The sequence below is a fragment of the Miscanthus floridulus genome, chromosome 7, assembly GCF_019320115.1.
Source record: "Miscanthus floridulus cultivar M001 chromosome 7, ASM1932011v1, whole genome shotgun sequence".
Taxonomy (NCBI): domain Eukaryota; kingdom Viridiplantae; phylum Streptophyta; class Magnoliopsida; order Poales; family Poaceae; genus Miscanthus; species Miscanthus floridulus.
Genome location: NC_089586.1, coordinates 126,817,132 through 126,881,525, shown reverse-complemented (window position 1 = coordinate 126,881,525; position 64,394 = coordinate 126,817,132). Strand labels below are relative to the sequence as shown.

General features: G+C 47.7%; 7 protein-coding genes across 11 annotated transcripts; 5 read left to right on the top strand and 2 right to left on the bottom strand.

The window, feature by feature from the left end:
* Nucleotides 1-20,525: 20,525 nt before the first annotated feature.
* On the top strand, nt 20,526-32,403 carry LOC136467897 (protein REDUCED CHLOROPLAST COVERAGE 2-like). 2 transcript variants are annotated; one of them, XM_066466706.1, is made up of 23 exons: nt 20,526-20,790; nt 21,052-21,113; nt 21,673-21,765; nt 21,856-21,928; nt 22,021-22,275; nt 22,430-22,494; nt 23,020-23,151; nt 23,230-23,271; nt 23,399-23,932; nt 24,016-24,176; nt 24,397-24,892; nt 25,302-25,364; nt 25,444-25,545; nt 25,680-26,000; nt 26,102-26,194; nt 26,288-26,389; nt 26,489-26,593; nt 26,932-27,065; nt 27,216-27,399; nt 27,599-27,730; nt 29,263-29,375; nt 29,763-29,844; nt 29,924-32,403. In XM_066466706.1, exons 1-23 carry the CDS (start codon nt 20,724-20,726, stop codon nt 31,823-31,825), a joined length of 5,313 nt encoding a protein of 1,770 aa, XP_066322803.1. In that variant the 5' UTR covers nt 20,526-20,723; the 3' UTR covers nt 31,826-32,403. The 2 variants fall into 2 exon arrangements, with proteins under 2 accessions (XP_066322803.1, XP_066322804.1); XM_066466707.1 differs by lacking the exons at nt 20,526-20,790; nt 21,052-21,113; nt 21,673-21,765; nt 22,430-22,494.
* Nucleotides 32,404-32,498: 95 nt separating this feature from the next.
* Nucleotides 32,499-33,789, top strand: LOC136467898 (uncharacterized). Its single transcript, XM_066466708.1, has 4 exons — nt 32,499-32,743; nt 32,822-32,917; nt 33,111-33,276; nt 33,383-33,789. The coding sequence occupies exons 1-4, from the start codon at nt 32,600-32,602 to the stop codon at nt 33,445-33,447; spliced, it is 471 nt and encodes a 156-aa protein (XP_066322805.1). The 5' UTR covers nt 32,499-32,599; the 3' UTR covers nt 33,448-33,789.
* A 911-nt stretch (nt 33,790-34,700) lies between these two features.
* Nucleotides 34,701-50,176, bottom strand: LOC136467892 (nudix hydrolase 3-like). Of its 4 annotated transcripts, XM_066466700.1 has the most exons (21): nt 50,044-50,176; nt 49,769-49,948; nt 49,272-49,349; nt 48,860-48,956; nt 48,453-48,586; nt 47,715-47,796; nt 47,170-47,256; nt 46,898-47,004; nt 45,902-46,073; nt 45,486-45,727; nt 45,323-45,404; nt 38,528-38,593; nt 37,603-37,680; nt 37,439-37,534; nt 36,744-36,850; nt 36,455-36,623; nt 35,921-36,004; nt 35,674-35,768; nt 35,467-35,557; nt 35,247-35,393; nt 34,701-35,103 (listed from the first exon to the last, which is right to left on the bottom strand). In XM_066466700.1, exons 1-21 carry the CDS (start codon nt 50,115-50,117, stop codon nt 35,044-35,046), a joined length of 2,328 nt encoding a protein of 775 aa, XP_066322797.1. In that variant the 5' UTR covers nt 50,118-50,176; the 3' UTR covers nt 34,701-35,043. The 4 variants fall into 4 exon arrangements, 2 of the variants coding, with proteins under 2 accessions (XP_066322797.1, XP_066322798.1); XR_010761653.1 differs by lacking the exon at nt 34,701-35,103 and having other exon boundaries at nt 35,256-35,393; nt 35,674-35,715; XR_010761654.1 differs by lacking the exons at nt 34,701-35,103; nt 35,674-35,768 and having other exon boundaries at nt 35,256-35,393.
* LOC136467895 (uncharacterized) lies at nt 39,415-43,808 on the top strand. Its single transcript, XM_066466704.1, has 2 exons — nt 39,415-43,405; nt 43,636-43,808. The coding sequence occupies exons 1-2, from the start codon at nt 42,187-42,189 to the stop codon at nt 43,671-43,673; spliced, it is 1,257 nt and encodes a 418-aa protein (XP_066322801.1). The 5' UTR covers nt 39,415-42,186; the 3' UTR covers nt 43,674-43,808.
* A 384-nt stretch (nt 50,177-50,560) lies between the features above and the next one.
* On the top strand, nt 50,561-54,848 carry LOC136467894 (zinc finger CCCH domain-containing protein 18-like). The gene is made up of 4 exons (XM_066466703.1): nt 50,561-50,685; nt 51,632-51,949; nt 52,854-52,914; nt 53,210-54,848. The coding sequence occupies exons 1-4, from the start codon at nt 50,572-50,574 to the stop codon at nt 54,205-54,207; spliced, it is 1,491 nt and encodes a 496-aa protein (XP_066322800.1). The 5' UTR covers nt 50,561-50,571; the 3' UTR covers nt 54,208-54,848.
* A 179-nt stretch (nt 54,849-55,027) lies between these two features.
* On the top strand, nt 55,028-58,475 carry LOC136467896 (uncharacterized). The gene is made up of 6 exons (XM_066466705.1): nt 55,028-55,350; nt 55,455-55,694; nt 56,909-57,020; nt 57,109-57,283; nt 57,581-57,818; nt 57,906-58,475. Exons 1-6 carry the CDS (start codon nt 55,167-55,169, stop codon nt 58,196-58,198), a joined length of 1,242 nt encoding a protein of 413 aa, XP_066322802.1. The 5' UTR covers nt 55,028-55,166; the 3' UTR covers nt 58,199-58,475.
* Nucleotides 58,476-58,699: 224 nt separating this feature from the next.
* Nucleotides 58,700-60,801, bottom strand: LOC136467893 (protein TIC 55, chloroplastic-like). The gene is made up of 3 exons (XM_066466702.1): nt 60,305-60,801; nt 60,030-60,132; nt 58,700-59,891 (listed from the first exon to the last, which is right to left on the bottom strand). The coding sequence occupies exons 1-3, from the start codon at nt 60,697-60,699 to the stop codon at nt 58,773-58,775; spliced, it is 1,617 nt and encodes a 538-aa protein (XP_066322799.1). The 5' UTR covers nt 60,700-60,801; the 3' UTR covers nt 58,700-58,772.
* Nucleotides 60,802-64,394: the final 3,593 nt, after the last annotated feature.

Here is a 64,394-nt window from a genome sequence, read left to right as displayed (position 1 = left end):
CAGGCATGGCACTAGCAAACATGGTGGCTAGGGCACGGCGTAGGTTGTGCGGCAGCGCGTGGGCTTAGGTTGCTGTGGCACGGGTGGCTCTAGCGCATGACGGTGTAGCAGGTAGGCGTGCGGGTGACGCTGGCGTGGGTGCATGGCGGATACGACGGCGTGAGATGGTGTGGCGCGTGGGCGACGTGTGGCGGCGCTCGGGCACTGAAGTTCATGGTGGCGCTGCGGCTGCTAGGGCACGGGAGCAAGGCGGCGATGTCGGTGTGGTTGCAACCTTAGGTCAAACGGCGCTGTGATTAAATAGTGGCCCCCAACATGACGGGAAAGAAAACAAAGAAAAGAGATTGAATCCCGCATGTTTTCTACTGACCGGACGCTCCGATGGTAGCGACCGAACGCTGCCACCTAGCGTCCGGGCGATTCCAGAGAGGTCTAAATCCCCTAGAATCGCTACCAGACACGTTCGGTGGACACCGACCGGACGTAGCCAGAGTCTGGTGCAAGCTGTCATCATCGTCTTCGATCGACTGGATGCTGGATCGCCTTCTGACCAGACGCTGGGAGAACACTGTGTCAGCGTCCAGTCACTCCTTTGTAGCAGGTTCACCTCCTGTGAATTGACCGGACGCTGGACATCAGAGTCCGGTGCAGCGTCCGGTCACTCTTTTTCCAGCAAATCTTCAAAGTCCTTCGTGCTGCCTGTTCCCAATCAAGTCCCAACTTCAATAAGATCCAAATAAACACCAATTGGGACTGATGTGAGTGACCTCTCTCAAACCCTCAATTTTTTCAAAATATTTTGCCTTAGGCTATAATTTTTTAAGAAAAATAGGCAATAAGAGGGCAATTGAAGATAAACGATAAAACAACATTCATTCATATGCAATGCAATACTTGAAGATAAATCTAGTTGCTTGTCAAGTTTGATCCAAGGTTAAGCTTCTTCACACGCTTTACGGTGGTTATCTTAACCATGTTAGACAAGCCCTATATGCATTACCAAAAAATTAAACATGTTGTATATTATAATGCAATGCAAGGGACAACACAAGCTCATTTTTTGTGAAGTTACTAAAATCAAGAACATTGAGCTTATTCCGCAATTGACAAAAAGTCACATCATCTAGTGGTTTAGTGAAGATATCCGCTAATTGATCCTCGGTCCTTACACCTTCTAATGATATATCATTTTTAGCAATATGATCTCTAAGAAAGTGATGGCGGATATCTATGTGCTTGGTGCGAGAGTGTTGAATCGGATTATTTGCAAGTTTTACCGCATTTTCATTGTCGCACAAAAGAGGTATTTTTTTTAGAACTACACCATAGTCTAGTAAAGTTTGCTTCATGTAAAGTATTTGTGCACAACAAGCACCCACGGCAATGTATTCCACTTCGGCGGTGGACAAGGCCACACTATTTTGTTTCTTGGAGGACCAAGACACAAGTGATCTACCAAGCAAATGGCACCCTCCAGATGTGCTTTTTCTATCAACTTTGCAACCGGCATAATCCAAATTAGAATAGCCAACTAATTCAAATATAGCTCCTTTGGGATACCAAAGGCCAATGCTTGGTGTGTGCTTAAGATACCTAAGGATTCTTTTTACGGCAAATAAATGAGTTTCCTTTGGATTAGCTTGAAATCTAGCACACATACATACACTAAACATGATGTCGGGCCTAGATACAGTTAAATATAACAAGCTACCAATAATAGAGCGGTAGAGAGTTTGATAAACTATGTTACCTCCCTCATCTAGGTCGAGATGTCCATTAGTTGGCATTGGTGTCTTGATTGGCTTACATTCATCCATCTTGAATCTCTTGAGAAGATATTTTGAAGGAATAGGCGGTTGGATGCATAGCATGCGGTGTTGATAGCTTCCGCCCATAGAGCTTTGGGGGTGTTGTACTCATCAAGCATTGTTCTTGCAAGAGTGATCAATGTCCGGTTCTTCCTCTCAACTATACCATTTTGTTGAGGAGTATATGTTGCGGAGACCTCATGCTTGATCCCAACTTCATCACAATATGCTTCTATGTTTGTGTTGTCAAATTCCTTTCTATTGTCACTTCTTATCTTCTTGAGCTTCACTTCAAACTTATTTTGTGCTCTCTTAGCAAACTTCTTAAAGCATGATGCAACTTTGGATTTGTCGTGAAGGAAGAATACCCATGTATATCTTGAATAGTCATCAACAATCATAAGACAATAAAGATTTCCTCCCAAACTCTTGTGGCGGTGAAGATGATGAAGAGTCAATGACAATGGCGGCCACCTTCTCATTGTCACTATTATCATCAGATGAGCAACTTGATGAATCAATGTCCGTGAGCCAATCACCAATGATGTATGCCTTTCCACTCTTCTTCTTCTTGTGGAAGTCCTTCTACTTGCCATCTCTCTTCTTGTATGGCTTGTTCCTTTTCTTCTCATCTTCTTCTTCATTGCTTGAGTCATCTTTCTTGCCCTTGTTCTTGTTCTTGTACTTGTCTTTCTTGGGCTTTGTGCATTGATGTGCTACATGACCAAGTTCTCCACAATTGTAGCAATCCATCTCCGAGATTGGCTTCCTTCTAGAGCTTGTGAAGAACTTCTTCTTCTTGCCATCGAACTTGATGCCACTCTTGTTGAGCTTCTTTAACATCTTGGCAGTTCTTTTCACCATGAGAGCAAGACTTGTGTCGGGTTCATAAACCTGGGGTCCCTCGGGGACCGGCTTCCACGCCCGGGCTCGGCCCAAGAAAAACAACATGTAGTTCATGGGCCGGCCCAACAGCCTAAAACACAATGGGCCAGAAGGGCAGTCCGGTCGCCGACCAGAAGGTCTACCCAAAAGAACAAGCGCCCGCTCGTCAACTTCTTTGGCCTACCTCTCTGCCCAGAGCACTCCCTTCAGGCACCAGCCGCCTCCGAGCGGTCTCTCCAATCGGAAGGCATGACCCAAAACACTGCTTCCTACTCTAACCCCGTGACTCCGACCCCACGACCGAGGCTCATAGGAACCCTGCTCACCGCTCTTCTCCGACCAGCGCACTCAGAGCCGACTAGAGCCATCCGACCGGGGCACCCCATTCGGAGGGCACCGGAATATGTGCAAAGAAAGGCAAGGCAGGCTCACAAGTCAAAACCACTGTACCAGGGACCATACCCTGCACGAAATAGTACTCTATAGCCACCCTAACACAAATAGTATTGTAGGCACCGACATCTCCCCCTACGGTATTGTAGGGGCCGCTAAAACTCCCATACGGTAAGCCCCCCCACATGTCTCTGGACATCGATCACAGTATGGGCACCAAGATTTGCCGTACCGGGTGAACATAGCGCGGCTCCTCACATGCCACTAGGCATCAAATAATATTTATAGGTACTGGCGTCCATCCTTCCTAAAGAAGATAGCCCGACCTCCCGTGCACATCTGATATTCTACAGCGGCATCAATAGTGTTGGGGGCACCTACCATTATCCAATCTTCATCAGCGTGAGCAACAAGGCTTAGAAACATCTATACCCTCTCCCTCTCACCTGTAAAAGCCATCCCCTTCATCTATAAAAGGGGATGCCCTCCCTCCAAAGAGGGGAGGGGTCGACTTCTTCAAGTTCAGACTCACTAGATCGATAGCTGACAATCCCTCAAGCACACGCTCGAATACCTAGATCATAGCAAAGTTCCTGTCACTCTCGACCCTTCCGGTCAGAGCCGACCGTACCTCTTATACACCCCATGTTTCTCTCTCTCGTTTGTAACCCCACTGCAAGCTTCGAGCACCTGGGCTCAGGAATAAAGTTACCGACTGACCCCGACTGGACGTAGGGCACGTTGCCCGAACCAGTAAAGATCATGTGTCATTGAGTGCTAGGCCACCTCCGATCACAACGTACAACAAAACTACAAATATTTACTAGTTGGTCATTTTCTGCACCGACAGTTGGCGCCGTCCATGGGGAAGACAATGTACGTTCAATACTTTTCGATCATCGGATGCCCATTTTTCCGCCACCCCCACCATGGCTGGCTCAGGCGATACGATTCGCTTCGGCTCAATGGAATTTCCCGCACTCTCGCCCACTGGAGTGTGAATTCCACCCGTCTTCAAGCCATCCCAGGCCTTCCTCTTTGGAAGCCTAGACTTCGTCGCTGACCGACTCGGCGTACTCCACCTCCGCGAGCATGCTCGCGACCCGGCACCCATCGGAGGGACATCCTCCATCGACTCTGGGACGCGCGACTTCGATGGCGTGACATCTGCGCTCCATTCCGAGAAAACTCTCTGCTCAAAACCTGCTGTGAGTAATATACACGCTATTATGTACTCACTATTCTCTATCTTCCGCCGATTACCCAGTGGAACCCCATTGTCCCTAACACAACCACCGTATGGCCAGTTCCCCTATGGCCTCGCGTCTTCCGCGGACGCATATGCCCGGGGGCTCCGAAGGATGCTTAGGCCGCCTCCTCTCGCATCCAAATTCGTGGGAATGGCGAGCTATGCTCCCACCTGTTTCCTCGACATCATGGATGACGACGTCGGGAGTGAGGACTCCAGCATCGGCGACGTGGTGCCTAGCCACCGTCGGTCCTGGGAGTACGCTGTGGCGGACGCCCTGGAACAGCCGCTAGGGGTAATGGAGTCCTTCCGGGCCCATGCCCCGCCGGGCCCTCACGCAGAGACCCCCGAGCTCACACATGAGCACAGGGAGGATCTATGACGACAGTGGCTGCATCAGCCACCAACTGTACCAGCATGCTCGGTGCACCACACTGTGCCCCGTGCACATAGACTGGTGAACGGCACTCGGGGTCGCGCCCGTCAGCCCCAGCACAATGCCCTAGTTCGGGGGACCAATCCCCCGCAGTTTGCTCAGGCCAATCAGAACATTGCCACCACGGCAATGCTCCTACGCGACCTGTCTGAGCCGAACGACCCTCACGAACAGGCGATCCACCAGAACCTCTGAGCATTGCTGGAAACCGTCGCCGTTCAACAAGCAGAGTCCTCCGTATCACGATGCCGACTCGCGACCTCGCTCCCTATCTGGGGAACAGGGACACAACAGATGGGGCACTACACCCTATCACCGCAACAACCATAGAGTGCGGCACAGGAAGCCACAATGGCACCTCACCTCGACTTGATGACCACCCCATGCCGAACGCCTATCTACGCGTGGCTCGGGCCAAACCAAGACACGCGCAGCGTCGACCAGAGTCCCAGCCCCGACCGCCTGGGACCATGGACCTTTGTCCAACCATTCCACTAAGCGTCGTTCCCACCGCGCTTCAACGGAGGCCGCGACAAAGGTAAGGCCAAACACCAAGATCAAGATGAGGGCCCCTCCACGTCGAGGGAAAAAAAAACAGAAAGGATCGCCACCGACCGGCCAACTCCGCATTGGCCGCCATGGCAGATTACGCGGGCACTCAGCCCCAGCAAGACCCTCTGGGCCACTTTCACAAGCTCATGGAGAGCTCGTACACCAACCACAACTATCCCATCAACCATCTCTACAAGGACTGCCAGCTCCTCAAGCGCCTACAGAGGTAGGCTGGCAGGCCAAAGGAGGAAGAAGGCGAGGAAGCAGCAACCGAAGAAGGGGGCGCAGCGGGCAAGGATCTAGACGACTGAAGTGATCCGACCGAACGCCTACCAACTGAAGGACAACAACAACGACACTCTCTCCGAGCGCCTTGGAACAACTATGTCTTTCTTTCTTTTCCTAAGTTTCAGTCTTACCTCTACTTAGCAAACGCTCCTATAAGAGCACCCCGACCCGAACACTTTTTGGCTCGGGGCGCTCGGGGGCTCCACTAGGGGGCTCTACTACCCCTTTGTTTTTGTTTTTTACTTCAAGTACTCTTTTACTTTCGTATGGAGAAACTCCTTCCTACCTGAATAAAAGGGCAGTTCGTGCCTTTGTTTTACCTTACATAGCTTTGCTTTGAAACATTCCGACTGATTGCACCCCGCCTTTTCCTATGGTTACGACCGGCCGAGCCTCGTGGGCCACGCCCTAGGCTCACAAAGTTGCAGCCTACGGAAGAAACGGGTAGGCACGAGAAAGAAAGAAATTTAAAACAAAATTATGCTAAGGGAAAACTAAGGAACGAAAGGGAACAAGCTTCCCCGAACGGAGCAACTCCATCACAAAAACAAAAACCGATTATAGTCATTAAAACACACACGAACGTTTTACACAGGGGTTTCTCCCCCCATGAACTTAAACTTCTTACATTTATTAACTACTTATATTCGTCAAGGTATTAAACCGGCCTGGCGGCATCTACTGACGGTGCGACCAACGAAGGCGCAGGCTGCTCGCTCCCAGGCAGCACAACGTTCGACTCGATCAGGGTCGAGGAGACGTTCCCCCCAAACCAGGCTCCGTGCTATCTGTAGGCTCGAAGGCATCCTCTCCACTCATGCTTCGGGCCATGTCTTGATGGTGAACATCCATCACCCATTCGGCGGAGACTTGCTCTGACACCGACCACGCGTGCGGCAGCAAGCTCTCCCCGATTGATTAGATGGCCTCCATGCTCAGGCCTTCAGCATACCCGCTGCAGATAGTGGCAAAGTCCAAATTCGGGTGGTACGTCGCCACCGAAGTTAGCACCCCCTATGCTCCATAAAATAGCCCGCTCTTGACAAGGTCCTTGACCACGTACGGGACCTCCACCAGTTGAACCGCGGGCGCACTGGTACTTGGCACCGACCCAAAGACTTCCAAAACAATGAGCTGGGCAGCATTGCGGATCTGGCCGAGCTCCCCTTCGAGACCACGTCGCTCTTCATGGGACTTGGCCAGCTCCTCGACATTCTGGCTAAAGTTTGCCTTGGTCATATCCAGGTCTCACTTCAGCGCCTTCACCTTTTCACCTAGCTCTGCAAGAAGGATGACAAGCTCAGAAACAGGCTAGGGGAAAAATCAACACCACGAGAAAACAAAAAGGTATGGACCGATGCGAGAGGCCTCAAGGGTGGAGAAATCCTCTACCTGCCGAGCCACCTGCTCGTGCAGCCGGGCACTCGCGTCCTCCATCCCCATCACCTGGTCTCGGAGCGCAAGCACCTCCCGATCCACTTCCAACCGGGCCCTCTGCTCTACCTCTAGGGCCTTCTGTGCTGACTCCAGGGCGGCCCGCTCTGGCTCAAGGGCTGCCAAGGCCTCTTGAAACGCCGCCTCGGTGTTCACCAGGGACGTCCGTAGCCCTGCCTTGGTCTCCTCCTGATGGACCTTTGCCGCCTCGAGCCCTTGCTCGGCAGTAGTCGCCCGCTTCACCAAACGCTGCCCCTCTGCCCACGCCACGGCCGCCTCGGCCGCCCAGACCTAGGACTCGCGGCAAGCGGACTCCACCTGGTGCTCAAGCTCAGCCATCCGGGTGTGTTCCGCCCAGAGGAAGTAAGACTTGCGGGATGACACCTTCCTTATTTCTTGTGAAAAACAAGCATGCTAAAAACAACCGACGAAAGATTCAAAGGGCAAGGAGAAGTACCAGAAACTCACCTCTGTGGCGAGCTACAGGTCAACCTCAACTAGCTGCCAAGCAAACTGAGCCTGCTTCCGGGCGCTCTCGAGCTTCGCGGATAGCTTGGTGAGCTCGAACACCATGGCATGCCCTTGCCCCCCAAAAATATCCCAGAGCTAACGCTCCCAGGAATCCCGGAGGACGAACCGTGCCTTCGACGGGTCCTCAGGGAAGGGCCACTCTAGGTCACCCTCCGATGAACAGCTGGAGGGCCTAGCCTCTGACCGGACCACCGCTAGCTCCCGCGGTGACACCGCCGATACCGCCATAGTATCCGCCTCATCGTTAGATGGGGTCTCCACCACCATGTTCACATGGGACACCATCGGGCATCCCAACTCTGTCCCAGCCACGCTTCCCTCTGGCGCCTTCGGCTCCGATGGCGAGGATAGGTCGTGCAGCCCTCCACCCGGTGAGGTCGGGAGCTCACCCCCCTCGTCTCCTCCACCGCGACCGGCGGAGGAGGGGCCGCAAGAGTTACCTCCAATGCCACCTCTGCCATCGGCACCGGGATCACCGCCAACAGCATCGCCGCCGCTATCACATTATCAGCAGCTGCCCCAGGGGGCACCACTCCTAGGAGGGAAGGCTTCGCCACCGCCACCCTGCTGCCCCCTTCGCTCGCAGCAACATGCTGCAGAATGGGCCTCCAAACCTCCCGCACAGGGGTTGAGGCGATGCTCAACCCCAGCATCCCTCGTCCGCTGACAAAAATCACGAGTAAGCCAGACTCCAAAAAGACTCAACCATCAAAAGTCAAAGAGGCAACAAAAGGAAACATACCGGGTGGCGAGCGGCACTACTCTGAAGGCAGGCTCCGACGACGACGGGCCCACGGGACTAGGACCGCTCCCGGACTGTGACCCGCTCCCCTTCAATTCAGACGGGGTCGGGGTCATTCCAACCGGCTCCTGCCCGGCCTGCGGGTCGCTACGACCTCCGACTTGGGGCTCCCCGACTGGAGCAGCAGGCGGGGCATCCCCCGACTATGAGTCGCGCGTCGACCGGGTGCTAGTCTGCCCCTTAGACCGCCCGGACTGCTCAACCACACTCATGGCAGTTGGGGCCATCTCTGGCCACAAGTCCGGCGTTGGCACCGGCTCCGTCGCCGCACAGGTGTTGGACCACCCGGCTCATCCAGCCGTGTCCGCCACAGGCAATGATGAAGCTGGCAACGCTGCCGAGGGGCATGGTGACCGTGTTCTCTTTGCCACCCATTCGCCGACAACATCCGCACTCGCAGCATGCTTCCTCGATGCAAGAACCTCCGCACGTCGTGCGGCCTCCTGCTCCTCACCAGCGGACGTCGCCGCAGGATCGTGACGTACCATCAAGGTCGCAACGACCTCTCGACTCTCCTCCTCATCAGAGAAGACCATGTCATCCAGATCCGTAGGATCATCCGATGCGAGTTCCAACTCAACGTCGCTCGCACGTTCCTCGGCCCTCACGCGCCGGGTGACCTCCTTCTTCTTCTCTTCTTTTCGATAAACCTCCTTGGTTTTCTTCTTCTTCCAGGCATCTACCGCCTCCTTCTAGGCGGCCTGCTAGGTCCGGCTCGCCAGCCCCTTGGGAAGGTGTGGCCGGGACTTGTACCTCCCAAGCCCCTACGGAACAAATGAACCGAAATAAAAAAAGAAGGAGGGCAGAGAAAAAAGCACGAACAAAATAAGGGAGCATACCAGTGTGGGCACGATTGAGGCATTGAACAGTATGGGTTTTCCCACCACTGTCCCTCTAGGTCTTAGTTGTAGCACTCGGCTGACACGACTCTAGATCTCGTCGTCCGGCAACTCCTTCGGCGACGTGCGATCTAGGTCCGACCGACCGCCATACATCCACATCGGGTGCATCCTCTCCGCCAACAGCGTGACCTAGTGGCGGTAAAGGGTGTGGAACACCCGCACCCCATCGAGGTCGCCCCTTACAAGCTTCCGAAGCTCCTCCTCGATGACCTCCACCTTGTGCTTCTCTGTGTGGGCGTAGCCCCACGACCAACTCTTTTGTTTCACTGGCCTCCCACCGGTAAACGTTGGAAACGGCGCCCCCGTCGGATTCCTAATGTAGAACCACTCCCCATGCCATCCCCTATTGGAGTCACATGGGGAGTATGCGGGATACGAGCCTCCCACACGTGGCTTCCTCTGAAGGGTAAAGCCTCCGACCAGTGCAATCTCGGTCGAACTCCAGTCCGCCATAGCTCTCCCGAAGAAGAGCCGGAAGAGATCCACGTGCGGCTCCATCCCGAGGAAAGCCTCGTAGACGGTCACAAAACCAGCAATGTGCAGCACCCCCATCGGATTGAGATGCTATAGTTCCAAACCCCACTTGTTGAGGAGCCCGCGCAGGAACTAGTGCGCGGGGTATCCTAATCCACACTCGTGAAAGGTAAGGAAAAAAACCACCTCATCGGGATGAGGTTGCGGGAACTCCTCATTCTTCCTAGGGACCCTCTAGTGCGCCACCTCCTACGGCGGTAGGAACCCCTTCACGACGAACGCCTCCAGCACCGACACCCTCATGGTGGACGACCTCTAGTCCGACATGTCGGTGAGTTCCTCTCTTCTCCCTCGCTCTCTCCCCTTCTTTCCTAGAAACCTCCATGGCTCTCAGGAACGCTCATGGCAAAGAAGAGGAGAGAAGGCGGTGGCAGATGAAGAATAGGCAAAAGAGCGGAACAAAAACCCTCTTCCCTCTCCTACTTAAGGAAAGGGAGCAGCGGTTATAGAGGAACGCGCTGATCGAGGAAGCCGGAATGACAGGGCAAGATTTTCTCTTTCTTCCATTTAATGCAGATAAGACGTACCCTAAACCGATGAGACGCGCCCCGCGTGATGGAACGGCTCCTGATCGGACGGGACGTGGCCTGGCCATGGCCCACCACTACCGCACAATCAACCACTACTACACGACGGGCACAGGAACCGAAGCGCCACCGCATGTGGGTGGCTCCCCACTTTCCTAGGCCAGACCTAAAGGAACCTGAATGACAGGTAAGGATAGACACCGTCTGACAGGTAAGGAAGCGAAGGGGCACCCCGTGTAGGCCACGCTAACTCCGTCGCGGACGACGAGCATGGGTCTCGGTCAGACATTTCCGACTGAAGCTCTCCGAACCCCGTCACTTAGGTCGTCAGGGTCCCAGTCAGACTTTTCCGACTGAGGCTCTCCAAGCCCCGTCACTCCAGTCATCAAGGTAAACACTACCCCCTCTATTTCATTACAAATCATTCATACATCCATACACGCATTCATCTCATACGCCTGAACCCCCCAGATGGTTAGGGCATGAACCACCCGAGGGCTCAGGAACTAAGCATCGCACGTGCAACGAAATGCACCAGAACGCTCCGTGTTGTGCCATGAAGCGGTGGTTGCCTCATTCAACATGAGCAAACAACAGAGCTAGGGGAGAAAATCGTAGATGAGCACCGTGCGGCCTTCGCCCGGTCTGGCAAACCGGGTCATCTCAACCTTCTCGTTCGATCCTGAACCTCTCACCAGGCCCACATAATCTCCATCAAAGGGGAGGCTGTTAGGCCACCTGGGTCGGTCTCTGGAATGACCTAGGCATCTATCGGGTTGCAGGTAAAGGAGTAGTGTAATGTCACAAGAGGGCTATGCCGACCCCGTCACGAACGACGGACCCGGATTCCACTCGATCACACCCGTTAGCGAGCTCAACGAGCTAGTCTTCGAGCCCGAGCGATCAGGACAGGCGATGAAACTCAGCCCCTTCAGTTGTGAGGAACCGGATGGGGTAGCGCAAAACAACTCACATCGACCCCCACGAAGGCCCGACAAGGCTTGGTGGCTCAAATGCCAAAAACCTTGGGACCACGACTCTGAACTCGCGTCGATAGGATCTATGACATTCGGCTATGGCTTGGGACCACGACTCTGAACTCGCATCGACAGGATCTATGACATCCGGTTATGGCTTGGGACCGCGACTCTGAACTCACATAACAAACTTCACGTCCGACAAAAACCTTGGGACCGTGACTCCGAACTCGTGTAACAAACTTCACTTCCGACAAAAACCCTAGGACCGTGACTCCAAACTTGCATAATGGCTTCACTACCGACTGCACTCCAAGAAACCCTGGCCAGGGACCACAACTCCGAACTCACGTAAAAACTAACTGAACTAACTGTCTCGGCTACCCAGGCCGCACCAACATCAGGACCCACAGACTTCGTCTCATCCATCTCCGAAACTAACCAATCTCCGTGCCTAAAAATGCCTCGGCTGCACATCGACGCCGTGGATTAACAAAAATCCGTCTCAGACTAAAAAAACACGCACACACGCTCCAAACACCCCCTAGGCGGTTCTGCCCGAACCGCCCGGGGGCTACACTCGCGGGTGCGCTCGAGCGCACCCACCGAACACAAAAACCTCTCCCGCTGACAACGCAGAAACCCCCCAACAGGTTCCGCCCAAACCGACCGGGGGCTCGGGGGCTACACCCGCGGGTGCGCTCGTGCGCACCCACCGGCAAGACAAAAATCCCCCGGACGATTCGGCTCAAATTGCTCGGGGGCTCATGTTGGGTTCATAAACTTGGGGTCCCTCGGGGACCAGCTTCCACACTCAGGCTCGGCCCAGGAAAAACAACATGTAGTTCATGGGCCGGCCCAAGAGCCTAAAACACAACGGGTCGGAAGGGAGTTCGGTCGCCGACCAGAAGGTTTACCCAAAAGAACAAGCGCCCGCTCGTCAACTTCTTTGGCCCACCTCTCCGCCCGGAGCACTCGCTTCGGGCACCAGCCGCCTCCGAGCGGTCTCTCCAATCGGAAGGCCTGGCCCAAAACACTGCTTCCTACTCTGACCCTGTGACTCCAACCCCACGACCGGGGCTCGTAGGAACCCTGCTCACCACTCTTCTCCGACCGGTGCACTTAGAGCCGACTGGAGCCATCCGACCGGGGGCACCCCATTCGGAGGGCACTAGAAGACGTGCGGAGAAAGGCAAGGTAGGCTCACAAGTCAAAACCACTGTACCAGGGACCATACCCTACATGAAACAGTACTCTGTAGCCACCCTGACACAAACATTATTGTAGGCGCCGACATATCCCCTATGGTATTGTAGGGGGCGCTAAAACTCCCATACGGTAAGCCCCCCACGTGTCTCTGGACATCGATCATAGTATGGGCACCAGGATTTGCCGTACCGGTGAACATAGCATGGCTCCTCACATGCCACTAGGCATCAAATAATATTTATAGGTACCAGTGTCTGTCCTTCTTGAAGAAGATAGCCTGACCTCCCATGCGCATCTAATATTCTACAGCGGCATCAACAGTGTTGGGGGCACCTACCATTATCCAATCTTCATCAGCGTGGGCAACAAGGCTTAGAAACATCCATACCCTCTCCCTCTCACCTGTAAAAGCCATCCCCTTCATCTATAAAAGGGGATGTGCTCCCTCCAAAGAGGGGAGAGGTCGACTTCTTCAAGTTCAGACTCACAAGATCGATAGTTGACAATCCCTCAAACACACGCTCGAATACCTAGCTCGTAGCAAAGTTCCTATCACTCTCGGCCCTTCCGGTCGGAGCCGACCGGACCTCTTGTACACCCCATCTTTCTCCATCTCGTTTGTAACCCCACTGCAAGCTTCGAGCACCTAGGCTCAGGAATAAAGTCACTGACCGACCCTGACTAGACGTAGGGCACGTTGCCCAAACCAGTATAGATCCTGTGTCATTAAGTGCTAGGCCACCTCTGATCACAACATACAGTAAAACTACAAATATTTACTAGTTGGTCATTTTCTGCACCGACAGCTTGCATCATCAACTTCATCATCACTTGAGCTCTCATACTCAAGTCTTGCTTTGCCCTTCTCTTGGCTAGCTTTAAATGCTAAGTCCTTTTCTTTCTTCTTTGTAGAGGATGAGACATCTTGAGGTGTGATGTGCATGTACATCTCATGAGCATTGATCTTTCCCAAGATTTGTGTCGGTGTAGCGGTGGAAAGATCACCTTGATGAAGCATGGTCACAATATGCCCATATTTGTCAATGGAGAGGACACTCAAAATCTTTCTTACAACGTCGGATGGTTGCATTTGAGTGAGTCCAAGCCCATTGACTTCCTCTACAAAAATATTCAAACATGAGTATATCTCATTAGCACATTCTTTAGGAAGCATCTCAAAAGAGTTAAGCTTTTTCATGACAAGATGATAGCGTTCCTCATGCTCACTCTTTGTTCTCTCATAGAGCGCACAAACGTCCAACCATAGTGCATGGGCGTCTTTGTGGTTCCTCACCCGGTTGAACACATCTTTGCAAAGACCTCTAAAGATGGTGTTTTGAGCCTTTGCATTCTATTTCTCGTAATTCACCTCATCACCTTGTAGGTTAGTAGCATCCTGAGGTTTTGGAAAGCCTTGTGAGGCGGCTCTAAGTATTCCAACATCTAGAGCTTCTAAGTACGCCTCCATGCGAATTTCCCAATATGGAAAATCACCCCCCTCAAAGATAGGAGGAGGTCCATCCTAGTGAGACATCTTTCTCTAGGTGGTTAAGCCTAAATATATGAGCACGAGGCTCTGATACCAATTGAAAGGATCAAGATGCCCAAGAGAGAGAGGGTGAATTGGGCTAATTCTAAATTTCTTTGCAATAATTAAACCCTACGGTTAGCCCAATTAACCCTTTGTGCCTAGAAAGTGTTTCTAATGTTCTACCACACAAAAAGACTTGCAACCTAAGTTTCAATCCTACTCTAGCATGGCAATTCTATGAATGTAAAGATAAGTATTGAAATGCTCAAAATAAATGCTCAAAGTAAATGCTCAAATTAAAGAGAGGAGGAATGTGGCGATGTTTTGCTGAGGTATCGGAGAGTCGCCACTCCCCACTAGTCCTCGTTGGAGCACCCACACAAGGGTGTAGCTCCCCCTTGATCCGTGCAAGGATCAAGTGCTCTCTACGGGTTGATTCTTTGACACTCCATCGCGGTGAATCACCCACAACCGCTCACAACTCGAGTTGGGTCATCCACAAGCACCGCCAGATGATCACCAATCTCCCAATCACCACCAAGCCATCTAGGTGATGGCGATCACCAAGAGTAACAAGCACGAACTCTCACTTGACCACGACAAGCCTAATGAGAAGGGTGGATACATACTTTGCTACTCTTGATCTCACTAATGAGGGCTCTCTTTGGGATTCTCAAATCTCAATCACCTCACTAGGACCTTGCCCTTCTTGGCACTCTCAAAGATGTTTCTCAGCTATTGAAATGAGCAAAAGTACCCCCACACATGAATGGAGGAAGTATTTATAACATGGGTTGAAAAACAAACCGTTATGTGCCTTTGTGGGGTGACCGGACGCTTCGGTCAAGTTGACCGGACACGCCGGTCAGTTCACCCGAACTCTAGTGTTTAAAGTGTGACCGGACGTTGGCCAGCGTCCGGTCAACACTGACTGGACGCATCCGATCGTGATTTTCCCTCTCTAGAACCTTACTGGAGTCGACCGGACACCGGCCCTCAGCGTCCGACCACTTCACCTCTTAGCGTCCGATCACTTCCAGATGACTTCACCTTGATCAAATGAACTGACCGGACTCTGCGCCAGCGTCTGGTCACACCGAAGCCAGCGTTCGGTCAGTATTTGACCATCCATTCACTTCCAACTTTCGAACGTAAGTGAATGAAGTTTGCTCCAATGGATCTAAGGACTTTTTAGGAGCTACCTAGTGCTAGTTTTAGCAAGTGTGCACCACACCTAACCCACTAGACTCACCTAGGTCAAGCTACCCGTCCATACCCCCTTAATAGTATGGCCAAAGGAAAAACAAAGTCCTAAACTATTCTAAGTGTCTCTTCAACTCCAATCGATACTTAGAACTAGTACATCCTTAACCTTGTCGTCCATCCTTTGAAATCCGAAACGATTTCCATCGTAGGGGCATGACCACCATGATAGCCCAATTGATCTCCATTACCATGACCTAACTTAATTGCTTCTGCAAAACACATGTTAGTCATAATAATCACGCATTGTCATTAATCACCAAAACCCAGCTAGGGGCCTAGATGCTTTCATGTGGCTCTTTAGTTAGCCTTTGAGAGCACACTAACTTAGTGTAGTGACATAGCTATTGTGTGGATAGAAACTATATAAACTAGAATTGTGGTAGGTGGCTTGCAATTTTAGTAGGCTAGCGCAACACTTGCTTCGCCTCATAATTGTCTAACCGGTTTGCTAAGTGTTGTTATAGAAATTTTTATTAGGCTATTCACCCCCTCTAGCCATTAGGACCTTTCAGCAGCACTCGACCTCACACTCGTAGGCGCGATGGAAGGAGGTGCCGATGGTGATGACCCCGCATGGACCCGACATCTTCAACTTCAGATAGGTGTAGTTGGGGACAACCATAAACTTCACGTAGCATGGATGTCCCAAGATGGCATGGTAGGTCCCGTGGAACCCTACCACCTCGAAGGTAAGGGTCTCCATCCTATAATTGGTTGGCTTCCCGAAGGTGACGGGCAGATCGATCTGCCCAAGTGGCACGACCTGCTTTCTAGGCATGATGCAGTGGAAAGGCGCCCTGGTCGGCCAGATGCGCGATCAGTCGATGCCCATGGCGTCGAGCATTTCAGCGTACATGATGTCGAGGCCGCTGCCTCCATCCATCAGCATCTTGGTGAGCCACTTTGTGCCGATGATTGGGTCGACCATGAGTGGGTATCTTCCTGGCTGTGGGACGCTTTCCGGGTGGTCGATCCGATCAAAGGTTATGGGGAACTCTAACCATCGGAGGAAGGAAGGCACGGCTGACTCAGCCATATAGAACTCATGGCGCGCAAGCTTCTGGCGGCGCTTGGAGTCGTAGGTCACTGACCCTCCGAAGATCATGAGGCAGCCATCCAGCATCGAAAATCCACCATCCTTCCCCTCGGTGTCGTTTGCGGACGGCTTGGGCTCCTTCCTATGCTCCCCCTTGTTGGAGCCTCTGAACAAGAACCACTTCATGAGGACACAATCCTTGTATAGGTGCTTGACGGGGAAAGCACGGTTCGGGCATGGCCCTTCGAGCAGCTTCTTGAAGTGGTCCGGGGTACCCTCGGTGGGCTTCTGATCCCCTTACGGTCGATTGTGGCCACGAGCGAGCCCTCATGCTGTTGCTTGTTCTTCTTCTTATTGGGGCCGTTGGAGGCGCCTTCATCGGTGTTCTTGTCCTGCTTTGCCTTGCCCTTGGGTCGGTCAAAAATCACCCCGACCGCCTCCTCGCCCCAGGCATGGCTGGTGGTGATGTCGAGGAGCTCCTTGGTGGTTCGCGGGCCCTTACGTCCCAGCTTGTGAACCAGGGACTCACGGGTGGTCCTGGACAGGAAAGCTCTTATGACGTTGGTGTCGGCGACATCGGGCAGCTCGTTGCACTGCCGGGAGAAGCGTCGGATGTACCCACGAAGAGTTTCCTTGGACTTCTATCGGCAGTTTTTGAGATCCCATGGGTTCCTAGAACACGCATATATGCCCTGGAAGTTTCCCACGAAGATCTCTTTTAGGTCTGCCCAACTTTGGATTCGGTTGGACGGAAGGTGTTCCAACCACGTTCGTACCGAATCAGCTAGGAACAATGGAAGGTTGTGGATAATAAAATTGTCACTATTCACTCCACCCGCTTGGCAAGCATGCCGATAATCCTCGAGCCATAGTCCAGGGTTTGTTTCCCTAGAGTATTTCGGGATGTTGGTCGGCGGTCGGTACCGTGGTGGGAAGACAGTGTTGAGGATGTGTCGGCCAAAGGCCTGAGGTCCTGGTAAGTCGGGGCTCGGGCTTCGGTCCTCGCCGTTGTCATAGCGCCCGTCACGACGAGGGTGGTAGCCATGGCTAGCCTCCTCCCTGTCATCACTGCGGACATGCCTACATGCATCTAGGGTGTTGCGTGTGTCATGGTGGAGGCTGAGACACTCATGCACCGGGGCCACGGTGCGTGGCCTGCCGTTTCACTACGCTTGGTGGACTGACACGTCCCTGTCCGGTCGCTCTGAGCGCGCGCTGGCTAGCATCAAGCTCGCGTCATCGGGACAACAAGCTCTCAGCCTGCTATGTCACCGCATGCTCGAGTAGCGTGTGAATCTCGTGATGGGCCTGATGATCCTCGGGTGTTGCGGGCTTTGGAAGCCCACGGAGCAAGGCCGTCGTGGCAGCGATGTACTGGCTTGCCCAGGTGAAGTGTGAGAGGGCTTCGTTGTCCTCGATGATCCTCTAGTTCACATCATGGGCCACGGTGCACGCACGACCACCGTCTCCATGGCGCTCGATCTCTCGCTCGAGCTCCACACGTTCCTACTCGAGCTGGAGTCATGCTTCTTTGAGCTCTTGGTGCTACGCCCTCAGCTGCTCTACCCGCAGACGAGGTGGGGCCCCTACATCCCCCTCGACCTCATTGTCGAGGTCATCTGTTGGGGTAGCCCCTCCCTCGTGGAAGCTTTTGATGTATCCCTCTGGGGTACCTGCCATAAAACATTCTCGCAAGGGGTGATGGCTCCTCCTGCTAGAGTCAGAGTCAGAGGGCGACTCCGATTCTCCCACGAGAAGGTCGTGGAAAGATTTCACAACATATTCGGTCATCCCCATGAACTCGTCGTTCGTAGGGGATGGGGGCGTGCGCTGCGCCACAAGGTGGCCAACGGTCTCTGCGGCGTTGCACAGGCCGAACGAGAGTGCTGTCGGGGTGCTCCGGATGAGGTATTCCGGGGAGAGCCGTTCTCCTCCAGCAAGCTGCGTCATAATGTTGGCGAACGAGAAGGTGATGCAGCGCAGGTCCTCCCAGGATGGTTGGGGTCCTAGGAAGATGCCGAGCTGGCGCTCTAGCCTCCCGTAATTGAAGCCGAGGAGCTGGTCGCTCCTAGGGACGTGGGCCTCCGGTGCGTGTAGCTATAGCTCCTCAAGCGTCTCGGTGACCGCGTCGAGGCCAATGGAGCGGAGAGGCTGGATGGCGTCGGGAACCTACGCCAACTCTCCCTCCGTCGTAACAATAAAGTTTAGGTTCCCGAAGCGCACGTGCGCGCCCAGGACCCAGCTGATGCCGTAACTAGCCATCCGAGGCCTGATGGGGACGTCGAGACGCGCAAAAAGCCCCTACCTAACGTGCCAACTGTCATGTTTTTGGACCACCAACGAGTAAATTTATATTTGCACATCTAGCTCATATGGCGTGCTTGGAGGACACAAGGGTTTATACTGGTTTGGGCGAAACGTCCCTACGTCCAGTTCGCTACTGCTCGTATTACCGGCACTTGGTTTGCAGTAGGAGTTACAAACAAGCGAGAGAGGGAGAGGATCCCAAGTCTCTAGTGGAAGGAGTGAACGGGTGCTGAGAGCTCGCTTGCTGCTCAGCCATGTGCTCGTGTCGTGCTCATGTGTCAAGATCCCCACCTTTATGGGGTGCTCTGCTTCCCCTTTTATAGGCGAAGGGAAAGCGCGTGTTACAGAGGAGGAAATGAAGAAGAACGAGAGAGAGAAGAAGGCTTCCAGGGTTGCCGAGTCCTTATTCTCCTTCATGCGGGTCTCGCCAATCCTGTAGATGTTAACAGGGACGGCTCCATGCCACGACCCTATTCGTCACTGGCGCCATGCGCAGGCGTCATTTGCTGGTCATGGCGTTCCACTCCGTCCTGGCAGACGTCGTGGTGAACTGACTCGCCTGTCAGCGTTCGTACGAGGATTAGGCAGAACAACACCGGCACGCCCGACACTGTTCTCGATGTGAATCCCCAGGTATGGCCCGTCATGGCCGCGGGTTACATCGAGGCGTGCCAGCCTCTTCCCTGGCGTCAAAGTTTTGGCACAGGCCCATACGCTTGGACCTGGAGTGGTTGGTGGCGGTATGTGTCCCTGTCGGATGAGATAGAACCCGCGTCCTTGGGGTCAAGCGAGATGGAGCCTGCGATCCTTGGCGAGACGGAACCCGCGTCCTTGGGGTCGGGCAAGACGGAGCCCGCACCCAAGGGGTCGGGGCGAGACGGAGCCCGCGGCCTCGAGGTCGGGAGAGACGGAGCCCGCGACCTCGAGGTCGGGTGAGACGGAGCCCGTGACTTTGGGTGAGACAGAACCCGCGTCCTTGGGGTCGGGCGAGACGGAGCTCGCACCCAAGGGGTTGGGCGAGATGGAGCCTGCGACCTTGGGGTCGGGCGAGACCTTTTAATACGTCTCGAGCCATCCGGAGAAGTCAGCGTGGGCGCTAACTTCCTTGCTTTGGGTATCCCTAATATCGATACCCGACACCATGACTGAAAGTATTGTTCACTGATTTGTTGTGAGAGAAAAATATTATTCGTTCGTTGAAATAGTACGACTCATATGACAAGCGAATATGGCCTACGTGTAAACCAAACACCAGCCAACTTCATGTAGTAACCGTATGTGTGGCGTGGTAAACAGCGGTGGGAACCAAATAGCACTCAACTTTTGTAGGTATATAGCTTTTATTACACATCTAGAATTTTTTTATGTCTAAAAACCTATAACGACTTACAATTTGGTAAATAGAGTATTGCTCCATCCGTTCTAAAATTATACGAGGTTTTGGCCTTTCAAGATATATTGATTTTATTATGTTTTTAAGTATAGTGTATATATAAATGTATAGCAAAAGTTATGTATTTAAAAAAGCTAAAACGTCTTATAATTTATTCCCCTATTTTAAATTATGAGATATTTTGGTTTTTTATATATATTATTTTTATTATGTATCTAGACGTATTGTATATCTAAGTGTACAATAAAATCTATATATTTAGAAAAAGATAAAATATTTTATAATTTGGCACGAAGAGGGTAGAACGGAGGGAGTACGGAGCTAATTTATGAACAAGAAAAAAAAACTGACCAGCAGCCGCTGGAGTGCTCAGTCTGCTACTGCTGTCCGCTTCTCATTCTTCAGGTCCAGGAGGAGCAGGAGTACAGAGGGCTACCTGCTATCCTAGCTAGTAGCAGCTGCGACTACTATAAACACCTTATCCTCTCTTTGCCTCTTCACTGCATGCCTCGCTATCTCCTCCTCCTTTCAAATACAACTCTGCAATGCCCAGGGCACCTTAGCCGTGTTCGTTCAGAGTCCCGATTGGTGGCGATAAGGTTGTTGCAGTGCACTGCAGACTGCAGTGCAGAGCTTGGTTAGCTTGGGGCGGCGGCAGCAGCCATGGCGCCCAAGGCAGGGAAGGCCAAGCCCAAGGCCAAGGGAGACAAGAAGAAGAAGGAAGAGAAAGGTGCAGGTTCTTTCGCATGTGAAGGAATTGTACTCGGAATTTCGAAATGGTTTTCTGAAAGAGAGGCGAATTAAACTGTTCCATGTTGCTCACAATTGTGAATTGCTGACGGTGATGGAGAAGGAGACTATCCAATTTGGAAATAACTTACTGTTTGTTGTTTTTTCTTTGTGTTTTTCCTTTTTTTTGTGTGTGTGTGATAGTTGTATGCTTGTTTGATTGTATGGAAGTGGAACTAATGGAGGAACTCCCTTGATGCAGTGCTGCCCACCGTACTGGACGTAACCGTTGAGACGCCGGACTACACGCATCTCACGCTCAAGGTGAGAACAGCTAATCAGCTATCGCCTTCTTGCATGAATTATGCTGTGTTCAAAACATATGCACCGGTCTGCATATGCTCGTGTTTTGCACTTTTGCTGCTGCGAGCACGTACAAATCCTTCTGTGGTTATGAACCACCCGTGGTTGCAATTTGCAATTATTACGCTCACGTGAATGGAGTTCATGTGCCATATATACATAAACGTTCTTCAGCAGCAGGAGCACGTGCTGACGTGCACAAGGGCATGTCCAGCATGCGACTAAAAACATATATTCAGAGTGTTGTTAGCTTGGTTCAGTGCTTGACTGAAGAATTGCACGGTTTCAGTGACACCGTAACAATGATAACTTGAGCCTAATTTGAGAGAAACAGACTTTTGCAAACTTGTTTTATTTACTGAAACTAACGCATGTTTTTGAAATTAATCTATCTATCTATGCATGTTTGAAGTGTTATCCCATGCAATGCAAAAAGAAAAAGGCTAACAAAGCGCAAGGGCGAAGTGTTCTTTGCTTGATCCATTTTACTGACCAACGAATGCATTTCCGGGTTCTGCAGGGCATATCAACGGACAGGATCCTCGACATCCGGAAGCTCCTGGCCGTCCACGTGGACACCTGCCATCTCACCAGCTACTCCCTGTCCCACGAGGTAATAAAAAAGTCCCCGGGCCCATCCCCCAGAGGCTCAAAACCCGCCTCGTGATCCGCGCCACTAACGGTCCATCTCAACGCAATGCAGGTCCGTGGGGCCCAGCTGAAGGACACGGTGGAGGTCGCCTCCCTCAAGCCCTGCCACCTCAGCATCGTCGAAGGTACGATCCCGCAAATACCCGACTCCCCGAGGACCTGGGTGCAAAAATGCGGAGCAGTCACTGACCCACCACCTCCTCGCCGTCGCGCGCAGAGGACTACACGGAGGAGCTCGCCGTCGCGCACGTGCGGCGGCTGCTCGACATCGTCGCCTGCACCACCGCGTTCGGGGCGAAGAAGCCCGAGCAGAAGCCCGCGTCGCCCGATGCGGCTGCGGCCGAGTCTGCCAAAACCGGGTCGCCCGGTAAGACGGCGCCCGGCGGCGGCGAGGAGCCCATGTACCCGCCGCCGAAGCTGGAGCAGTTTTACGACTTCTTCACGTTCTCGCACCTCACACCGCCGCTGCATTGTGGGTGCTCGCGCTAGTTGTCACTCTTTTGATTTGATGCAGTTTTTTGCTTGTTTCGTAGCACGTTCGATTCAGAATTGAGTAGGTTTGATTGACGAGTTGCATACATGATTTTCCCCCTCCCGTTTCTCTGAATATAATGTGATTGTTGCAGACATTAGGAGGTCGTCTCGCCCATTCGTTGATGACAAGAGAGAAGACGACTTCTTCCAGATCGATGTGCGTTTGCTACAAAGTTTGTCGGTGAATTAGTTTTTAATATGGTTTGATGTTATCGGTACAGATGCCCACTTTACTATATACGGGAGACCCCGCTAAATGGGCCAAGTTGGGCCGGTTTGATGGGCTGGGCCGAATGACGAGTACTGCAGCTCCGGTTGCCGGCGACATAGCAGTGAAGAATACTGTAGCTACAGGCTTTAGTCCCATACCGGAACCTGAGGGAAACTGAACCAACTTAAAAGTCTGAGCCTGGGAGGGAATTAACTTCGGTTTGAATTTTTTGCGCGAAGCGAGGACGAAAGCGCAAGAGAATTAATTAACAGGTGTGGTCCATTTAACGTGTAGAGTGGATCTTAGCCGTCGCTTCTCTGAAACCTAATGTTTATTAGCAAAATTCAATGTGTTGGACGTATGTTGCTGTGAGGCCTGATGCACATTGGTCATACTTAGACTGTTAGACAAGTTGCTAATTCTACCAGCATGTGTTTTGATATATCACTTAGAATTTGGGTTGATATGCAGGTGAGAGTTTGTCATGGGAAACCAGTGACGATTGTGGCATCCCAAGAAGGATTCTACCCCGCAGGGAAGCGAGCACTCATCAGCCGCTCCCTCGTTGGACTGTTGCAGCAGACAAGCCGTGCATTTGATGGAGTAAGCATTAGATATTGTATGACCTTGTTGTCTATCGACGGCTGTTTATTGACAAGAAAACACATTTGCAATCTGCAGGCCTACAATGCTCTGATGAAGGCATTTATCGAGCACAACAAGGTCAGGTTTACTTTTAAGTGCTGAATTTACGTGTAGTTATTGTTTTTATGTTAACAAATGTTTGCATGTATGGTAACTGCTATAATCTTAAACTGAAGTTCACTTTTTTATTGACTCTTCAAATCAGTTTGGAAATCTTCCTTATGAATTCCGATCAAACACATGGGTGGTTCCCCCTGTTGTTGCCGATTCACCATCAGTATTCCCACCTCTCCCAACTGAAGATGAAACCTGGGGTGGCAGTGGTGGTGGTCAAGGAAGAGATGGAAAGCACGATCATAGACCATGGGTGAAAGAATTTGCAATCCTTGCTGCAATGCCTTGCAAAACAGCTGAGGAGAGGCAGGTTAGAGATAGAAAGGCTTTCCTACTCCACAGTTTATTTGTGGATGTTGCAGTCCTCAAAGCTGTTGCATCTATTCAGCAACTGATTTCCAACCATACGAGTTTACATGAAACAACAGATGGCACCATTGGTTCTGTTTTGCACACCGAGCAAGTAGGTGATATGAAAATAATGATCACAAAGGACAAAACAGATGCAAGCTCCAAGCTAGATGTTAAATTGGATGGAAGTCAGGCTCCAGGGATGTCTTCTGATGAGCTTGCTCAGAGAAACTTGTTGAAAGGCATCACTGCTGATGAGAGTGCAATAGTACATGTAAGACTCCCACCATGCAACTTTTATATTAATACTTCCATTAGCATTTTATGAAGTATTGAAATTGTGCTATCCATTTACAGGATACAGCCACTCTTGGTGTGGTTATTGTAAAGCATTGTGGGTATACAGCTGTTGTCCAAGTTCCAGTAGATACTGAACTGACAACTGCTTCTGTAGCACAGCAGGAGATCCACATTGAAGACCAGACTGAAGGAGGTAGCAATGCTCTTAATGTCAATAGGTTAGTAGTTGGGACTTTGATATAAGTTACAAATATATTCTTATGCTTTATTTCACAATTCTTAACCATGACGTTTCTGTACATCTGATTGATCCCAAGTAATTTTTACAATATTTATGTCTGTATGGTTGACTTTTTGCATACACAGCTGTCTACTCTTAAAACATTTCATCTGGTCCTGTTATAAGACCAATGTGATAACCGCCTTTCCTTGTATCAGCTTAAGGATGCTTCTTCATAAATCATGTGCTCAAGTACCTGGAGTTCAACGGTTGCAGACCAGTGATCCTCAAGACAATGCGATTACTCAAACTTTTGTCCGGAAGATATTGACAGACAGCCTGCAGAAGCTTGAAAGTGAGTCTCCGATAGTAACAAGACCTATCAGATGGGAACTGGGTGCTTGTTGGGTACAACATCTACAGAACCCAACTTCCGAGAAGACAGAGACTAAGAAAAGTGACAAGACTAAGGATGTCCCTACAGTAAAGGGTCTGGGTAAACAATTTGGTCAGTTAAAGGAGATAAAAAAGAAGACAGATGACAAGGGTGGAAAAAGTACACATGTAAAAGAAAACACTTCTCCTAATACAGATAATGGGCATACAGACAACACTGCCAGCGTAAAGGATGATAAGGATGTTGTTCTTCAGAGTCTGCTTCTGGAAGCAGCTTTCCAAAGGCTGAAGGAATCAGAAACTGGACTTCATGCTAAGGTTTTTCTCTTGTCATGTTGGTTTTGGAGATTTCTTAACTTTTTTAGGGGTAATTAGCCAATTATGTGACACACTACTCCAAGCAATTCCACATCACCTAGAAGTCCATATGAAATTCATGTTAGTCTACTTGTGGCCTTGCGGTTACTCATCTGTCACTGCATTTTCTTTATTCATCAATTTTACTGCTAATTCCTCAATATTAGTATAGTTCATCAATTCCATGCTGGTATCGCTTAAAAGGTTGGTAAATTCACCTATTGTAAAGAATTAGCCCATCTGGTGATTTTTGTGTTACTAGAGGGACCAGACTTGTAGGGTACCGTAGGTTAGCAAGGTTTACGTCCATCATGGTCCTCACATTCTTTATTGTTACATTATGCCTTTTGTTTGATGCTTCTTTGTGCAGTCACTGGATGAACTGATTGAGATGTCACACAAATATTATGATGATACCGCATTGCCCAAATTGGTAATGTATCTGTCTTGCAGCAATCAAAGACTTGTTTTGAGTTACACTGTAATTTATTGTCATCCTTCTCTGTTATCAGGTCGCAGATTTTGGCTCACTTGAGCTTTCCCCTGTTGATGGAAGGACATTTACTGACTTTATGCACACTAGGGGCCTCCAGATGCGGTCACTGGGACGAGTGGTACTTACTATGGTTATGTTCAATATTTGTTTTCTGAGTCACATAAAAACCCTGTCAATTCATTTGAAAAACTAAGATAGTAAGAAACCTCTTATTAATGACACTGAAGTGCTATTATAATTGCCGTGTTTCAGGTTGAGCTTTCTGATAAGCTTCCACATATACAGTCCCTGTGTATACATGAGATGGTAGTTCGAGCATTTAAGCACATAGTTCGGGCTGTTATTGCAGCTGTTGATGATGTAAATGACATGGCAGACTCGGTTGCAGCATGTTTAAATATTTTGCTGGGATCATTCCTGGAGGAAAATAATGACGGCGATTGTGGTGAGGATCATAATCTCAGGAAAAGGTGGCTGGAGGTCTTTTTGATAAAGAGATTTGGTTGGAAGTGGAAAGATGAATATTGTCTTGATCTAAGAAAATATGCCATTCTCCGTGGTCTCTGCCATAAGGTAATTTGGTGCTATAATTTTACATTTCATTGAGATTTAACATTTTTATTGTATTTGTTCAATCTGGAACCATGATTCAGATAACAACTCCTCCAATTTAGGTAGGACTTGAGTTAGTAACAAAAGATTACGACATGGATATGCCACATCCATTCAGAAAGTCGGATATTATCAGTGTTGTTCCTATCTACAAGGTAACCTTTTCATTTCTAAAAGAAATAGCTGAATAAGAAATTCTTAGAGAATTCATGGACATCAACCTTTTTTTTTTTGTTGCCTATTTGCAGCATGTTGCATGCTCATCAGCTGATGGCCGCACCCTGCTGGAGTCATCCAAGAGTTTCCTGGATAAAGGGAAACTTGAGGATGCTGTTAACTATGGCACGAAGGTATAATTCGTTGTCTTACTACTACATCCATATGTGATGAATTCTTGAACTGGTGCTTCATTTGGTTTCCTTCATTCTAATCTGCACATGATTGTGCAGGCTCTTGCAAAACTTGTTGCTGTTTGTGGTCCTTATCATAGAATGACGGCAGGAGCATACAGCCTTCTTGCAGTAGTGCTGTATCATACTGGCGACTTCAACCAGGTATATTCTTCTTAGGACTTCACCATCAGCTCTCACTAGCAGCATTCACTATTCCACAATATTTGTCAATTTTACCTGCATACGCTATGTTTGCAGATACAATTAGGTGGTCATGAAATTGCATCTATCCTAGACATGTTACTGTGTTTCAAATTGGAATCATATTTTGGTTGAGCTTGTAAGCTGATTTAGCTTAATCGATGCGATGATGTTACTTCTCTGAGTTACCTGTAGTACATATGCACTTGTCAGGTGTTTAATTATTTATGCACAAAAGCATTGTTCTATCTTATGCTGTGAAGGCTTATCTTTATAAATGTTGCTGCTCTTTCAACCAGGCAACCATCTATCAACAGAAGGCTTTAGATATTAATGAGAGGGAACTTGGACTTGACCATCCAGATACAATGAAAAGCTATGGAGATCTTGCTGTTTTCTACTATCGTCTGCAACATACAGAACTGGCATTAAAGTAAGTTCACTGAGTCATCTACTTAAGCCGACACGGTAAACTATGGTCGACACTCTAGTTTAATGTTTTCCCACTTACCTGTGGAGCCTGTTTCATTTACCATTTTGATGTTTCAACTACTTTGTTTATGTTCTGATTGTTATATTTCAGGTATGTCAATCGTGCCCTATATCTTTTGCACCTTACATGTGGCCCTTCTCATCCTAACACCGCTGCAACTTATATCAATGTTGCGATGATGGAAGAAGGGTTGGGCAATGTCCATGTTGCACTCCGTTACCTGCACGAAGCTCTAAAATGTAACCAACGGTTGCTTGGCGCTGATCACATACAGGTAGGCAACCCAACCTCCTCCAGTGTTTCTGGCATGATTGTATTATGCTCTCATGTATCTACAGTTGCACGCTCTACTGCCTACTCAGTGCTCACATCAGTTTTGATCTGTACACTTCTAACATTTAGAGTACCTGTCTGTGATTCAAACAAAGGCTAACATCGAAAGGTCATCTTATGTCTCAATGTTTTAATGACAGACCGCGGCAAGTTATCATGCTATTGCTATTGCTTTGTCTTTAATGGAAGCATACTCATTGAGTGTCCAACATGAAAAGACTACTCTACGGATACTTCAAGCAAAGCTTGGATCAGAGGATCTTCGGACCCAGGTAAGCAGAAAACTCTGGCTTGATTATGTGTAATTCCACTTAGCCACCAACAACATCAACAACAACAACAAAACCTTTAAGTCCCAAATAAGTTGGGGTAGGCTAGAGTTGAAACCCAGTAGAAGCAATCAAGGTTCAGGCACGTGAATAGTTGTCTTCCAAGCACTCCTATCTAAGGCTAAGTCTTTGGGTATATTCCATCCTTTCAAGTCTCCTTTTATTGCCTCTACCCAAGTCAACTTCGGTCTTCCTCTGCCTCTTTTCACGTTACTATCCTGGCTTAGGATTCCACTACGCACCGGTGCCTCTGGAGGTCTCCGTTGGACATGTCTAAACCATCTCAACCGGTGTTGGATAAGCTTTTCTTCAATTGGTGCTACCCCTAATCTATCACGTATATCATCGTTCCGAACTCGATCCCTTCTTATATGACCGCAAATCCAATGCAACATACACATTTCCGCGACACTTATCTGTTGAACATGTCGTCTTTTCGCAGGCCAACATTATGCACCATACAACATAGCGGGTCTAATCGACGTCCTATAAAACTTGCCTTTTAGTTTCTGTGGTACCCTTTTGTCACATAGGACACCAGATGCTTGCCGCCACTTCATCCACCCTACTTTGATTCTATGGCTAACATCTTCATCAATATCCCCGTCTCTCTGTAGCATTGATCCTAAATATCGAAAGGTATCCTTCCTAGGCACTACTTGACCTTCCAAACTAATATCTTCCTTCCCCCGAGTACTAGTGCCGAAGTCACATCTCATATACTCTAAAACCTTTGGACTCCAAAGTCTCCCGCCATAACTCCAGTTTCTGATTCACTCCTGTCCGGCTTTCATCAACTAGCACTACATCATCCGCAAAAAGCATACACCACGGGATGTCCCCTTGTATGTCCTTTGTGACCTCATCCATCACTAAGGCAAACAAATAAGGGCTCAAAGCTGACCCTTGATGTAGTCCTATCCTAATCGGGAAGTCATCCGTGTCTCCATCCCTTGTTCGAACTCTAGTCACAACATTGTTGTACATGTCCTTAATGAGCCCGACGTACTTCGTTGGGACTTTATGTCCACCACATAACATTCCTTGGTATTTTACCATAAGCCTTCTCCAAGTCAATAAAAACCATGTGTATGTCCTTCTTCTCCCTATACAGCTCCATAACTTGTCTTATTAATAAAATGACTTCCATGGTTGACCTTCCGGGCATGAAACTAAATTGGTTCATAGAGACCCGCGTTATTGCTCTCAAGCAATGCTCGATAACTCTCTCCCATAGCTTCATAGTATAGCTAATCAACTTAATTCTCCGGTAATTAGTACAACTTTGAATATCCCCTTTATTCTTGTAGATCGGTACCAATATACTTCTCCTCCATTCGTCAGGCATCTTGTTTGATTGAAAAATATGGTTAAACAGCTTGGTTAGCCATACTATAGCTATGTCCCCAAGGCATCTCCACATGATTTACCTTTTTCGTTGCACCAAGGAAATCTAATAACCATATTTTCCACAGGATGCTTCTGCTTGGCTGGAATACTTTGAATCCAAGGCACTAGAGCAGCAGGAAGCAGCACGTAATGGTACTCCAAAGCCTGATGCTTCAATAGCAAGCAGAGGACATCTGAGGTAGATGTTTTTTTCTCGAACTACGCAGGAGAGCTGCGCGTCATTTCATTAAGGTAGAAGAAAAAAAACGGGTTTGGGTAGCCCCTACCCAGTTACAAAACACACACCAACACATCTGAGGTAGATGTTGTAATTGATTATGTTTGTGAAATATTTTCACTGAAGAAACCAAAAAGACAGGAAGAAGTTTTTATTTGATTTGCTAATGAATAGTTAATCTTCATGTGTCAGTATGGATTTTATAGGTGATAGCTTGCTCTAAACTGGTGATTGTTTCCTTTACCCTAATACTGTCAGAAGCAGTGCGTAAAAAAATTATCTATGGAATGGTGTTTTTAAGTAGATCATTTGCTGCTTAAGCGTTTATCTTCTATTTTTCTTTCTCAGTGTATCAGATCTTTTGGATTATATCAACCCGGATGATGAGCTCAAGGCTAAGGAAATGCAAAGGAAACAAGCCCGTGCTAAGGTAGGGTCTTCCATTGAGACTATATCGCATTTATATTCCACCAATGGTCATTCTCATACATGCACATTATGAATCATAGATCAAAGGTCGCATTGGGCAAAACCAATCTGAACTTGTTGATGATGAAGATCGAAGGAGCCCCCCACCTAAAAATGATAATTTGTTAACCGAGAATGAAAACTCTGGAGTAAAAGAGAATGGAACCTTTGTTGAGTATGTGAAAGTGAAAGATGAAATATCAAGTGACACTGCAATCCGCATACCTCAAGATGATTTTACTGAAGAGTACACATCTGATGAGGGGTGGCAAGCGGCTGTTCCAAAGGGACGCTCCACTGGGAGCCGCAGAACTGGTGCAGGCATGAGGAGGCCAAATCTGGCAAAAATTAATACTAATTCACTACACAGTGAGAATGGAAGATACAAAGGAAGAGGTACATCCAACTTCTCTTCCCCTCGAGTTTCACCTAGTGAGGCTGCAGTTCCTATTGGTTCTAGTCCTCTTGCAAAGAAACTAGCGAAGAGTTCAAGCTTCAATTCCAAAGCAGGTAGCCCTGCTGTCTCATCGAACAGTGGTGAGAATTCTTCCAATCCCAACTCCAAGCCACCAAGCCCTGCCATTGCCACAGCTGCTGTCAAGGTGATACCATCCACAGCACCAAGTGCCAGTCAAACAGTAAGGAAGTCACTTTCATATAAGGAGGTAGCAATAGCTGCACTAGGGACTCTTGTCAAAGCATTGAGTGATGTACACACAGAAGAAAAAGATACAGGTGTCCGAGGTGCAAGTCCTGAAAGTGCTAAGTCCCCAAAAGAAATGAATGGTCACCCTTCTGGAGAGAAAGATGGGGCAATAGAAGTGTCACCAAAGGCTGATACTTCACAAGTAACTAAATCACCTGATGGAGGTAAACGAGAGCAAACTGATGTTTTGATTGGTTCCAATCAACCAGAAACAGGACATAAAAAGACCTCAGATCCAGCAGAGACATCTGTAGCACAGAAGAACACAGATCTTCCTGCCCCGGTCACATCATCTGCAACACAAACTGAGGAGGTTGACACCCCAAATGACGAAGCACCAACTGTAATTGAGGCAAATGATTCTTCCTCCAATGACGATGAAAGAGATTCAGGAGAGGATACACCAGGACAGCTGTCTAGTGGAGGTGAAAATGAGAAATCTTCACTATCTGAGAGCGAAAAGAATGATACAGCAAGAGAAGGTGCTAAAGAGACAAGTAAACTTTCTGCTGCTGCGGCTCCATTCAATCCATCCAGCGTACCAGCTTTTGGTTCAATGGCTGTCCCAGGTTTCAGAGAACATGGAGGGCTATTGCCATCACCAGCCAATGTGCCTCCTATGCTGTCCATCCCTCTCCGTAAGCACCCTCACCAATCTGCAACTGCAAGGGTACCTTATGGTCCACGTCTGGCTGGAGGCTACAATAGATCAGGGCACCGAGGACTTCGTAAGAAGCCTGTGTTGACAAGTGGTGAAGCCCCTACAGAAACAAACACGTCTGCCCCCAGGGTTATGAACCCTAATGCCCCAGAGTTTGTTCCAGGTCAATCTCGGAGTCCTAATGGCCATCCAGCATCTCCAAATGGTCCTTTAGCATCACCAGGTGGTATTCCATCTTCACCACAGGACCTTCTATCATCCCCAGATAGTACTGTGGAGTCACCAGTAACTCCATCCCCACAAGTTTCTGAATGTAGCCAGATTAGTCCTGAAGGAAATGATGCATCTAGTGGAATCAATGTTGAGGGTGGGGGTGTAAAGCAGAACGTGGATGACACAAACCACACAGAAAGTAAAGATGGTGAAGTGGAGCCTGAGCAAACCAAAGCTCCTGAAGTTACAGAAGAAGGGGCGGCGGTAAAAGATGCTACTGAAGAGACGATTGCAGCCGAGCAGCCCAAATCCTGGGCTGACTACAGCGATGGAGAGGCTGAGGTCGTTGAGTTCGCAAGTTAAGGAAAATACAACCTTATCAGATAGCCAACACAGCCTGAAATTTTTACTCGAACAGATGAGCATTTCTTCTTCTCAATAGATCCTGCCTTTTTTTTTGGATAGACTTAATTGCCTTCCAGTGGCATTCCATGACCTTTGGGGTTTGCAATTTTGAAGATTTTCCAGAGCGTCCACCAATCCACCGTGGTGCCCATGTTTCATCCTGCTCCTGCTTTTTTGCTGCGAAGAACCTTGAGGAATAAGAGCACCTTAAAGTATCAGCAAGAGAGGATGCGTCGTTAACGTTTCGTTATTTCATCATCTTGTCGACTTAACGTCTTCATAGTTATTTCTTTGTTATATAAAATAGACTTTTTGAACCATGTATAAAATATAAAGAAAGTGGTGTTGTATTTCCATACTTGCGGTTGATCCGAGGCTCCGAGCTGTATTTAGCATCGAGACCGAACTAAAGAAAGGCTCCCATTGAATTTCGCTTTTAATACTAGCTAGTGCTGATTTACTGGTGCCTGCTGGTTCATTTGAATGATTCCTATCATTCCTGTGTTTGTGAGAAAGCTGTGAAATTGCATGGGAATACGCTACAGCGTAGCCACGAAGGGCACACTGGATATTCCGAGGGAAACTGGCGCAGTTGGATTAGCTGGCTCGCTGAGAGGTGGGCCCATGCATCGTGTGCTGGGACCTCAAAAATCAGAGCGGCACGAGCGGGTGCCAGACCAGCAGTCCAGCAAAAATCGCATCCTGATCCTCCGCCACCGAAGCTAGGTCAGGATGGCGGCGGATCCGAGCAGGCGGCGGCCGGAGCACCATCCGGCGGTGAGCGACGTCCTGTCGACGCTCACCGAAGCCAGAGGCACCCTCGCCGACGTGCAGCGCCGCCTCGACCTTGAGTTCCGCGAAGCCTACCCTGACCATGTCAGTATTCTCGTCACCCTCCTCCGTAACCGCTTCTTTCCTTTCCTCGCTGACGGGATCCGGCGGCGGCGGTTGCAGGCGAATCCGGCGAAGCTGGTGGCGCGGGTGAAGCGGGTGGTGGAACAGGCGGCCGCGCTCAAGGAGATGAGCCGCGACCTCCTCATACAGAAGCAGGTAGCTTCTTTCCCCTATGTTTTCACCAATCCGCGACTGATCTGCTGCCGGTGCTGAGAACAATACCGTTTTTTTATAGAATGAATTTGATTGAGTTTGGCTCGACATTTCTAAAATTCTCGATATTTCGTATTTATTGCCATGTCCGATAATTTTTTTGTGCTGGTATTGTGACCTTTCCGTCTACCCGCAGGAGCTGATCGACCAGATCCGCGTGAGCTTGGTGGCGCAGCGCCGCATGACGCAGCGGCTGCTCGCAGCGTCCGGGCTGCCTCCCATGTCCGATGAAGACGAGACCGTCCACAACAGCCTCAACGAGGTGATCCAAGACTGGACTGCTCAAGTCAGTCCGATCACAAGTAGGCAATCCCCTCCCTTTTGCGATCGGATAATTGATATGGGAATTGGGGATTCATGGTGGACTGGGCTGGGAGCGGGTGCTGACTCAATATGTCATGCTCGCAGGGGAGATCGAGGACCTGGACAAGAAGAAAGATGCCAACCAGATCTTCTTCTCAACGATCATGTAGAGAGAACAGCTTTCATGGGAATATGCCAACCAGACCCTCTTCTCAACGATCATTTTAGAGAGAGAGAAGAGAGCTGTTTTCATGGGAATGTGGTCCGTGAAGAAGCTGTGCTTCTTGGTTTGCGATGTGTTCGGTGCTGGAAAATTTGTCTGTTAGAGAGAGCAGCTTGTTTGCTTTATGCCTCTGTAAAACTAGTATGGAACTGCAAAGTTCTCATTAGAAAATCAAGCATGATTGAGGGTGTCATCGGCCTAAGTAATAAGCTGGATGTGATGAGTCAGAATGTGCATAAAGATTGAGCCATTGGGGATCCATATATAATATCTCCTTTCAAAATGATAAGTCTTAAGATATTACGGGCGTGTTTGGATGGTGGCCGCACTGTGCCACACCGTGCCGCACTTTGGGGAGCCGTTTGATTCACTGCCACGGTTGCGGCGTAGCGACGCCGTGCTCCTCCAGTTCAATTTTGCCGCCCAACCTTGCCAAAAGTGCGGTAGCCAATTTCAACGCCGCACTTCCGGCACGGACGGCCCTGGACGTGCTGCCTGTGACTTGCCTGTGACCCAATAGCAAAACTGCCTGGTCAGGCAAGTCTATTTTTTATATCTTGTTTGGTTGACGTCCTGGAAGTAGACAGAGGGACGGGGCAGCGTTTGGTTGATGTGTCTCACGTGGCTTCCTGTAGGGTGATTAGGTCCAGGCAAGTTGGATTGGAGCCCAGGCAGTCGATTTCCTACGCCTGCTCACAGGCAACTGTCACAGGCAACTCGTAGCAGGCAGATTTCTCAGGATGCCAACCAAATGAATCACAGGAAGATTACAGGCAGGTGTCCAGTCCAGGCATTTCAGTCCAGGTCTTTATCCAAACATGCCCTGAGCATCCGCAGTGGGAGGGTCGAAGCCGGTGCGATACAATAAATGCTAAGATAGAACCCGGTCCTATACACTGCAACCATGGTTCGATGAAGGACCGGCTCCTTCGCATGGAACCTGGGTTGAAGAAATAAAGAACTCTTTCCTGGCATTGCTGCTCGCGCAAAGGAGAGGAGGGTGCAGTTGATTTTGGGCCCACGTATGGACTCATGCTGGGTTCGATACATTGCTGATAGAAGAACATGTGACGTCTAATCAGTTGTGGGCTCCAGTTAAGACCCAAGGACGGGTTGACACACTGTGGACGCTCTAAGGCGGTGTCCAAACACGCCCTACATCTTAGTTTGTGTCACAAACAATATACATCAATGCAGTAATTGTTGTTCAAAGTCTTAACAGAAGAGCACTTGGGATTAGAAAACACGGTCACGTCATGAGTTCCAGTGATTCAAAGAAAAAAGAAATATACTTCACAAATGCTCAGGCAAAGCTGGATTAAGTTCCCGAGCAAGCAATGGAGGGGCATTCCCATTCTCACTAATCAAACACCACTTTAAGAGCGCTAAACAATTTTCCTTCCGATGAAAAGTCACTCACTTATCGCCATGTTTTTATCAGCTTTGCTTGACATTGCCTTATTCTTGAGAAATTCCTGGTTTTGTCCAGGCATTGTTGGGGGTACTGAAGCTCAACATTTGCTGAATTGCTGAATCCAACTAGTTAAATGTTTGCAAGTAGCTTGTTTGCCGTGCCAAATATCGGGGCAATGTCAACAGGTACCTAGAAACGGAACATAAATAAGGGTGTAACCGCTGCTAACCTGAATGAAAATGAATATAGCAAAATATCTGCACAGCTGAAACTCGGTGCACCATGGGATTCAGGGCACAAATAAACATAAGAGAAGTTTCAGGGGCACCTACCTGCATGTGTTCTATCTTCTCCAATGCCACTCTCAATGGTTGTGTCAAGGTGGCACGGGACTGGAGAAGAGACTGGGCAGAAGGCTTATCACCCTTTGCCTGTATTGTCAGTATCTCCCTGCTCAGGCTTTCTACAGCTTCCTCAACCTTCCACAATACAAACTCTAGTGAGCCGTGGTAAGAGAAAATAAAAAAGATAGTTGAATGTATAGAAAATTACCTTTGTAAAGTCTACTGAGAATTTTCCGTCAGAGTGCAAGATAATAGCCCCTTTTTCATACAACCAGTTAAACTGCAGAGCTTGTCCTTTTCTAAATTCAGAAATAAATTAAGTCATTTATCATCAGGTGTCCAGGACAGTAAAAATGGTACTTTTGTTTTTATCGTATTCAAGTTACATTTGCTAGTACGGAAGATACAACCTTACCCATGAGCTTCTTCCAGTCCAAAACGGATTGACCGGAAGCAACTAGCCAGGAAAGAGACATACATAGATTGTGACAGGCTCTTAGGAAGCAATCCCTAACAGAACAGAAGCAAATGATTGCAAAGGCAAATACAGGCAAACAACTGACAGGTCATAGGTTCCTATGTTTATTATAGAAAAATAACTTGATTGCATGATCAGGGTAACACGAGGGCCATTATAACACAAGAATTGATGAAATTACTACCTTCTTAATAAGGAAGTTCAGTGCCCAGAGACCAACTATATCAGCTTTTGCCTCCTCCAACGCTGAATAGAATTCTTGAAGTTCCTATGTATTCATGAAAAGAACAGGATGAAGCAGCTCAACTCAGTGGCACCAGTATAGAAGATACCAAGCAAAAATGTAAACTATAAAAATGTAACAGCATTTGCCACAGAAGCAAAAGCTTCACATATGTAGAAACTTTAGGTAAAAGTAAACATACTGAATTGCATTACAGTGACTTTTCTGGTTTAAACCATCTAAGAATCAATGTGTCACTCCAAAGATGATACCCTGCAACTTTTTTGGTCATTTGTAGATATTTTGTTTTTACCAAAACTTCCATCTCTACAACTTACTAATTTTTAAATATATATGACAAGACAAAATCTTGAAATTATGTGGACACAATTAAACATAGATGGGAAGATGGAATGGTTTTGAAGGGAAATGGAAAACTACTGCTGGCGTTGAATTAAAATCGGAGATTTTTTGAGTCACTATTTGAGTATGTACCCTTCTAACTGTTGACTTTTTACCACTTGGAAGGGTGATAGAATGAGGTCCAATTCCATGGCAGCATTCATGACAGACTATATGTGTATAATATGACTCGAAATCAACATATTCCTTCTGTTCCTCCCTGATGCAGGCATCAGCTATAGGCTTTAAGATATGCTTGAACCTGAAAATAACAGAGCCAAAATTGACAAAATGAGCATAAACCCCTTATTTTTCCTTGCTGTTATGAATGCAAGCTACCTAATTGGCAATTAAACTTAATAAATAAGAAAAAAAGGCATACTTGGCTTCTGAAATGTTTTTAAGCATAACCATGGAAGTTCCTCGTTCATTCACAATCCGTTCATCATTGGGCAAATTGAAAGCAATGGTTTGTGGACCTTTCACATCCTGCAGCAGCAGTCCTGTTATATCATGAAGCTGTTGACAAGGACATGACACCATTTATACAGAAAAAAATAATATCTGCACCACACCTACAAGTTCTTGAATCTCCTCAACCTACCATCACCAGAAGCTCAAATTTTATTGATAATAAGAAAATGGAGGGTAAATACTACACAAAAAAAATTACAGGCTTCCTGTACATTTCAAGCAGTTGATGATAAATTCTGGGCATGATTCAAGCAATTTCAACATGACAGTAACAGTTAATCAACAATAAAGGGGATGGAATCCAAAGAATAGTCCCAATGCCACCTAGATGACAACCATGCCATTGAGAAAGTATTAAGGTGAACGTGCAAGTTATGGAAATGCAAGTCCATTCACGGAAGCAACAAATAAAAATGGCCAAGAAAACAATATGAATCTCTTTCATGAAATTCAGGTGTTTCCTCACTTTTCTTGAATCTCACAATTCATAGAAAAAATGTATTGTCAACTTATCATAATCCAAACAGGATGAAAAAATAAAAGGTTGATTTTCTTTGTCTACAAATAACCGATTTTTAGCTGAGTGTCAGAATTGTACCATACCCCAGAATTGTAGAGAAGATTGATCACACGAATTGGAGCAGCAGATATACTGTCTGATTTGAAAATATTGTCCATTGGAAGGTTTTTCTCCAAATCCTGAACTCAGATCAAATTTGATGTAAAACAAAGCTTAATATTTTCTTAAAGAAATTTAATGAGATTACCTGGAGTTGATCACCAAAGAGTTTAACTTGAGAAGTCGCTGTGTCATCACGTATTCCGACAAATGCTTCAAAAGTTGCCTGTTGGAATCGTAAATACAAGTGGAAACAAATTAAAACTTGTATCGAACTCCATGTTTATTATGCAGAACAAACATAATTCAGATCCTTATCAATGTACAACCTGACCATTATGCACAATTATAGATAAGTTCTAAAACTGATATTTTCCTAGCAGGGAAAGGTAATGAGCAGATATCAAATTTTAGAATTAACACACAGAAGATAAACATAAATTAATATCTCATGACACAACAATATTTTTCAGACTTGGGGTATATCAAGAGAGAGAGATCAATCTTAAGTTGCTCAAATGATAAACTTAGCAGGGAACAAGGTTGGAAATGTTAGGTTTTATGCAGCAACCAAGTGAACCCAAAAGCTTAAGCAATTGAGAAGAGGTGGGCAATCCACTAATACTTCACAACACTCCCACTCACGTGCAGCCTGAACAAGGCGCAAAAGTGGAAATAAAGAAGGGAGCGGAGGACTTAAAAGATGCCTCTACCAGGACTCGAACTCGAGACCTCTGACTTTGATACCATGTAAGGTTTACCAACCAAGTAAACCCAAAATCTTAAGCTATTGAGAAGAGGTGGGCAATCCACTAATACTTCACAACAGGAAATAAGCATTGGCTGAAAGCTGAGTTCAGTGCATCAGTGAAATGATCTTAATGAGTGCTCCAAAGAGGATACAACAACAACAACAACAACAAAGCCTTTAAGTCCCAAACAAGTTGGTGCATCAGTGCTCCAAAGAGGATAAAATTCAAAATTGTGTGTGGCAAAAGTGACTTAAGGCTCAGACTTGATAAACAAATTGAGATGCCACAAACATGTGGGGGCAAAGATACCATGAAAAATACCTTATAACTAAAAAGGCCATCTTCATATGTTTCATATGGGCCAATTGTGAGATCTAAGTTGGAGTCCTGCATACAAGACAAGAATACCAAACATAAAGGTAATATATTGAAAGAAGTTAAGATAAACCAAATGCTACTGCTAAGTAATGTGGACAATGACATGGGCAATTTTTCACTCTATCGTAGTATGTTTATATAATAACATTATGAAGTGCTTTTCGAGATAATCTACTTATAGCATTTACAAATCTTCAATCTTTAAATGCAAGGATATACTGGTGATCAATATCTATATACTTTGTGCTAGACCTGTTCAAACGTCGGGTCAGGTCAGGTCAAAATCTTTGGCGTGAGCCTGAGTCAAGCTATTTCTCAAATTTTTGCACTTTGGGTCGGGTTTTTGCGGGTTGGGCCAGGCCACGGTTGAAAATCATGGCCCAAGCCTGACTCGGCGCACTGGCGGGCCAGATTGGGTGACCCATGAACAGGTCTACTGTGTGCAAACAGAAACATTACTTATTTGCAATTGGAGGGAGTATGCCACATTAGCCTGTTTTTTAAATAAAAAAGTTTAGGAAATTGTTAGCTTCAGTAATCTTTCTATAATCTGAGATGAAACTTGTGTAAATAAGAGATGAAACACGCAGGAGACCTGCACATCCTTATATTAAGAAGAAAAGAAGAGTCTAAAAAGACTCAAACTATTAGAATATGAATAGCCTAGAATTTGTGGAGTCTAGAATGAAGAGTCTTAGTAGTGGAAGAGTCATGTAACTCCTTTATAAACTCTTGATCAACTAGTCCTTCGGGCGCGCCCATGCGCGCGGTGCACGGGCCCCACATATTTTTTTGGAGAAAAGAAAAGAAATAATCAAAGGTGGACTGTTTTTTGATTTGAGAAAAATCAGAGGATGTTTTCGCAAAAAATGATGAGAGTGTCTATGGAGCGCGGGTTGAATTTCGATAAAGTGGAGGTCTTTTTTGCAAACAAACCAGTGCGCATCCGTTCTGGACTGCGCGTCGATTTGGAAATAACATGAGGCGTTTTTTGTAAAAAATTCTGAGAGGACGTCTAGAGCGCGGGTTGATTTCCGAAAACTGAAAGGGGTTTTTCGTAAAACGACCGCGGCTCGCCCGATCTGGACCGTCCGCGCGGCCGATCGAACGGCCACGAAATAACAGCGACGTGGACGCGCTGGCTGAGCGAGCTGGCCACAACGAATCATATCTTTAGATGAATGGAACAGCGGGGAGAATTCCACTAACATGGTATCAGCTAGGAACCGTTCCTCTCCCTAACCCTTCCTCTCCACTCGTCACCCTCTCCTCTCCATTGTCGCGCCCATGGCCGATGATGATACTCAGGCTGCGGCTGCTCTGGCCACAGCTTGATCCAATCCATGGAGCGGCAACTTCCAGATGTGGCCGATGCCGGGCCAAGGCATCCTTGGCGCCCGCCCGGGCGCTGGATCGTTCCACCACCAGCAGCCCCGTCCGCAGCCACCGTTTTCGGGTGCTGCACAGGCACATCTCGCTGCTGCTCCTCCACCCGGTTACCTCTACGGCGCCTACCCCTACGGCTCCTATGGTCCTGGCAGTGCCCCGTACCCGTCGGCGTCCTGGAACCAGGCCGCCCTGGCAAATGTTTTCAACACAATGACGCTGCAGCAGCCCGACGCCAATTGGTATATGGACTCGGGTGCGTCCTCGCATCTTTCTTCATCCTCTGGTAATCTCTCCTCCATCAGCTCCTCACTTCATTCCAATTCCAACATCATTGTTGGTAATGGCACTCGTCTTCCTATCACTTGTTCTGGTCATACTTTCCTCCCCAATTCACACCATCCTCTTCACCTTTCTAATGTTCTTGTTTCGCCTCAGCTCATAGCCAATCTTATTTCAGTTCGCAAATTTACCACAGATAATTCATGTTCAGTTGAATTTGACCCCTTTGGTTTATCTGTGAAGGATCTCCAAACTAAGACGGTGCTCCACCGCTGTGATAGCTCCGGAGATCTTTTATCCGCTTCTTCCGATGTCCACCTCACATCCTCGTGTCCTGCTCGCTGCCCTGGAGACCACTTGGCACTGGCGGTTGGGGCATCCCGGCGTCCAAGTCCTCTCCCGCTTGCGGTCAAGTAACTCTATTTCTGTTATTCCTCGTGATCATGACACCTCTTTGTGCCATGCGTGTCAGTTGGGTCGTCACAGTCGTTTACCTTTCTCTCATTCCTTGTCAAGGGCTTCTAAACCTTTTGAGTTAATCCACTGTGACTTGTGGACGTCTCCTATTATGAGCTTATCCGGCAACAAATACTATCTTGTATGTCTGGATGATTTTACTCATTATTTGTGGACTTTTCCGCTTAAACTGAAATCTGAAACTTTCACACTTTCCACAATTTTCATAGCTATGTGCTCACTCATTTCAATTGTCGTATTCAGTTTGTTCAAAGCGACAATGGTCGCGAATTCGACAACAATGCAGCCCGCTCCTTTTTCCTTCAACAAGGTATTCATCTTCGCCTTTCTTGCCCTCATACATCCCAACAAAATGGCAAGGCTGAACGTGTCATTCGCTCCATCAATAATATCATGCGCACCTTGATATTCCAAGCCTCTATGCCGCCAGCATATTGGGCTGAATCTCTTCGCACTGCAACACATTTATTTAATCTTCACCCCACCAAAACCCTTCAAAACCGCACTCCCCATCAAGCTCTTTTTGGTACACCACCCACGTATGATCACCTCCGTGTCTTTGGGTGTCGTTGTTACCCTAATCTTTCCGCCACCATATGCCCCATAAACTCGCTCCGCGCTCTACGGAGTGTGTCCTTCTTGGCTTTCCCGATAACCACAAAGGCTATCGTTGCCTTGACCTCTCCACAAATCGCGTTATTATCTCCCGTCATGTGGTCTTTGACGAGCAACAATTTCCTTTTTTCGTGCAACTCACAGGCACCATTGAGTGTCTATGATTTTTTGGATAATACAGATGTTGATCAGGTGATACCTGGCGCCCTCCCCGCAGCGGTCTCTGGCTCCGCTGGTCCTTCAGTGGCACCCAGTCTGGGCCAAGAGTTGGCCCCAGCGCCCCTGTAGCTGGTCCGGGACATCAGTCCGGGGATTTTGCTGGAGAACTGCCCCACTATCAGCCTCCTGTTACGCAGGTATACACTTGCCGGCAGCAACCACCTACGACATTGCCGGCCATCACAGCACTGCCGGTCTCCGAGACACCACCCGCTGCTGCTACTCCACCAGCACCTACTGCCGCTGTTCCACCAGCGCCCGCTGCTGCTGCTCCACCAGCGCCTACTGCCGTTGCTCCACCAGCGCCCGCTTATTAGGCAAGTCTATGTGTGATTAGCTATGATTAGCACCTGCTATGTATACTTGATTGTATTCCTTGTATACCCAGCCATATTGGCTATATATATGAAGGTCACCCCCCCCTCCAATATTAGGTGTGAGGTGTGTCTCTACATGGTATCAGACTATCAGATCCTATTTTCCTGTCCTTTCCCCCCGTGCGACTCTCCCTGATCGCACCTTCCCCACGCGCGACCCTTCCTGCTCGCGCAGCAGCCCAACGCGCACGTCTCCCTCGCGCCCGTCCACCTTCACCGGCTGTTCTACTCCCTCTCTCATCTCCGATGGCCTCCTCCTCCTCGGCCACCAGTGCCGGCACCCTGCCCGCGACAGCCACTCCAACCATGGCTGCCATGAGCACCGGCGCTGCTGCCCCGATCGTGGCTCACAACTACGCCACAGTCAATGTCAAGTCCCACATCCCATTCACGCTGGACCTGCAATCCAACTACTCCAAGTGGGCGTTCTTCTTCAAGTCGTTGTGCGGCAAGTTCGGCCTTCGCTCGCACATCGATGGCTCTGCTCCCCCTCGTCCTGATGATCCTCAGTGGGATGCCGAGGAGTGCTGCGTCCGGGGCTGGATCTCCGGCTCCGTCGACGACTCCGTCCTCGACCTCGCCATGGACGGTGCCGATCCGACCGCCCGTGATCTGTGGGTGGCCATTGAAGGGATCTTCCGCGCCAACCGGGAGCCACGCGCCATCTTCCTCCTCAACGAATTTCACTCCATGGTGCAAGGTGACAGCACCATATCGGCATACTGCCAGCGGCTGAAGATCAAGGCCGCCGCTCTTCGCGACGTCGGCCATCCTGTCCAGGACTCGCAGCTCGTCCTCGCCCTTTTGCGTGGCCTCAATCCTCGCTTCTCCAACACCGCCGACGACATCGCCAACTCCACTGTCCTTCCCACATTCGCCAGGGCCCATGACATGCTGGCCCAAAAGGAGCTCCGTCTCGCCAATGATGAAAAGACGGTCGCCAACACCGCCCTCCTCACCACCGCCGGCTCTGGCTGCACCAGCCCGGGCGGGTGCCGTGCTCTCGCTGCCACAGCCAACTCTGGAGGTCCACACAACCCACACGTGACCGGCTACGGCAGCACCAAGGGCGGCGACGGTGGCAACAGCAGCGGCAGCAAGGGCAAGGGCAAGGGCCGACGCTGGAACAGCGGCTCTGCGCAGCAGCGCGGCGGCGTTGGCCAGACTGGTCAATACCGACCCATGGGCCCCTGGCTTTGCTACAATCCATGGGCGCCACAGGGCCCTCCTTCGGCCCAGCAGGCCGGCTGGCGCCCAGGCGTGCTTGGCGCCCCTCCTCCTCAGGCTCACACGGCCTTCGCGCCTACGCAGCCCCCCACGACATTTGCGCCGCTCCACGTCTCTCAACCAGCTCCCATGTGGAACCAGGATGGTCTTGTCGCTGCACTCAATCAGATGCATCTCCAGGGCCAGCATCCCTGGGTCCTGGATTCCGGCGCCTCCTCCCACATGAGCTCCTCGGATGGTATACTCCTCTCTCGTCATCCTCCTCACTCTTCCATTACAGTTGACAATGGTGCACATCTTCCTATTTCATGTCGTGGCAAGTCTGTTCTTCATACACCAGCGTCCAATTTTCATCTAAATAATGTCTTAGTTGTCCCATTTCTAGTCTGCAATCTGCTATCTATTCGTCAATTTACTAGGGACAACAACTGCTCTATAGAATTTGACGCTCTTGGTTTTTCTGTCAAGGATATCCCGACCCGACGCGTGATGCTTCGCTGCAATAGTGCTGGTGATCTTTACACCTTCCCTGCTGCATCTTCCGCTCCACACGCCAGCATTGCCATCTCCACCGACCTCTGGCATCACCGTCTTGGTCATCCCAGCTCCGCCACCATTGATATTCTTCGTCGTAATGCGTCCATCAGCTGTAATAAAGTAGAGCAACTGCTATGTCATTCTTGTCAGCTTGGCAAACATGTGCGCCTCCCTTTTTCAGATTCCAGTTCATATACTTCCATGCCTTTTGAACTTGTTCACTCTGATGTATGGACATCCCCGGTTGCCAGTGTATCCGGGTATCAATATTATCTCGTTTTACTTGATGATTTTACTCATTTCTGTTGGACCTTTCCCCTCACTCGCAAATCTGAAGTCTCCACACATATTGCAATTTTTTGCAATTATGTCCACACTCAATTCAGCCTTGCCATCAAAGCTGTCCAAGCCGACAACGGCACTGAGTTCGTAAATAATACCCTCCATACTCTCTTTGCTTCCCGTGGTATTCATTTACGCCTCTCGTGTCCATATACCTCCCCACAAAATGGCAAGGTTGAACGTCTTCTTCACACATTGAACAACATCAGTCGCACGATGCTCCTCCATGCACACATGCCTGCTCAGTACTGGGCTGAGGCGCTCGCCACAGCCACATATCTTCTGAACAGGCGTCCATGCTCCGCTGTTCGCCACAGCATTCCATATACTCTCCTCCACAACAAACCTCCCGAGTACTCCCACTTACGTGTCTTTGGGTGTCTCTGTTATCCGAACTTGACGGCCACGGCTCGCCACAAACTCTCTCCTCGCTCCACAGCATGTGTTTTTCTCGGCTATCCCTCTTCCCACAAGGGGTACCGCTGCCTCGACATGGCCACTAAGCGCGTCATCGTCTCTCGCCATGTGGTCTTCGATGAGACTTGTTATCCCTTCGGGCTTTACCCCTCCAGGTCCTCGCCAAGCGACCTGGATTTTTTGCTTGCAGGTACTACAGTGCCGGTGCGTCCTGCACCTTTGCCCTCTGCTGCTGGGCCGTCACATCCCAGTTTCATTGAGGAGCTGACCGACGACCCCGCGATCTTGTTCCACGGCCCTGTACTTCCTGCTGCTCCACCACCTGCTGCTCCTCCAGCGGCTGCCCCTTTAGCGGCTGTCCCGCGGGACATCCGGCTTGTCTACAGCCGGCGTCCCCGAGCGCATGACAGATCCTCTACAGCACCAGGATCGGCTCCTGCATCTGCTCAGCAGCCTCCTGCCCCTGTCCAGCAGGCTTCTGCTCCTGTACAGCCGGCTACTGCTCCTGTACAGCAGCCAATGGCGCCTGCAGCTCCTTCGGCACCTCCCGTACAGCAGGAACGACGCATCACGCGGACCCAGTCCGGGGCCATACCGGTTATGGTCATTCTCACATGGGCTATGGTGCCGCCGTGTATGGGTGAGGCAGGGGTTTGGGGGTTTTCTCGACCCGCGTGATAAGGTATTCTTCTTAATGCAATGCCCGGGGGTTCTCTTACCCGCTGCAGGTTGAGTTTAACTAACAAAATTTGCCATAGAGCAGAAGAATCAAGACCAGCGGTGTGTTCTTATATCATATGAACAGAGCTGAGAAGTTATAAGAACAGAGAAATGGACTAACAAGAAATACAATACTAACCAACTCCATCCAAGCTATATCGGATTCATAGTAATCATTTGAAAGGAAAGCATTCGCCTTGGTTCTCAGCAAATTCTTGAGGCTGCAGCAAGATAAAACAAATGAATCTTCGCAAAAAAAAAAAGAACTAGAAATTCAGAAACAAAACACCATAATAGCTTACCTTGGAGAATCAGAGCATGCTGATGCTTTCGCAAGAAGCTCAGCTGCTTTCTCAAGGGATGGTCTATACTCCTTGGAGTATGGAACAATAAAAAGATCATCTTTAGTCTTGGTCTGGTCTGATCCATCCAATTGTGTTAATGATGAAGAAGACAGAGAGTCATGCCGTTTTATGACGGTGAAAAACCCAGTAGCATCTTTTTGTTCTTTATCAGTCAGACTACTCTTCCAAAGTTCAAACTCCTACAGCCATAGAAAAAGTATGCAAAAATGAATTCACTTCAGCTAGCATCGAATCAAGTATACACAAAATGTATATAGCTCTTATAAGCAGACAGCACACAAAAATCTGTGATCTGTGGTATGAACAGGAAGTTCTCTCTGTGAGTGTGAGGAGGGGGGCACATCTTAATGTACCGCTTTGTCCATATCAGGAGGATAGAAGTTAGCACCAGGAGGCTTATCTAGAGGAAATGCTGCTCGATACTCAATCCCCTTCCATCCTGAAACTGGCTTTGTGGCATCTGTGAGTAATTTCACAGCAGAATCTGCAGTCGATAGAAAAGCCTTATTTTCATCAAGGCAGGACCTGTTATAGAAAATATCAAAACGTTCATCTATAAGATGCTAAACAATATATAAAAGTTACATGTAAATCTAATGACACAATTGGTATCAAATAAACAAGATAACTAGGAAAAAACATTGCATTAAATCTGATCTCAGATGACATGACTAGATAGTATTAATGCAAGTGTATGACCTTTTAATAACACTGTTGTGCATACTGAACAATCCAATAGTTTCAAAGTTGCAATGGATCATGTTGACCTTATACAAAATACAATAGTCTATGCACTCAAGCAGCCTAAAGCCCTATAACTTATGTAATATATGTTTAAAAAAAAGTCACATTCAAAGATCTGTCAAATACGATTACAACTTTAAGCATGCATATAATTTGATTAATTGTTGGACAAAGTCTATGAACTTTGACCCTTTCAAATTCTAATACGCCCTGTAAAAAGAAATGGAGTGAGTACATTTTATGAAAGTAACACCACTGGTTTATAAGGGCTAAGATGATAACAGCATGGAATGAAAATATTTGTTTATGCACAGAGGACTACAGTTGAAAAGAAAATGCAGAAAGCATGCATTCCTCCAGATAACCATGCTTCGTTTTGTCAGATGAAACAGTAGATGTGCCAATTAGAAAACGAAATGTATCTTGTTTAAATTATGCTCTAACCGATATATATCAATATGAAAGTACTACACCATAACACAATGAAAGAAAGTCACGAGTCCTAAGCAAGATGGCATCCAATTCCAAGAAATTCTCGTTGAATACTGTGTTAAGATATTCCAACCAATCAAGAAAATCTTCATTAATCAAGAGAAAGGTATTACCAGGGACTCTTATTAATAGAATAATACGCCCACTTCAATTTATCGAATGATGAGGATTCAGAATGTCCTTTCAGCCAGTCTCTAAGCATTTTGTTACTATTCCATACCTAATTGAGAATTAAAGTAGTAAGAGGTTGTAGAACAAAACTATATACAATACAAAAAATGTCTATCCAATGAATATATCTCTTACAAGTAATTGACATGGGGTGCATCCAACCAAAAAGCAATAGAATAAACAAAATCTTAAAAGCATTAGATGAAGAAGTTACTTGTTCATAGAATATGCCATCAATAACTATTGCTGCTTTAAGAATATATCCCAAGGCTTCCCTGTCTCCTTCAGAGAGACTAGTCAACTGCAAAAAAACAACATATAAAGAAGTCAAGTCAAGCATACTACAAAAAAAATAAGGTGCAATATATCAAGGCAAAAAGTGAGATATCAAATCTCCATGCCCTTCCTGCTATCGATGTCTCAAACTGAATATTATGAACTTCTTGCATAATAATCTATAGCTGTCATCTTTGTGTAAAGCAAGAAATTTTCTATACACTATATATCAGTGGCTTTTTTTTATCTAATGAAACGGCATGGGAGGCCCCTACTATAACGAATTTATTGTTCACTGACCTCGGACAATATAACTGCAATTGTTAATTCGTTATGTCATTATCTGAAGCACTTTTAATACTTCCTTGTGCCATATGCTGATATGCATACCTTCTTTGGTTTTTAAGGACAAAAAATCATTCAGAAACATAAATAGTTAGCTAACTGCATGTCAATCTACAGGATGATTGAATAAAAACTTACATCTGGTTCCAAATGGATGGGAGCATAACGGTTCATTTGCTTTTGTAAAGTTAAACTGCGGGACTCTGTATTGTCTTTGTACCTACAAAGATGGCATGAAAGGTTGAAGCAGGATAATTTTGGTAAAAACTGTACTTTTAAAGTTATGACCAAAGGATTAGGATCCATTGAACTAGCTTAAATTGGCAATTGATAAAAGAGGAATGACAATTCCTTCCAATCTAGACATGTACTGACAGTTAGCAGGGAGTATCAGCTGCTTAAAAGATACTACAATGCATGAGTGTGAGAGTGACCTAACAGATCAGCCCCATCATACTTCTTTGTAGCAGGGCTAAACTAAGAAATTTCAGAGTGATTGGCACATTACAGGCAACAAATCCTCAAAAGTGCTCTTGAAGTTAAAGATAAAGTTGTCCTATGAGTTCAAGAAATCACTTTTTTCAACTTAATGTTCCACCTGATGAAAAAAATATAGGCCACAAAATTTTAAGGGCCTATTGTTGGTATCCCAGAAATCCCAAGAGTATCAGTCCATCACTCAGGCTTCTGGAAACCTACACAAGGAGGGATCTTGAACTTGATTCGATTGTCCTCAACAAGAGATTGATGATTCATCAATCACAATATAGTTGATAATAGTTCTGTGCCACTCGCATAAAGTTCCATTTCAAATATCCGACTGTTTTGGCCCACATATTGACAAAAGTGCAATTAGACAAGAAATATGCTGCTTACCTTTCTTCAATAATGCTAAATAGTTTACCATATTGCCCATTCACATCATAAGGAACATATTCTCTACTTTCTTTTGCAAGGCAGCTCTTGTACTCATCACAACGCATATACCTAACTGCAGACACTTCACTTACCTACAAGTTAAAAGTTTATAGTACTTACACCATTGTCAAAAAAATCATTCAAACAGAAACATAACATAATAAATGGTAGAATACTAGACAATATGTAAAGCTCCTTTTGTTCATGTATTGTCGTTTCCTTTCTAGAATATTTTTCCTTACGAGCAAATGGTGATGGAACATAAGTAATTACTATCTTCTCATGCACAGCCAGTGATCTTGACTAAGATGAGCATACAGTTATAAATCCAACGGCCACTGTGTAAAGTATTACAGCATTCTTACTTGGAGAGTGAAGGCCTCAAGTGGAATTGGAGTTAAAGTAGTCACAAGGTAAACATCATTGTACTCATTGTTTGTGTATGTCCCATTGTTGATAACGCTGCAACAAAGAGTCAAAGGTTCAGATGATACCATATTTATCAATTATCATATCCAAGATGTAGATTGTAATGGTTGGAGATTCAAACAAAAAAAGCGATGAAATAGGCAAATAGCTCTTAAGTCTTAACAAGTATCTTATATATATAATTAATAATGCTTATATAAACTGTACTGGACCAAGTGGCCACCAATGTTTCAACGAAACATGTGGCTAAAGGTTGATCGAAGTTGTTATGTTGTAATATGACAAATCCTGACAACAATGGTGTCATCGGTTGCAAAATATAATGGGCTGCAATGTAAACATACTAACCATTCCTGAAGAAATACAAATAGGAGCTCAAAAGCATCGACTGGAAGGTTGATGCCTAGTTCTTCCTCAAGCTCCCTCCTGATGATTCATGTTAGATGGTAGTACCAATGATAAGTCATCATTCAAACAAAAAGATCAACTAGACAGAGTCTTTCTATACAGTAAGTGACCAACAGAAGCAAGCGTTATGAAATAATCAGCATAAATGATTTTCACGAAAAGAAAACAGCATAAAGTATAAGTATTCTGTCGAACTCTCTGTGAGGATGAACAAGAGCAAAATTGCAACTGCCATGCTATTTGCAACAGTTACATGGTCAGGACACAACCCTCCCGAAGGTATAAAAGGAGCTTTGAGTACAGTTTCCACTTGCTGCTAAAATGTTTTAGGCATCGCAAGCTGCTTATTGTGCACAGGCTACTCTACGGACTCCAGTGTGGTGTTCAGATGGCACCTCTTCAAGCGCACAGTACTATCGTGAGGCCAGAGAGCTCACTGTGCCGAGAAGAGCGAGGAGTCGCCGGCGGAGATGTGACCGGCGCTAGAGATGTCCCACTGCCCAGGCCACGAGTCCTTGCAGTCAGCGCGGCGCTGCAGCAGCAGCTCCCCGGTGCTCTCGCTGTAGATCCACACGTGCACCGCCCGGTGGTAGTCGCCGTCCCTGTGCACCTCCGACCTGAGGAAAGCGAAGCAAGCGAGCGGCGGAATCACACGATCAGATCGAAGGAATCCAACCGAGACGGGCGAGTTCGGCTCGGGACGGGGGCGTGCCTGGGCTTGGAGACGCCGGTCTTCTCCCCGGCGGCGTTGAGGACGTCGAGGTGCTCCTCCGGTGCGGCGGCCATGAACGCGGCGGCGCTGGCGGCTGATCGTGTGGGAGTGGAGCGAGAAAAAGCGAGCGTTGGGCAATCGGGGTGGGGTAGATACAAAACAATTCGTGTAATCACGTTCTCGTGGAAGAAGGCGACGGCACAACACAAAAACGAGTCGCGAATAAAAAAATATAAAACTGCTGAAGCCCATCAAGTAATATCCCGGGTTTCCCGTGGGCTCGGCCTCGGCCCATCATCACAGCACCACCGCATATCCGAAGCGCTGTGGCCTTCCAAGGACAAGGTTTTTTTTGGCCCGGTTCCAAGGACAAGGTTGAACACCCAACGCTCTCACCTCTCACCTCTCACCTCTCCGGTCAAGGAGGAAGAAACGGTGCCGCGGCGCGGTGAGACCCTACCTGGGAGGAGGAGGAAGCCTCTCGACCCTCCGCCCATCGCCTCGCCGCCCTGATCCAGTTGGTGCCCTATGGCGGGCGAGGGTGAGGACGAGGCGGCGGCGATTGAGCGGCAGCTGGAGCAGCAGCTGCAGGAGCAGCGGTCCTCCCTCGCCGCCGACCCCTCCAATGCCGACCTCCTCGAGGTGCGTCGCGGTATTACCTCCTCATCGACCCGCCTCTCCTACCGCGGCCCTTGATTGCTAACTCCCTTGCAACCGAATCGACTCCGAGAGTACGGGGATTCTAGGGTCCTGTGATTTCATAGCATTAGCAGAAGGGTGAGGCTGACCTACCAGGTTGTTACTACGCCTGTAGTGGTCCTTGGATGGTTAGCTACTTAGCTTGTGTGGCCATCTTATAGGTGATGGAAATGTAATTGGGCAGTATGTTTTGGATTTATATATCAATCTGTGTGCTTTTTATCTAGGTTTGCTCCTGTTATCCTGGTTTAAATAAGGCATCAATCTGTGTGTTTTTATTTGTCTGTTGAAATCATATCAAGGCTGGGTTGGTCTGCACAGCAAAGTTGAGAAATTAGGATAATCTTGGCTATTAATTCACTGTATGTTTTTTAAACCCTTGCAGACATTCGTTGACATCTTAGCAATTGTTATGAACAATATCAGTGCTGAGTTCTGTAAATTTCAAGAGCGAGTGATATCTCACACACTAACTCATTTCTTTGGGATACAATTCATTGATGAGAGTTACTGCATGGCATCAATTTGTGTATGAAAAAAAAAATGTCTTCCTTTTCTACTTTCCGTTCCTGAGTTGTGGATGTTCCTGCATAATAATGTTTGATAAAACTCTGCATTTCTTTTCTCAAGTTTTCACATTCAGTTTTATGCCCTTTTTTTGGCAAATTGGGCATTTCTAGCTCTAGAAATCTGTGGTGCTGGTGCTATGAGTACCACCAGATTTGAAAATATAGAGTATCAAGGTTCTTGATTTTAGCATACAAACTCCAGATATGGGGTGAAGCTTGGAGCTGGAGCTGTGCCAGAGAAGGTTTTACTACTTTATTATTAAATTTTAACGATAGTCTTTTTTTCTTATTATTGTTTGCTGTGTTGTTGTTGTTTAAAGGTTCATGAGGAGCTTCTTGCTGCGATTAAGGATGCAGAGGAGGGTCTTCTCCATCTGAAGCGCTCTAGGCTACTGAAACAAGTAGATGAGATTTTTCCAGATGAGGCATCAATATCCCAATCACCTGAAGTTGCTATCGAGCCATTAGATCCAGATGACGTTGAGACAGAACCACTGGGGTCACATGATTTTTCAGTTGGATCAAAGTGTAGATTCCGGCACAACAATGGCCGCTGGTATAATGGATGCATTATAGGCTTTGAAGGTTCAAGCGATGCAAGGATCTCATTTCTGACTCCCACATCTGAAAACATGTCGGTGAGTTATCTAATCTGAGCATTATTATTAAATCAAGATTGTCTTTAGTTATGCTAGCCATCATCTTCCTGTTAATAACCAAGCTTGACCTCTTAAATCCCTGCTGTATCGTTTGCATTGGCATCTACAAAGGGATATGGTTTACACTGGTAGCTATATGCTTGTGGTACTGCAGCCTGTGGAAAACATTCTGCTCGTGATTTTGCGTATATTTACTTAACAAATGTGCCGGACCTGCGTTTTTACTTTTCTTGAATGGGCTGGACTATTGCATGGGGAACAGCTAAGATTTACATTGTCACAATTTGCACCAAGGCTATCTTATGCTCTAGAAATTATTTCAATGTTCAGTTCAACAAAGGCTCCTCCTGCTGTGATTCGATTCAACAGACACACCCACTTACACCATGGTGCAATTAGTTAGATTCATTTCAGTCTTCTCTTGTGTAAATGCATTATCAAAACAAGCCATTATTACTTTGATGGATACACATGGATGATATTTTGTTGTGAAATCACTATTGCTGCTACAGACTAGTTAGAAGTTAGACTAAACTGAACTTTGTCAAAGTCTAGTCATAAGGCACCCTCTGCCCTGGTTCCATCCTAGTCCTGGCCTAAACTTAATGAATAGAGGCATGAGAAGAACTCTAAGAGAAAGTCACAGGTGGGTAAAGTCTAGTCATAAGGTACCCTCTGCCCTGGTTCCATCCTATTCCTAGCCAAAACTTAATGAATAAGAGCAGGGAAAGAACTCAAGAGAGAGTCACAGATGGGTAACCTGCAACTGCAGCTACCTTTCAATCTGCCATAATTTTTTGTTTGTTAACATGAATATAATGGTTGGAGTGTACGAGCCATTATTATGAACAAACTAACTAATACAAATCTGCCCGTAGTGCAGATGTGCAAGTTCTTCCTACAGCAGCGATGTCGATTTGGTAGTAACTGCCGCATGTCCCATGGTATGTTAATGGTTATTTGGCTGTTGGAAGATCGAAGGCCACTAAAATGTGCTATGTTACGCTCTTGTTCCTTTGCATGTTACATAAAGCAATAGTGATAACATGTTGTGGTGTAAACTTCACAGGATAAGTAGGACTTTGATTGATTCATGTTCCGTCTTTTTATAATTACTTACCATTAGCCACATATTTGCCTTGCTTCTTTTTTTTTCTATGTGCATCGTGTAGATACGCATATTGCTTTTGACCCTTCAGGCATAGAGGCATACCTGACTAATTCAGAACTTATCCTCAGGTGTTGTAATCCCTACTAAAGCCTTGAAGCGATTCACTCCAACTAGGTGGGAGCAGTCCTTGGTAGGCTCCAGCATACTGGCATCTTCTGGGTATAACTCTGGCCTTTGGAGGAGAGCAGAGCTTGAGTCATGGGATGATAATCTGAAGCTTGGCCAAGTTGTTTTCCAAGATGATGGGAGTTCTGCAAGGCTGCCAAGTGATTCTCTTTCTGTCTCAGAATATGCTGACATGAGCGATGAAGATGAAGGAAGCTCAGGTGAGGAAGAATCTGAGTTCAGTGACGATGCTGATCAAGAGGATGGAAGTGTTCATCAGGGTCTTGGCCTTTTAGAATTCACAAATTTCAGTGGCATTCAGACAGATACCATGATCTTTGCAAAATGGGAGCACCACACAAGGGGTGTTGCCTCCAAAATTATGGCAAAAATGGGTTACCGAGAGGGGATGGGGCTTGGTGTGTCTGGCCAAGGCATGCTTGATCCAATTCCAGTTAAGGTACTACCCCCAAAGCAATCACTTGATCATGCACTTGCTGCAAGCGAGGCCGACGGAGGCATTGGCAGTGCAAAAAAGCGCAGTAGGGGTGGGAAAAGGAAGCGTGAGAAGAGGTTTGCAGAACAGGCCAGGGCTGCTAAAGCTGAAGAGGCTGAGAGATCTGTCTTCAACTTTATCAACAGCCATCTAGTGAGCCAAGATGCCCCTGAAGTTTCGACCACCAAAGTTAGAAAAGGGTCATCAGTTGAGACCCATGGACATGCTAAGAAGGACAGAAGATCCTTGGTCGCATACGATGAGGAAGTAAAGGAGCTGAGGATTCGAGTTGAGAAACTGGAAGAGATGAAGAACCGTAACCTCAAAGACAAGGCAGTCTTTGAAGCAGCTTCAAGGAAACTGGAAGAGACTCGAAAGGCACTCGCTGATGCTGAAGCTACCCACGCTTCAGCGACGAATGCTGTTACTAGAAAGGAGAAAGAGAAGAAATGGTTGAAATTCTGATATCAATTTCATGTGCCAACGCTTCTCTGTTTATGTTCTGACAAGAATCTGGCGTGATGTATGCAACTTAGGCTGTCTCCAATGGGAGGTCCATTGCGGAATCCAAACTCAAAATAGGTCTCCAACACAATACCTATATGGAAGACTCATTTTGGATGCTATGAGAGGCATAACCTAAATCTGAGTATCCTCTTTTCTGAAGACCCATTTGCAGAAAGGATTGTCTTTTGGGTCTTTTTTGTTGGAGAAGACAAAAATAGGTATTGAACTCTTTGTCTGTAGCGCTATCCAAAGGACGAATAAGTCTTGTATTTTGGGTCGCGGTTGTTGGAGACAGTCTTACAATTGCCATCCTGTCAGCTCTTAGCATGCTACACTTGTATGTCTATCAGGTTTTTAGGACATCTGTGGTAGAAGTAGTGACAATAATAATTATTAGAAGGATGTGATATTTAGAGGTGTTTTCAGCACCCCGTAATACTTCTGAACCGACGATCATTTGGTACAAGTAGACATTTCATTTGCATTCCGGTATTATCAGATGGATGAATACTTCGCATATTCTGCTGGATGCAGCTAGCATTCCTGATTCGAACGCTGATGGGTTTTTTTTACATCAAATACTGCAAAGTTTTTGCCTTTGCAACACGCGGTCGTATTTGGTTTTCCTGGTCAATGCTGCCGTAGAATATTGCAAGCCGACTCGGTCTCCTTATCCGGTCCAACACAACCAACTCCATCGGCACGTCGGCCGCCCCCGCCCCGTCCGTCCGCCCGTCTCGTGCATAAACAAATACGTAATCCACCTCCTTTCCGGCTTTCCCCTCCCCAGCACGCGTTCCCCAAATTCTCCCACCCTAGAAATCCCCAAATCCGCGGCGGCGGCCTTCCAATTCGATCCCCCTTCCCGAGGCGCTTCGATCTGATCGGCGGAGCCAGGGCACCAGCCACCAGACACCATGTGGGCGGCGTCGTGCCTGGCGTCGTGCTGCGCGGCGTGCGCTTGCGAGGCGTGCCGGACGGCGGTCGGCAGCATCGGCCGCCGCTCCGCCCGCATCGCCTACTGCGGCCTCTTCGCGCTCTCCCTCTTCGCATCCTGGGCGCTCCGCGAGGTCGCCGCGCCTCTCCTCCAGTCGATCCCATGTGCGTGGCCCTGACCCGAATCCCCATCCTCCTCCTTCCGTACGGTTCGATTCGTCAATTCAATTGATCGAAACATTCAAGGAGGTTTCTCTCTGTTTCCGCAGGGATTAACCACTTCCACAAGACCCCCGACCGCGAGTGGTTCGAGACCGACGCGGTGCTCAGGGTCAGCCTCGGCAACTTCCTCTTCTTCACCATCCTCGCCGTCATCATGGCCGGGATAAAGGACCAGAAGGACCCCCGTGACAAAATCCACCACGGCGGGTGGATGGCCAAGATCTTCTGCTGGGCCGTCATCGTCTTCCTGATGTTCTTCGTGCCCAACGGCGTTGTCAGCTTCTATGGTGAGCTAACGCCCTTCCCTTTTATTTGTCTTACCGTTTGATTCATGTTGCGATCACAAATGAAAACCATAGTTGATGGAGATTTGACATATCAAGATGACAATTTAATGATGATGGCGCTAATCTTTTTGAGACAGTCCCTTTCATGAAGACATTTTTTAGTTCCGTGAGTCTCATAAGGAGATTGTTCAGTTCGTTTAAAAAAAAATAAGGAGATTGCTGAGTCAGATTTTGCAATTTTGGACTTGTAGACTTACTGGACTTGTACAATGGATAAACCCAATTGGTAGTCAGCTGTTTTTATTTGTCAGGATTACACAACTCTAGACTTGTAGGCGCAATTCTAGAACTGAATCAGAATTATCATGAGAACCAATCTGAGTAGCTGTTTTTGTTTGCCAGGCTGTTTAATTCATGTTACAATGTCTAATGGCAATTGTTTGTCAGATTGCATAGTTGATAAGTTGTGAGCATATCACGATGACAATTGATTGGTTAATAGCGCTAATCTTTTTGAGGCACATAATCTCTTTGATCAAGATATTTTTGGAGAATCGGAAGGACATAGATCGCTGAGTCAGAATCATGGATGGTAGGCCACTAGATCAGTATAGTTTTATGCAAAACAAAATGTTTATTTCGGATTTATATCTATAAACCTACTGGATTTTTACTAGATTAACCCAAATTCTAGTGCATGTATATGTGGGTCTTTGTCCAAATTCTGGCTGGTGCTCTATAAGGAAAGATGAGGTTTTAATCCAAACAACCCGTTGGTATAGATGTTTTGGAGCTGAATTCATTTCAGATGGAGATAGTTGAGTAAAAAAAACGAGGTTATAGACTATCTAATATAGTGATGTGCAAAACAAAAGATTTGGTTCCGGGTCATGTACACTATCTAGAGACATTACTGGATTTACAATAGCTAAGCCCAATTGCTAGTGCTCGTGACCTCTTTTGGTGGAAATGGAAGATGTTCTATTGTTCTTTAAGATTTCAGAACAGAATGTAATGTTTGGTATTAGTTGGGTTTTTGTGTGTGTGTGTGTGTGTGTTGGGGGGGTGGGGGTGTGAAAGGATGCATTTGTTGAGTTTCCTGAACATTGAGTTACTACTATGCTATTGTTGGTCATGCAGTTTGTTAGGTAATAGATATTCCGTCATCTGTGTTAATTGTGTTCCGAATTCTTACTACAATTCTATTTTTGCAGAATCTATATCCAAGTTCGGATCTGGCCTGTTCCTTCTCGTTCAGGTTGTTCTGCTGTTGGATTTTGTGCATGGATGGAATGAGAACTGGGTCGCCAAGGATGAGCAGTTCTGGTTGGTTGCTTGCTGTTGCTGTTCCCATATTTGCTTGGGCTTCCATTGGTGTATTTTCTATTATTTATACTTTTTTTTGTCGCTGCAGGTACATGGCTCTGTTGGTTGTCTCAGTTGTCTGTTACATTGCCACTTTCTCTTTCTCGGGTCTTCTATTTCACTGGTTCACTCCATCTGGACATGACTGCGGACTCAACCTGTTTTTCATTGTCTTCACATTGATTCTTGTTTTTGCCTTTGCTATTGTTGCCCTGCACCCAAAGGTACCATCCTGTAGCCTGTTTTTCTTCCTTTTACTGATTTTGCCTATGTTTATATTACTTGATTCAACCAGAAACTATTGCTTGATAAGTTATACTGGATGTGTTTGGGGCTTTGGTCAGTATTATATTTGCAACTGTAGATGATTCTTGGGTTGGTTTGATTGTCTTAGATTTCACATCTTGGTCATCGGTTGAGAATGACCATGCTTTGCAAAAACTACTGCTATACATTTCCATTAAATGTTACTATCTTTTTTGTTCTAAATAATGCTGAATTTTGAACTTTCTGATTTTCAGATCAATGGAAGCTTGTTGCCTGCATCGGTTATTGGTCTGTACTGTACATATCTGTGCTACAGTGGACTCTCCGGTGAGCCAAGGGATTATGAATGCAATGGGCTTCACAATCACTCGAAAGCTGTGTCAACTGGTAGCCTTACATTGGGACTCCTTACCACTGTCCTCTCTGTGGTCTATTCTGCTGTCCGTGCTGGCTCCTCTGCAACTGTGCTCTCGCCACCAGACTCACCTCGTGGTTAGATTGCCTTCTCTGGCTAATGAGCTAGTTTTGCAAATATCAAGTTGCATTGTTAATTATCTTACCTTTTTCTTTGACTTTCAGGGACCGACAAGCCATTGCTTCCCTTCAGCAAGGCAGACGAACAAGAAGATAAGAAGGATGTACCGAGGCCGGTGACGTACTCCTACTCTTTCTTTCACCTCATCTTCTCCCTGGCCAGCATGTACTCGGCAATGCTCTTGACTGGCTGGTCGACTTCCGTTGGTGAGAGCGGAAAGCTTGTTGATGTTGGGTGGCCATCTGTCTGGGTCAGGATTGCAACCCAGTGGGCGACGGCAGGTCTGTTCATATGGTCGCTTGTTGCACCCATCCTCTTTCCCGACAGGGAATTCTAAATCAACCACGGCAAGCTTGGAGCATGAATCGTTTCTATTGTGGTAGCTAATCTATCCTATCCAAGTATATTGTCCTTAACACATGCTCTGAGCATGGATGGCAAGAAGTCGGTGTTTGTCCACTGTTATCAAGTTTGTCTACTTAATAACATGTGACCTTAGGCATTGTGCCACTATCTGAACAGTGAATGTGTGCTGCTTTGTATTGTGTATATATATTGGAGTTGGGTTGCCTATCCTGGCTCCTCGGTTGAATTTGAAGCGTGTTGCATATCAATTGGTTGGTCAGAAATCTCACGACTTGCTGACTGTGACCCTCTGCAGACTTGAAAATCCCGTGTGTGCACGGAAGGTGATGTTGATTATCTCTTGTGATTGTGAGTTTGTGACACAGGAGTAAAAGACCTAACCAGTAACCACCTAATCAGCTGTTGCTGGCATGCAAAGCGTTACTACATATACAACAGCTTCAGCTACGGTAATACAAAATGTGCAAGGGCAAAGAGAACGCTTACCGCCATTTTTTTTCTATATATATACCTAAACATACACAAGCCATTATAAGGCACCTTAATTACAGTCTCCTGTGTGTCCTGATGAAGTTGGTGGTGAGCAAAGAAACCAGCGCGTCACACGCATAGGACGCCGCGGCTAGCACGGCCGACGCCGCCAGCAAGACGGCCTTCCACTGCCTGGTGGCCGCCAGGACGGCAGCCGCCACGGCCGCCGCTGCAAGGACGGCGAACGCGCTCTTCAACGAGGTGTACCTCTTGACGGTCGCCCTGCACCCCTTGCAGTGCACGACGTGGCGGAAATACCTGTTGGTCGGGTTGGGCGCGTGCACCGTGCCGACGCCGCCCTTTGCCGGGAACGAGGCCGAGATCCCCGCGACGGCCCCCGCGGGCGCCTGCTCGACGACGGCCGGGACCCGCGGCGGCGACAGGCTGCTGTGGCCGAAGTAGTAGGGCATGCCGTGGCCCGCCCTGTCCATCCACTTCCTGTACTCGGCGACCCAGGTGTCGGAGGAGCGGAGGTTGAGGTAGAGCTCCCTGGTGGGCACCTTCTCCCGGAGCAGCACCTCGTTCTGCGACGACAGGAACCCCATGTCCTGCTCGAACACCTTGCACGCGTTCTGGTGGAAGTACCAGGTCGGGAGCACCTTGGCGAGCGGCGACCTGAGGGTGGATCCGAAGCGCACGAGGAGCATGGACTTCCCCTGCCCGGCGGGGCGGCAGAGGAAGTGCGCGGAGAAGCACTGCTCCGTGCCGTCCTTGTCGGTGTACTCGAGCGTGTTGGTGAGCACGCAGGGCGCCTCGAAGCGGAGCAGGTTGCGGAGGTGCGGCGTGCTGGTGCGGCCCCAGTAGCCCGCAAACCCGCGGGGCGTGCGCTCGGTGACGTCGAAGAAGAGCGGCTGCGCGTCCTCGCGCTTGGCCGTCCAGTCGGTGCGGTCGTGGGAGATGGGCACGTGCGCCGGGTCCATGAGGTTCTCCAGCAGGATGGAGTGGTCGTAGGGGAGCTCGTGCACCGTCGACTGGTCCGTGAACCCCGCCCGTGCGTACGGCTCGAACCACGGCAGCTTCCCCTCGTCGGGAGGGTTGGCGTCCGACATCCACACCCACACCACGCCCTGCGAGTCGCGCACCTCGTAGTTGCGTGCGCACGCGCTCCGCGGGATCTTGGCGCCCTCGGGCAGCTGCACGCACGGACCCATCAGGGATCAGGCCATCACATCATCTGATCATCCATGATCCATCAGCCATGGAGTACATACGTAGATGGACTCGCCGCGTGAAACGCATAGGGGCATCAGTAGGAAAGGTGGGAGAGAGACCTGTGGTATCTTGACGCACTTGCCGTCGCCGTCGAACTGCCAGCCATGGTAGAGGCACTCCAGCTTGCCGTCGACGATCTGCCCTTCCGACAGCTTCGCTAACCTGATCGGTCCATAAGCATTTTGGGAGTAATTATTCATCGTCAGTTGCTGGTTTCAACCAAACCAATCGTTACATTCGTCGGCCGCAGAATCAGATTGATTTGTTTGCAAAGAATTCAGCTGATGAGCTCGCTCCATGCATGTACAAAAGAGGATCGGATCCAGGACCTCACCTGTGAGGACACCGGTCCTCGTGGCAGCGGAGCACGCCGTTGCCGTCGCGCCAGAGCACGAGCTGGCGGTCGAAGACGGTGAGCGGGAGCGCCGCGTCGTCGGGCACCTCGTTGGACAGGTACAGCGGGTACCACTCCTCCCTCCAGTCGTAGCGCCCCGCCGCCGCCTCCGCCTCCGCGGCCTCCTCCCCCTCCCCCTCCTTGGGCAGCAGCACCCCGGCCTCCTCCACCACCGCCACCCGGCACCTCCTCCTCCTGCTGCTGCCCCCAGCTCCCGCCCACCGTGCCGCCGCCGCCGCGGGGCTCTTGCAACGTGGAGCCACGGCAACGGCAGCCGCGGAGACGCGGAGGAGGAGAGATGCCAGTGGCGCTGTTGCGGTAGGGGGCGTCGTCATGTTTGGTCCCACTTGGCGTTTGGTTGGCCGAGAGCGCTCGATCTCTGCGGCCTCTCTCCGGATAAAAACCTTACACGAGTCGCGTGCAACGCACACGGCACACGGCTCTGGCGTTAGCTGCCACCTACTACTAGAGCGTCCCGGTTCCAGACTTCCACTTCCCGTCATGTCTCGTGTCACTCTCGTCCAAGTGACCAAGTGGCGAGTTCACGCACAATCTGGACCGGATTTCACGATATTTTTTACAGAAAGTAGCCTAGACTAGCCAACTTCAGGGAGGCATTTGAATATATAAAAATATTAATATTTATGATGCATCTTAACTTTTTAATGTTAGGAGATAAAAAAATTGGTAGTACTTTTTCTATAAATTCAATCAAACTTAGACTTTGACTTCTCCAAAAGCAAAAGGCGTAATTATTTTGGAATGGAGGAAATGGCTCCTAATAATGGATTTAAATATGGTCTAACAGCAACTCTAAGAACCTTTTTATATCCTTCCACGTTGATAAGAATAGATATTTTTGGTGAAACAAGTTCTCCAATAATTTTTTCGATTAGGTATCAAAAATAGTCATCCGCATTACTGGTTTCTCGCTAGTCAGATATGAATAACGGGAAAACTCTCCAAAATACTCGTAAGATATAAAAATGGTACTCAAAGATGAAAGATATAGAAAGTGATTTTTGTTCAAATGAAATGAGATTTTAGAGAATGAGTTTGAAAAATACTTTTGGAAATGATGTAAGTCAACATATATGTCTACGTCACGTGGGAAACCAATTTTGTGGATATGAGCTGCTGTAGCTGTAGCACAATTTTAAACAAAAGAAATACTTAAACTTGCGGTTTGAATGACATGACAAATATCACCAGGCGCATGATGGATCCGTCGAACAAAATCATGCTACTCCCGGCCCACAGCCCCGGCCCATCACGCCAGGCCATGATTAAACCCGGCCCAGCCTCTCATCAAGTCATCATTGCTCTCCCCTGCAAAGATTTTTTTTCCTGCTCAAAAAAAATGCAAAGATTTAAAAAAAACAAAAGCGATCCAGCTTTAGCTGTGGATTGCCGCAATCATGACGCCATCGTGGCTGCGCTAATCGCACTGCCGGTGATGGGTTTGGAATTTGGCTGACCCCCCATGATTTGCCCAAGGTGACAGAAAACGAACTCGCCAATCATCACCACTGCCACGGCGGGTCACCTGTGCCTTTGCTCCTATCGCCTACGGGGGAGGGCCTACAGGTCGCCGTCCGTCCCGTCGCCCGCCCGCCCATCACGCTCGGCCTCGGCGGCGCTGCATCGGTTTTTTTTCTTCTCGTGACGTCCCCACGGTCCCGGCACGCGTCTCGAGCAAGCAGGGCTTCGTTGGCCGAGGACGGAAGCAACCGTCGGTTTCGTTTTGCCCATTTCTGGCGTGCAAGCGTTGGCTTCCTCGACAGGGCAGGCGCCCGGCCCGGTGCTCCGTGCTCGCCGCGCAGCCGCGGTTGGTAGGCGCAACTGGGCGGCGGTACGCAGCGGCGGGGCGTGGACATCCTCCTGGCCACGGGTTCGTAGGCCTGTGGCCTACACGACCACACGTCTTAGTCATTTGAGCAGTGATCAGTGCCGTGTCTCCAGCACGTGGTTGTTTAAACTGAGGTGGCAATGAAACCTGGCGTGTTTCGAGCTTTCGACGGATTTTGCATGCGTCTCTCTTTCATACAGTACACGATGAGTCGCAAGTTCCTGGAACTGTGCGTGCAGCCGTGCAGTGTGGATGATACATTGATACCACACAACTTTTGACAGCCCTTGTGGTGGCCTGGCTGACTTCAGAGTTCCCAACGGAAGCGCGTCCCCGTTGCCCGTTGGATCGTGAAAGTCGCAGCAAACACAGCGCGCGCCGTGCGGTGCAGACGGAACGGGTTGTTTCGTCACGGTTTGGGTCGGACTCGTGAGCAAGCAGGTGGTCAGGGCAAATAGTGCATGCGTCAAGTCAGCAGTCAATCGCGAAATGATGCACAGATTATCTATGGCCATTCAACAGGCCGTGCAGGCTTTGTCTACCAGGGCTTTTTCCTTGTCGGAGTACTCGTACGTTTTATTACAGGCTAGTTTTCCAGCCAGGGCCATGTTTTGGTTTTATTAGCTTTAGGAAAAAATCATATTATCTCCTCAACTTTCGCAAAAGTCACTTTTTCCCCTGAACTCCAAAACCAGATAAAACACCTCCCTCAATTTTTAAAAAAGTTCATCTTATCTCTCTGGCCCGGTTATAAGCGGTTTCGAAGGTGGTTCTGTCTTTTTCTTTTTTATTTATTTTGGTTGAATCTTTGGGAAATTATAGTAAATCACAACAAAATCAAGAAATGAAAAATTCAATTTTGTTGGACTCCACATGATTAGATCTACACAATGAACATATAATATGGTATGCTTTAGTATAAAGTTTTTGCTGCAGCTTTAGATCTATGCTTTTCTGTAATTAAATAGAATAATTCATAGCTGCTGTTTTTATGGTCCAATTATGGTGAAAATTTTATTGTGGGCTAATTATTGTATGCTTAAATTATACTCCCTCCGTTCCTTAATATAAGCCATATTTTTTTAGCACCAATATTAACGCACGACTTGAGGAAGGATGTGAGACCGAGAAAAAAAAAAGGAAAATCAGGCCATCTTCTCTCTCCCAATCAGAATGCTTCATAAATCTAAGGGGTTGGTTGGGGCATGTGCTATGTACGGTGGGAAGGTTTCCAAACTAATCGGCGTGGAAGCTGATACGTACCTATATTTTAGAAATTTCTTTAGAAATCTATATGGCTTATATTAAGGAACGGAGGGAGTAGTAAAAATTTCATACCCATTGGATTATGTATAACTTAGTTATAGATTTTATTTAGGTTTATGCTCGTTAAATATAAATAAATCTATAACTAAGCTTTATATGATCCAATGAGTATGATTTTTTTACTATAGTTCAATCATACAATAATTAGCTCACCATAAAAAATTCATCACAATTGGAGCATAGAAACTATAGCTATGAATTATTCCAATTAATTACAGAAAAGCATAGATCTAAAGCCACAGCAAAAACTTTGTACTAAAGCATACCATATTATATGTTCACTGTATAGATCTACTCATGTGGAGTCCAACAAAATTGAATTTCCCATTTTATAATTTTTCTATGTTTTACTATGATTTTTCAAAGATTTAGTCGAAATAAATAAAAAAGAAAAAGACAAAACCGTCTTCAAAACTGCTTATAACATAGCCTGGGAGGTAAAATGAACGGTTTTAAAAACTGAGGGATGTGTTTTGCCCGATTTTGGAGTTCAGGGAGATAAAGCGGACTTTTACGAAGGTTGAGAGAGGTAACTTGGATTTTTTTCTTAGTTTTATTACAAGGGGTGCACATCAATAATTCATAGTATTAAAGTTAAAGATAGATTAGTGTGTGTGTACGAGCATGTTATTGTCTGTGGAAGACAAGTAAAAGGGAGCCATGATCTTGCTTGCTATCCGTTCGGCTTGCTGAAATTTGACTAAAAGTGGCAAAAAACACTATTTTACCTGAAATATTGTGAGAGAAAAATACTGTTCTAACTAAAAAAAAGCCGAATAAGCCAGATATAAGGTAAGCCGAACGGGGTTAAGTAGAAGTTAGGAGTATACAATTGATCCAGCACTCCAGCAGATC

Bases quoted from the DNA above. Each gene is read 5' to 3' on its own strand.
- LOC136467897 (XM_066466706.1), top strand. From the start codon at position 20,724: ATGGCGCCCAAGGCAGGGAAGGCCAAGCCCAAGGCCAAGGGAGACAAG. The intron at 24,177-24,396 runs GTTAGTAGTTGG...TCCTTGTATCAG, and splicing joins AATGCTCTTAATGTCAATAG to CTTAAGGATGCTTCTTCATA. The intron at 26,195-26,287 runs GTAACCTTTTCA...GCCTATTTGCAG, and splicing joins GTGTTGTTCCTATCTACAAG to CATGTTGCATGCTCATCAGC.
- LOC136467898 (XM_066466708.1), top strand. From the start codon at position 32,600: ATGGCGGCGGATCCGAGCAGGCGGCGGCCGGAGCACCATCCGGCGGTG. The intron at 32,744-32,821 runs GTCAGTATTCTC...CGGCGGTTGCAG, and splicing joins GCGAAGCCTACCCTGACCAT to GCGAATCCGGCGAAGCTGGT. The intron at 32,918-33,110 runs GTAGCTTCTTTC...GTCTACCCGCAG, and splicing joins ACCTCCTCATACAGAAGCAG to GAGCTGATCGACCAGATCCG.
- LOC136467895 (XM_066466704.1), top strand. From the start codon at position 42,187: ATGGCCTCCTCCTCCTCGGCCACCAGTGCCGGCACCCTGCCCGCGACA. The intron at 43,406-43,635 runs GTATACTCCTCT...TTTTCTGTCAAG, and splicing joins CCACATGAGCTCCTCGGATG to GATATCCCGACCCGACGCGT.
- LOC136467892 (XM_066466700.1), bottom strand. From the start codon at position 50,117: ATGGCCGCCGCACCGGAGGAGCACCTCGACGTCCTCAACGCCGCCGGG. The intron at 35,558-35,673 runs GTAAGGTTGTAT...TTCTGAATTTAG, and splicing joins GGACTGGAAGAAGCTCATGG to AAAAGGACAAGCTCTGCAGT. The intron at 35,394-35,466 runs GTAATTTTCTAT...GTATTGTGGAAG, and splicing joins TCTCAGTAGACTTTACAAAG to GTTGAGGAAGCTGTAGAAAG.
- LOC136467894 (XM_066466703.1), top strand. From the start codon at position 50,572: ATGGCGGGCGAGGGTGAGGACGAGGCGGCGGCGATTGAGCGGCAGCTG. The intron at 50,686-51,631 runs GTGCGTCGCGGT...TGTTGTTTAAAG, and splicing joins CCAATGCCGACCTCCTCGAG to GTTCATGAGGAGCTTCTTGC. The intron at 52,915-53,209 runs GTATGTTAATGG...ACTTATCCTCAG, and splicing joins TAACTGCCGCATGTCCCATG to GTGTTGTAATCCCTACTAAA.
- LOC136467896 (XM_066466705.1), top strand. From the start codon at position 55,167: ATGTGGGCGGCGTCGTGCCTGGCGTCGTGCTGCGCGGCGTGCGCTTGC. The intron at 55,695-56,908 runs GTGAGCTAACGC...CTATTTTTGCAG, and splicing joins CGGCGTTGTCAGCTTCTATG to AATCTATATCCAAGTTCGGA. The intron at 57,819-57,905 runs GTTAGATTGCCT...TTTGACTTTCAG, and splicing joins GCCACCAGACTCACCTCGTG to GGACCGACAAGCCATTGCTT.
- LOC136467893 (XM_066466702.1), bottom strand. From the start codon at position 60,699: ATGACGACGCCCCCTACCGCAACAGCGCCACTGGCATCTCTCCTCCTC. The intron at 60,133-60,304 runs GTGAGGTCCTGG...TGGACCGATCAG, and splicing joins GAGGACCGGTGTCCTCACAG to GTTAGCGAAGCTGTCGGAAG. The intron at 59,892-60,029 runs GTCTCTCTCCCA...CCGTGCGTGCAG, and splicing joins AGTGCGTCAAGATACCACAG to CTGCCCGAGGGCGCCAAGAT.